Source organism: Prionailurus bengalensis, chromosome A2 (assembly GCF_016509475.1).
Source record: "Prionailurus bengalensis isolate Pbe53 chromosome A2, Fcat_Pben_1.1_paternal_pri, whole genome shotgun sequence".
In the NCBI taxonomy this organism is placed as follows: Eukaryota; Metazoa; Chordata; class Mammalia; order Carnivora; family Felidae; genus Prionailurus; species Prionailurus bengalensis.
The window spans coordinates 99,914,825-99,986,913 of NC_057348.1; the positions used below are offsets into that span (position 1 = coordinate 99,914,825).

The following is a 72,089-nucleotide window of genomic DNA, read 5'->3' on the forward strand; positions in this document are numbered from 1 at the left end:
TAATAAATGCTGCCTTTCTTCTTATTTTTTTCATGTGTTTATGCTTTGTCTTCCAAAGTGGATGTTAAACTCTTTGCGAACATGCTTCTGCAAATTCAAGAAGGGACTGTATGTATCCATGTAAATTTTTACTTATTAAAAACTCTGAAGTTGCAGGACACCTGAGTGACTCAAATCAGTTAAGTGTCCGACTCTTGATTTAGGCTCAGGTCATGATCGCAGGGTCCTGAGATCAAGCCCCACAAGTCCCATGTCAGGCTCTGCGCTGACAGGGAGGAGCCTGCTTAGGATTCTCTCTTTCTCTCTGTCTTCCCACCACCTTGCATGCAAGAGCATTCTCTCTCAAAAAAAAAAAAAAATTAAAAAACCCTGACGTTGAATTGCCCCTGCCTATTGATGCTTAATTACCGTTGGTTTTACAAGTAAACAAGGAAAAAGGAAGCTTTTTCTGAAATTCCTAGTTAAAAGCACAGAATTTTCAGCTTTTTTACAGGCATTAAAGGTTGCTGCATGAATCCTATCATTTCTAAGAAACATTTTTTTAAGCACAGCTGATTTATTCTGTACCCACTTAAAATAAAATCTCCCAGTATTGTGCTATTTTCTTTAGTACATTTCACAAGTCTTAGGAAAACTTGCCTATAGAGAGATTTCTAAAATCTCTCAGTGGGTCATTCTGAAAGGGTTCTTTCAGAAAGATAATTCCATTATGGTCTCTGTGGGTTAGTTCCTTGTGTGGTTAATTATAAACAATGCAACATGAATCAAGGATTGGATAGATTTATGATGCTTCTTTCCTGGGGTTTTTCAAAGTCATTTTATTGCCTCATTTGGGGCCTCTATCTGAAAGTTTACCTTAGAAAAAATATCACATAATAGCATATGTCTTGTAAAGATTTCCTAAAACCCAATGAGTTGTTAATCAAGGATTTTGTTTTGTTTTTCTCCCTAGTTCAAAGTATTCACTTATTCATTAAGTACTCTAACCTACTATGTTCCAGGAACTTATAAAGTGGCTTTCTATGTATGTAATTCCAATTACTTTAGATCTCAAATAAAATTGGGAGATGTAATAAACGACCAGTTATTCATACAAGATAGAGATAAAAATAAACCAGTGTTCAAAATGGAATATCATGAGTTAGTCTTGCCCTGGTGAAAAATTATTTAGATTACAAGGAACAGAACTCACCTATATTAGCCGTTGCAAAAAAAAAAAAAAAGGCAGGGGTGAGGAGATTTAATAGAAGGATTATTTCACAATGACTTGTGCACTTAGGTATCATAGCTAACAAAAACAAGCTCAAGCTCCGAAAGTGAAAAGGTGTGGCATGGCCTCTCTCTGCTTAATTCTTGGTATCTGTCCCATTTTCCTCACTCCTTCTCTGCAGATTGACTTTTTTATGTCTACTATAGACATGACTACTTCAGTATTATTCATGTCATTTTTTTCAATTCCACAACTTAAGAAAATGGATTAGAACCTAATTCCTAACTCTCTGAAGAAAGAATTCAATTGGCTAAATTTGTTCCAGGTGTCCTTAGGTGTCCTGAGGTCCAATGAGCAATGGTCACTGTCTAAGAGGTGACCAGGAGTTGGGCTTTCTAGCTCTGCCAGGGGCATAACTGTAGGCCCCCTGAAAAGAAACATACACAGAATAGGCAATGTGGGCAATATTAATGATTCATCAAGAGAAGATGCCAGAAAGATGTAGTACGGATAAAGGGCAAGAGAAGATAGTGATTACACTGTATGAAACACCTAAGAGAGAGCAATAATAAAAATAGCAGTAATAAATAACAGAAGAGCATTGCTATCTTAAACCTAATTAACCTCTACTATAATAATTTATTTTAAATGAAAGTAAAAGCAATTTCTTCCTGTGTTAATTGACTCAGGCATTTATTATATCAAGCTAGTAAAGATATAATTGTGTTTATTTATTTTTCAGTCTGAGAATGTGGGATATGCGGTGAATGGTGGTACAGGGGTGTATATGAAAAAATACATAAAATAGCCCTTGCTTGCAAAAAGCTTAGTGTCAGTGGGGAAATAAATGTTTCCACAGTGAAACAAGTGTAGAGAAACACAATTGTATATTATCTCTATATTATCTGTATTAGTTGATATGAGCAGTAAGATCTATATGGAAATTAAAAAGACAATGAGCTTTCCACTTGCAGTAATGGAAAGCCAGATAATTCAGAGCAGCACTCACTCAGATGACATTTTTAAAAAATGAACACAAATTTAAAAAATTACATGTTAGTGTCATAAAGATATGAAAATATTGAAAAATCCCCAGGCCAAGATTTCGGAGAAGGTGGGAAAACAGAGACATAAGCATTTGGAACTGCTTCTCAGGGGCATCTGTTGATTCCTAAAGAGGCTGCTCAGTCAGCAGACTTATTTAGCTTGGAGTACAGAAAAAAAAGCAGTGTCCCCAACAACTGGGGAATCTGGTACAATCCTGTATTTGGGTTGGGACCCCAAATGGCTTAATCATAGAAGTAAGAAGAACCAGAGATAAACTCTCCCCTATATGGACTATGGCCCAATGTCAAGTGATCAAGTTGGATAAATTCTGAAATTGGATTAAGGTAATACTAGGCAAGAGTTTACAGTGCCCACAGGTGCACAACAGAAGCCAACAAAAATAATTTTGATTGGAACATAATATTAGCTAAGCCTCAAGTTATTTCTTCAAGGAATTTTTCAAATAAAGTGTCTGGAACACAATCAGTGATAACCAGGCAATGATAATGCAACCAGTGATAACACAGAGAGAGGAAAAAATGCATATGAACCAGCAGAAACAAGAGAGGGAGGAAGAGACATAGATAATACAGTGAAAAGAGCAAACGTGCATTTATTTCCTTTCTCAGATGTGGCAGAAGCCACAATACTTAAAAAGATAATGGCTGTGAATTTTCCAAAACTGTTCAAAGACATCATCCACAGATTTAAGAAGCCCAAGTGTGAAAAATACAGACAAATCCACACCTATACATATCAAGGTAAAATTTCAGACAGCCAAATATAAAGAGCAATCTTAAAAGCATACAGAGGAAAAGAGATACTATATTCAAATGAGTAATAATAAGTATAAGAGATGACTTCTCATAAAACAGTATACAGTGATATTTTCAATGGACTGAAAGAAAAAGAATTGATTTCTATGCTATTGAAAGTATCATCCAAATTTAAACTAAAATGATATCCTCAGGCTAAAAAAAAATAGAGAATTCATCACCAGCAAAACTACCAAGGAAATAATAAAGAATAGTCTCCATATAGAAGTACACAGTCCTAGATAAGTCTTACAAATTTAGGATAAATGCAAAATAAAGAAAACTGTAACTAGGTGGATAAAATAAATGAAAATTAGCCACATAAACCTGTTATGATAATATCTTATGGAGTTTATCACACACACACACACACACACACACACACACACACACACACAACACACCCTGTTCTGGAATGATCTGTACATCAGAACCTGGCTCACTGGTTATCCTTACAAGCAATCTATTAAAGAGAGATGGCAGAAGTGGTTTATTTTGAAGCTTATGAAAGTTGTTGAGAAAAAAATGCTTCCTTCCCTACCCTCCCTTTATCCACCCTTCCACAAGAAACAGAAGGAAGTTGTCCAAAGCAGTCAAAACTGTGACTGGCATATCTCACTATTCCAAATACACATATAAACCTAACATCGAGGGAAATGGGGCTTGGACTGCCAGCTTTTGTTTCCCTGGGCAGCAGGCAGTAAGCTACAGTGAGAGCAGCTGACGGCGAAAGGTGTGCAGGACCCTCTGAAACTACCCTGAATCATGCAGTGACTACCTAGGTTGGTGAGCACACATATTTCACACAAATAAGGTGTCTTAAAGCACCAGAAAAAATACATATAGCATTGCCTTTAACAACCAAAAATTGAAGTATAAATGATCATCTGGAAACATTTACCATTTTAGAAGAAGAAATATAAATATATACACTTAAATTTAGAAATTGTTTACATATCACCAAAACAGTATTGTTTTTTAAATCATGTTTCATGTGGCTCAAGCAAAACATAAATTCTCAATGTTGTAATACGCTTATCATAAAACAGATATATAGTCCATTTGCAAAGGAACAATGGTTGTAACTGAGTTTATATTACTTTTTCCTCTCAGAAACTTCACTTTTCAAAATAAAACACTACAATAATTATAGGGGCACCTGAGTGGCTGAGTCCATTGAGTGTCTGACTCTTGATCTTGGCTCAGGTCATAATTTCAGTGTTTGTGGGATCAAGCCCCATGTTGGCTTGGAATTCTCTCTCTCCTCTTTCTCTGCCCCAATCCCACTCATGATCTCTCTCTCTCTCTCTCTCTCACTCTCTCTCTCTCCAAATAAATAAGTACACATTTCAAAAAACACCACAATAATTACAGTGAAAATTTAAACTAAAAATACAAACACATACTTAAACCTAAAACTTCCTAACATCTTTCTGACTCATTCCTCCCTTTTTAAAAATTGGGTTAATGCAATCAGTTTCAAAGGGACATGATGCTGAATACTAAAGAGTTTATAGATGCTGAATACTAAGTCACAGGTGATGTGATAAGCTTAACTTTTCAGAAATACTTCAATATAATTTTGGCTGAATTTATGCTTCCAGATGAATTAATTCAAATGTTTTCACATAAACAGACTAATAATATCAAATTTTATTGTATTTTTAAATTTGTTAAACACCTGTGTACAGACCCCATGTAGATAAATGTTGTTGAACTCTAGATAATAAGTAGAGAAAGTAACTGTTATTTAAGAAATATTGTTATATAAAAACTGAGAGGATAAACAGGTTAACAGTACATAAGATGCACTATTTCAGCAAATGCTACATTTTTATAAAGAATATTAGGGTTTAAAATAATGATAATTGGGTATCAATTAAGCCCCCAGGGAAATATTTACTGAAATAGTTAATATTTTCTGAAGAATAACACAAAAATGTGGTATTTGCTGAAGAGAACCAATAAAGACAATTTCATTCTTTAACTACTGAATTTTATACTTCTCTTGGTCATCCAAAGACTTCATAATCACTAAGAAAACTGGATTATATACTTCAGAACAGACAAAGACTTTCTTCTGCAGAGATATCAATGACAGGGACAATATTAGAGATTGCATAAAAACTCTCATCAACTACATCGTGTCTCAGTTTAAAATTCCAGCAATGACATATTGTAACCATGACAGCAAAGAAGCCCTTTCTCCAGTTGCACAATAAAGAGATAGCATGATATCCATCAAAAAGATTAAGTAATGAAACAGGACACATTTCTGTCACTTCTACATCCACCTGCTGTGCAAGTACATAAAGAGAGAAAGAAGCTGTCAGTTTGAACAGCATTTTCCAATCTGGAAGCTTTTAGGAAAATTACAGGGCACTGAAGAATTATAGTTCACATTAGAACTGATTGGTGTCATAGTCAAAAGGGGGATAGATTTCTTGTCCTTTTGCAGTAGGAATTTGTCTTCCACGAGCAAAGATAATCACTTCCCACAGTCACAAAACTGAAGTTATAGCTAATCAAAGAAATCGCCGCTTGAAGTAACGCCTTCATGGGCTCCTGATTTAGTACTAAATTGATTCTGATTTTCATAAATGAAAAGCAGCTTTGACTGTGTTGTCAGCATCTGTGCAGGTAATAATGTTTCTGGACCAAGATTACTCTAAGGTTCTGTCCTGGAAAAATATCTGGTTCCTGCTAATCTTAGTATATGGTCTGATTCCAAATAAACTAAAATCTTTCATTACCCAGAGTAGCACCATTAGGATGATCATATTAAAAAAGATTGACTTCTCATCTTTCCTAGTCAAGGAAGAAATGTTTGACATTAGCAGCCATTTCACCTGGAATCACTAATCACAATTCTTAGCACTGCTTTCTTCTGAATTTTAGCTCAGAGCTAAAAGAGAACAACAAACACATAGCTGTGTTATTCAGCAAAGAAAGCAGAAGAGAAAGCTGGCAATTTAATGGTTTAACAATATCTAAATCAATTGTATACTGAACACAAGAGGTTTTAGCAGCAGAAAATCATTTAAGAAAGGCTTCAGGAAATCTGACTAAGCTAGAGGTAGCATATTTATGCCTCATAAATAAAAATACTGCTGTACTTGTCAAGCTACCCAGCCTGAATTTTATGAAAGTGCTAAATGCTAAGTACATAAACCTACAGAGATTCTTGGACCAGAAATCTGACTTCTCTATTACACCTGGTAAAAGAAGAGAAAGAAATCATAGAAAAGTCAATGACACAATTAAAACAGGTCAAAGCTGTATGAAATATACTTGGATGATTAGGTTAAATTCCATTTAATATTTGATATACAGTTATCATTTTAAAGATATCCTCACAAAGAGTAAAGTAAAATGTCTAAAGCTAGTCTATACAAATTGCTTGATGGAAAATGGTCAAATGGTAGCAACTGAAAAGTCTGCTTTCAGATGTGTTACCTAATTTTACTTGGGTTGCTTTGACATTAGTAAGGTAAAACAAACTGTTATATGCAATTAGAAATATTGCAGAAAGACCAGGGTAGATCTGTCTTGGTGGGAAACAGAATTTTATTAAGATGGAGCAATTCAACAGACCTTAATAAAGAGACTATTTACAGAGGTGTGGGCAGTCAATAAAAACAATAAAGGATGTTAAAGTACCAGAGATAGCAGAGCAGGAAGCTATTACCATCCAAAACTTGGAAATAAAGGACTAGGTAATGTTATTGGAGCCCAATAAGAGATGGAGTCATAGAAGAGAGGTTGCCCAACAGACAAAGCTATGGTCTTGGGCGCCAAAGCCACTGCCAGAACCCTGAAACAAAGCAAGGAAGAAATGGTAAAGAAATACTTATATCTTGTCTTCCTTTTTCATCCCAATGTTCTGTTGATGGCTTTCACTGGCTAAACTGAACAAGTTTATCTAGCTAACAAGGGAATCTGGGCAATGCTGGCCCTATGCCTCAGCCATGCAGGGCAACACGTAGAGAATTGAAAGACAGAAAATGAGAGTGAAGGAAGCAAATGTAGAATAACAAGCACACAGTATATGTCTACTGGTTGTTATGGTTCACAATAGTAGTTACAAACTAATGAGTAAATATTTTTGCTCAGTTATAGTAATTTTAATTATTCCCACCTCCAATCATTTGTGGCTATAGGTTAACTCTTTCTCCGTTGTTGGATTAATTTATTTCCAATATTTTTTACCATTCTAAACAAGATTACAATACAGATTCATTACTGAGAGGTAACAGTTATATGAAAGATGTTTTTAAAATAAAATTTATTGAGGTATATACACATACAATAAAAATAATGTCAAAATTTAAGGGCACGGGCTGCTGACATTTGACAACTGTATACGAACTTGTAAACACCATACCAATCAAACTATAGAACATTTACTTCCCCCAGGGATGCCAGGGTCTCTCAGTAGGTTAAGCATCGGACTTTGGCTCAGGTCATGATCTCCTGGTTCCTGGGTTCGAGCTCTGTGCTGGATTCTGTGCTGACAGCTCAGAGCTTGGAGCCTGCTTCAGATTCTGTGTCTCCCTCTATCTCTGCCCCTTCCCTGCTCACACACACACTCTATGTCTCTTAAAAATAAATAAACATTAAAAAAACCATTTTTTCAAGAACATTTACTTCCCCCAAACAATGATCCTCATATCCTTTTGTAGTCAATCTCTTACAACTATTACTTACTCCTGAAAAGAGTTGATCTGATTTTTATCAAGACTAGACTTGCCTATTCTGTAAGTTCATAAAATGGCATGTTTGCCCAAATGTCTGTGAAATCCATTCTTGTTAGAATTCTGTTACTTCTGAGTCTTTGTCAGAAATCAGTGTGTGTGTGTGTGTGTGTGTGTACGTGTGTGTGTTTGTGTGTGTGTGTGTGTGCATGCAGCTCTATTTTTGTACTCCTATTCTGTTTCATTGACTTATATGTCCATTACAAGACACATAATTCTATACTCTGATAATCATAGCTTCATAGTAAATCTTAAAATAGTTAATATAATTCCTCCAACTTTCTTTTAAAATTACACTGGCTATTCTCAATCATTTGCATTTCTATGTAATTTTTAGAATTAACTTGTCAATTTCTAAAACAAAACAAAATTCTGCTGAAATTTTTACTGGGATTGCTTTGTGTTTCTAGATGAACTTGGGAAGAATATATATTTTAACATAAATGATTCTTTCAATCCATGAATATAGTATATCTTCCCAATGATTTACATAATCTTTAGTTTCTTTTAGCAACACTTTGTAGTTTTCAATGTGCAGGTCCTTTACATAATTTGTTAAATCTATGTCTCAGTATTCTATGGTTATTTTTATATTATAATAAATTTTAGTGTTTAAAATTTTTATTTTCCATTTTTTGTTGCAAGTATATAGAAATATAAAGTTAGAAATATAGAAATGTTCTATACTGAAATTTTATATATTGTATATTCTAAAATCCATTTATTATTATTGCAAATTCAGTTATTGTTCTAACAGTTTTTTAGTGCCCTCGGGATTTTCTATTTAGCCATTTATGCTGTCTGTAAATAAATACAGTTTTATTTCTTCCCTTCCAACTTGTATGTCTTTTATTTATTTATCTTGCCTACTGCGGTGGCTAGAATAGCTAGTAAAATATTGAATGAAAATAGTGAGAGAGGGCAAAGAGGGCATCCTCTCAATGTTCCTGATCTTAGGGAGAAAGAATTTAGAGCATCACCATGAGGTATGAAATTTTTTGCAGGATTTTCACAAATGCCTTTTATCAACATGAGGCAGTTTTCTTTTATTCCTATTACTGAGATTTTTTACTACACACTGGTTTTAAATTTTGTCAAATGCTTTTTTTGAATCTGCTAAGATCACAACATGTTTTTCCTTTCTTTTCTTTTAATTTTTTTTTAACTTTTATTCATTTTTGAGAGAGAGAGAGAGAGAGAGAGAGAGAGAGAGAGAGAGAGAGAGAGCATGAGTGGGGACGGGGCAAAGAGAGAGGGAGACATAGAATCAGAAGTAGGCTCTAGGCCCTGAGCTGTCAGCACGGAGCCTGATGTGGGGCTCAAACCCACGAACTGTGAGATCATGACCTGGGCCGAAGTCAGACACTTAACTGACTGAGCCACCCAGGTGGCCCTCTTTTCTTTTTTTTTAAGTAGGCTCCACAGCTGGCATGGAGTCCAATGCAGGGCTTGAACTCATGTCCCTGATATCAAGGCTGAGCTCAGATCAAGAGTTGGGCACTTAACCAACTAAGCCACCCAGTTGCCCCTCCTTTACTTTCTTAATGTAGTGAGTTACACTGAGTTTTGAACAATGAAGCAATCTTGAATATCTGGGATAAATATTACCCTCATTTATATATTGTTGGATTTTATTTACTAATATTGTTGAGAATTTGTTCTATGAGAGTTATTGGTCTGTAACATCATTTTTTTTGTATTGTCTTTGTGAGTTCTGTTGTCAGTGTTAGTCTGGCCTCATAAAAGTAATTGAGAAATGTTCCCTCTTCCTTAATTTTTTGTAAAAATTAATGTAATATTGATATTTATTTTTTCTTGAATGTTTGTTAACATTATCAGTAAAACCTTATAAGCTTGTAATCTTTGTGGGAAGTTTTTTAATTAAAATTTTAATTTTCTTATTGGATAAGAAGTTACTCATATTTTGTATTTCTTCTTGAGTTCATTTTGGTAAATTTTGTTTTTCAAGGAATTTATCTATTTTATCAAAGTTGTATTAATTGTCAGAAATGTGATTATCATACTCCCCTTTTAAGACCTGTATTATCTGTAGTGATAATCCCTTACATTTTTTATTTTGGTAATTTGTATTCTCTTTATTATTGACTACTTTTGTTAGGGGGTTTATCCATTTTATTAATAATTCAAGTAACTAATGTTTGGATTTGTAAACTTTATTCATTGCCCATTGTCTATTTTAAGGATATCTGCCATCAAGGAATTTTCTCTGTTTTCATTTATCTGAAAATGTTTTTATTTTATCCTTGATTTTAAAGCTTATTATTACTTAACATAGGATTCTAGGTGAATAATTTATTTTTCTTTCAACATTTTAAGGATGCCCTTCTTATCCTGTTTTCCTTTAAATAATGTCTTTTTTGTATATGCTTTTTTTCTTTATCTTCAGTTTTTAGCAATTTGGCTATCATGTGCACAGCTATGGTTTTCTTTAAAATATAGCTATTATAATTACATATATATATTCTGTTTGGTGTTTGGTGAGTTCCTTGGATCTGTAAATGAGGGTTTTGAGGGATTTTTTTTCATAAAATTTACAGAGTTTTCAGGCGTCATATTCTGAATTTTGATTTTTTTTTTCCTGGCTCAATCTTACTCTCTTCTGATTCTAAGATTCCAATTGCACATATGTTAGTAATTTGGTACTGTTCTACAAATTTTTTGAGTCCCTGTTTACTTTTTTTCATTTTTAAATTATTTTTCCATCTTTGGATTTGATAGTTCCTACATATCTGGTAGGTAAAATGACACCTTTACTATTGAATATTTTTATCCAAAAATACTATATTTCCCCTATTTGTTCATATATTTCTTGTACCCTTACATGTTGTTAGTTTTTTTTTTTCTTGCAAAGACCTGGCTTCTTATTTGTGGCTATCTTCATTGATTCATAGTAACTATACATTTCCAAAAATTCACAGTATATTAATAATGCTTTTAATCACAATTATTTCTCAGATTGGTTACTCTGTACTATTTCTTGATAAGTGGAAATTGATTATAATGGAAATTTTATGGCAAATAGTTTTATGGTAACAAAATCAAAATGCCAAAAGACAAATGACAAACTGAGAAAAATATTTGTAATATCTATCACAGAAAAAAAAATCGATATTCGTAAAAATAAAGAGCCCTTAAAAACTGGAAAAAAAAGACAAACAATGGAAATGAATAAATATTGCCCAAAAAAAGAGACACAAATAAATAGTTTTTAACCATACGGAAAAATACCCAAATTTATTCATAATAAGAAAACACAAATTAAAACTGCACTGTTACATTTTTTCCCACTTATCAGTTTGATAAAAATTCAAATTTGATGAACATTATTGGTAGCAACACTGTGAAGGAAAGGTGCTCTTGAATTGCTGATTGGGGTGGTAAATTAATACAACTATTACAGAGTAGAATTTAACAACATGTAGGAAAATTATATGTGCATTTACCTTCTTAGCAATACCAACTACTTCTATGAATCTATCCTAACAATGCATGACAAAAAAAGATGTATACAAAAACAATACAATAATACGTAAAGCTATCTATTCTGTGAAATTTATAACAAAATAAGACCAAAAGTAACCCAACTATCAATCCAATGGAGCTGGCTAAATGAAGTACAGTACATGCATTGAGTAGAGTGCTATGGAGCTGTAAAAGGAATAGAGAGTATGTCTGTGCATGTCCTTGTAGTCATTTCCAGAAAGTACGGCTAAGTAAAAAAGCAAAATGGGGAAAAATACATAGTAGTGTATTACACTACTGTTTCTGAAAGAAAGAGAGAAGAACACATGCATTTGCTTTTATATACATTTTCAATTGAAAAGGTAATGAAAAATCATTCTAAGAAGAGGGATGAAATATAGTAGAGAGGACAGGACAGAAGCTACATTTCTCTAGGTGTTCTTACTCCAACTAAGCATGGAATCACCCACCTAACACTGGGTATTTATGAAAGAAGGATGTATTTGAGACTCAATTTTTTTTAACTCTTTCAAAGGATTTATTTGCTACAGAATTGCTTGAGCCCACCAATAAAATGAACTCAGGATTTCTTTGTTTAAAAGGATTTTGCTCACAGATTTATTTTTACAAGTGCTTCAACATTCAAAAAGTAAGTATTTTTGCCAGCATTTAGCATGTATCTAGAAGAGGTTAGAAAAAATTGGAATCTATAGAATTAGATGTCTAAAAATAGAAGGAAAAAAATGAACATTTTAAAATTCCTCATTTGGACAGGTCCTGAGCTTAAATCACATTCATCTGCAAAGAACTGTTTTAGGTCAGAAATGCTATGTTTTGTAATTCCAGATCCTGATCTTGGATTTGACTGGTGAGGACTCCAGGCACTGCATGAATGACAGGAGTGATGTCATTCAGTTGGCCAATTCTGGCATATGTCCTACCTGGCTTGTAAAGTTTTATAAATATCTTTTAAACCTGATGCTGGTTGTATTAATCTGATTCTCAATACTTTTTCTGAATAAACAAAACTTTTCCCTGCATGATCACACATTTAAGTATTTGTTGCTTGCAGATAGACACAGAGAAACCAAGCATGGATGTGTATCAAACAATTCCACAGTGGAGCTGTGCATCTCTGGGTGGCTGTGTAAGCTGCAAGAAAAGTCCCTCCCGGGGCACTGGCTGTGCACCAGAGGTGGCCATCCGGGCAAGGTCAATCTGAAGAGGATGTGAACACCAGCAGCTGCTCAATGGGTTTAAACCACCACTCATCTGCCTCCAGCTCTTCTACCAAACCAGCTAATTTTTTCATCCGAGCAACTTGCTGATCATCTTTCACCTGTTTAAGCACAGATGTCACTTGGTAACTGAAAACAGATTTTGCAGAGGAATCTCTCAGAGCCATCTTCCAACATCTCTCCAGTTCCCTTGGGGTAGGTGAAAAGGGCTTTCCGTGGTGGGGCAAGGTCTGAGACACTGACACCAGATCCAGTGACAGAACTTCCAACGACCCCAACAGGTGAGGAGGATGATGAAGAGGCAGCCATTTCCTCTCTAGCAGAATTCTCACTTCACTCAAAGGATGTGGCACTTTCCCCTACGGCCCTGCCCCCAGGGGCAGCCAGAGCTGCAGTGCAAGCAGCGTTTAAGAGGAGGACTGGAGACTCAATTCTTTTGTTTTGTTTTTATTTTTTTAATATCAAATTTATTGTCAAATTGGTTTCCATACAAAACCCAGTGCTCATCCCAAAAGGTGCCCTCCTCAATACCCATCACCCCCCATCCCCTCCCTCCCACCCCCCCATCTACCCTCAGTTTGTTCTCAGTTTTTAAGTGGAGACTCAATTCTTAAAGAAAGCACCATAGCATAGGAGAAAGGTTATGTGCTTTTGAGTCAGTGACATCAGGGTTAGGATGCTGACTTTTCCTCCACTGGCCAGTGGGACTTTGGGCAAGTTACTTAACTTCTCTGAGCTTCAGGTTTCTCATGTATAAAATGGAGATAAAATTAGTAACTACCACATAAGATCGTGCAAAGGATTAAATCAAACAAAGTGACTTCACAAAGCAACATTTCTCATTGGGAATATTAGTGACCATAGTCACAATCAGTTTGGAGATGTGGCTAGAAATAGCTTAAACTATGAAAATATGTGAATGGTTTAATGAATAAAAAATTTTTTAGAATACTTAAGATTTTCCCTATAAAGAATGTCACTATTATAGTCAGTTGTTCTTTCTTGGGAAGGGAAAGCAGTGCAGTTACAGCGCATTGGAAATATGAGCCCACAGCCAGGAGTGGGTCAGGTATATGCATACTCATATGCATACTTGTGTTCATTCCAGAGAAAAATTAGGAGAACAGGTGTTTTACAGGCTAGAACTCAGCAGTAAATAATATATGAATGCTGGACCCTGGATAGCAATCACAATGGGTCTGTGATTACCTCAGTATTTTACCCTGATCATGACAGTCTCCAAAGAAAAAGGAAATGCAGTGAAGGAGGGAGAAACAGGATTTAAGGGTTGTCATAAAAACAATTAAACCATATGAGCAACTGTCATGTAATTAGCAACTTGCCTTTCTGTGTGACCTAGGGGAATGTCTCGAGTTTTCCTCTGTCCTGTTCTTCATTCCCTCAAAAACATTAAAACAAGGGAGTTGGATTGGAGGTTTCCTAACATCTTTCTCAGTTCTGCATCTCCTGAGCTGATGACATAACAACCCCAAACTTCAAAATTCCCATCTAGCACAGTCCTTAGAATGACAGGGGAGCAGGCAATACTTAAAGATGAAGTCATTTCCTTAGCATGTGGAAGTGAGGCTGTGCGATTTGCCATCTGGAGGGAGGTCCTATGGGTTCAACTTTTACCTAAATCTTTCCTGTGAAGAATTGCCATTTATGTTTCTGACATGCGTAATTACTTTTTCTTGGCCTTCAAATTTGAGATCACGGTGGGGGGGTGGGGGGTGGCGATCACCGCCGTGCCTGAATGGCTCAGCCAGTTAACGCTCCAACTCTTGACTTTGGCTCAGGTCATGATCTCATGGTTTGTGGGACTGAGCCCCATGTTGCATTCTGCACTGACAGTATGGAAGCCTACTTGGGATTCTCTCTCCCTCTTTCTCTGCCCCTCCCCTGCTTGCTCTCTCTCTCTCAAAATAAATAAACATTTAAATATAAATAAATAAATAAATAAATAAATAAATAAATAAATAAAGCAAGCTTGAGATCATTGGGGTTTTGTGGTGCTTTTATCTAAACAAGAGTCAACCAGTCATCTTTTCACAGACTTACACACAGATAAGTAGAAGTATTTACTCTAAGCACCTTAATGGTCCTTCCAAAAAAGAAGTATTCAAAAGAAACACAATTTCTCAGTTGTGACACTACATGTCCCCAATAATCAATTTTGTTTTAGGATAAAATGATGGAGGACATTAAAGAATTTTGGTGCTAGTTTTATTCAAAAATTTTATAATTACATCAGTCACTCAAATTCCACTCTACTTAATACTGGCTCAGATACATATATATAAATATGGTATTGGATCTTCTTACACAGTGAATGGCAAAGACATTTTCCCTCTAAAATCTAAAATAGTACTTTAAAGAAATATAGGCCAGGGTCGCTTGGGTGGCTCAGGAGGTCAAGCGTCCAACTTCGGCTCAGGTCATGATATCATGGGTTGTGGGTTCAAGCCCTGTGGCAGGCTCTGTGCTGACAGCTCAGAGCCTGGAGGCTACTTCCGATTCTGTGTCTCCCTCTCTCTCTGCCCCTCCCCTGCTCAGACTGTTTTTCTCTCTCTCTTTCAAAGATAAAAATAATTTTAAAAAATTAAAAAAGAGAGAAATAAAGAAATACAGGCCAAAGAGCTCCAGTGAAATCAGCTCTGTGATATTCCATACAGCTAAGTCTCTTTTAAAGATTGGGTTCAAATGTCTCTACATGGATTTTTCAAATAACTAGGATATCTAGGATATTCTGTCCACTATAGAGGAAGCAGCAATCTGGTTACATAGGAGTTGGCTAAAACATACTCCACATTTACCCAGGTGCAGGCAAGTGCCTCAGGGAATTGGGACACAGGCTGAAGGAGTTTATGATAGGTGCTCTCCACTGGTGGGGGGTCACTACCCATGCCAGTCACCTCAAACACAATGGCTCCTCACATCTCTGATATGTGTCTACTCATCCTAGAGATCTACTTTCCAAGTAAGTCCCTGGAAAGGCAATTGTGTTATAACTTCTTCTACATCATTCTCCTTGGAATACCTCCTGCAATTTTACAGAGCAAACCTAACCATGATCCACATTGCCTCTTTTTTACGAGTTAACATTGCTAAGAAGGCACAGTTCAGGGATTAAGCATATTAAATGTAATTCCTGTGATAAAGCAAATAGTTTATTTATGCAATCCATCAAGCACCTCTCTATTCTAGTTTAAGATATTATTTCATTAGTGCTTAAAATATGCAGGTTTTGTGGCAAATTATTCTGCTTTCACTGACAATATCTCTATAATCGATTCAATCGGTTGTCCACACTGGCAGGGTTTTGTTTTTTGCTTTGTTTTTCAACATATGCAACATGTTTCTTGGGCCTGTAAAAGTGATACATATGTACAATAGAACATTTGAAAACTACAGAAAAGGGAAAGTAATAAAAAGTGCTTATAATCCCTTTGCCCAGAGATAATAAATTTTGACATTTTGGTATACTTCTTACTTTAATTGCCTATCATTTTACAAGGTTTCATCTACATTCTTTAGAGCAATCATGGTTTCCGAAAACTCTCTTCTCAGCTCTCAAATTTATATCAGGAGACTAATACATTTTCTTTGGCTGAAGTGGACTAAGGAGTTGAAGCATCACAAGTGAGAGGAAAGAGAGAAAATAGAGCTCAGAATCCTTGTTTCAGTTACGAACTTATTACAGCAAAGAATTAAATGGCCCCCTTCAAAGTCATTCCCAGAAGCCTCTCCTCTCATGACTTCATTAGTAGCTGATTCTTATCTTAGAGAAGAGAAGATTTATGAGAGTTAACTACTAATACTATTGTCAAAGTCAGCACAATTCTTTTTTATCTTGCATTTGGATAAAATGCCACCTCTCATTTTATTTTGTGGTACCAGGCTATCCCCTCGTTACTTTCCCTGACTCTGAGCCCTCTGGGTATCCTCTCCTTGCCACTCAAATCTCCTCCTACACTAGTGACTACTTACATCAGCCTTGGGCAGCCCAGGAGACATGAAATAATATGGATTGATACTTGTCAAAAGAATAATTGAATATAAAATATTCTCAAGAGGGAGACTAATCTCAACTATGGAAAAATCCACAGATTTTTAAAGTGTAACTCTAACACAGCTATATACACAATAAAATATCATCTCCGAGATCCTACCAAAATCATGTGAATAAACAGAACAATGTGTGTTTGGTATAATAATAGTTATATGTGAATAAAAGGTATGTCAATGGAATCCATGCTTTCAAGAGGCATTAAAAAACAGTCTGTATAAGAAATATCATGGTAAATTTTACTGTATTAAGCAAACTTACCTGGTTTTAAACTTGATGAGTCACCCAGTGATTTGTTGGTGATGAGCTTCCCGTCGTCTTAAAAATTGGAGCACTGGATGAATTTTCAACTGCCAAAGGGCATAGGCATCAACAATTGCCAACTGGATCATGACAAACATTCAACAGTCTGCCAAAAAAATAAGAAATATGGACCAACATTTTGTAATTGGTTATTTGTAAAATATATATATATATAGACAGCACTTTGTATTTTTGAGTAAGTATTTTTTAATAAAAGTTTGGCATAAAAATGTCTTATTTTAAGAACTCAATTTCATAGTAGTAGATGATAGTGATTATTTGATGTTTTTATCTTATAATATGAATAAATCAAAAGTTGCCAGTCCTGCGTCAGTCTCTCATTTCTATTTCTTTTTTTTTTTTCTTTTTTTTTTTTTTTTCAGAAAATTAACTGCTCTATAAATCCCAAGGTCTGGGAACCATTAGACTGTCTGACTTCTATAATTTCTCTAAATTCTCACAGTATACCACTGCATATTTCTAGATATTAAAGGTAATAAGGATATATATATATAACTTTAATTTTTCTGTAAAACCCAACACTATTAGTCTTAACATTCCTTAAAGTTGTTTGCTTAAATGACCAACAGGGGGTATATGAAAGGTGCTCAACATCACTAATCATCAGGGAAATGCAAATTAAAACCACAACAAGGTATGAGTCCTGTTAGGATGACTGTCATCAACATAAGAGATAAGTGCTGACAAGGATATGGAGGAAAGAAAACCTGTGTACTGTCAGTGGGAATGTAAACTGGTGCAGCCATTATGGAAAACAGTATGGGGTTTCCTTCCTCAAGAAATTAAAAAATAGAGCTACCATATGACCCATAAATCCCACTTAAGGGTTAGATACCTAAAAGAAATGCACTCATTATCTTGAAGAGATATCTGTACTCCCATGTCCATTTCAGCATCATTCTCAATAGCCAAGATACAAAAACAACCTAGTTGTACTTCACTAGATGAATGGATAAAGAAGATGCAATATTTGTGTGCATGTGCGCACATACACACACACAGAATATTTTTCAGCTGGCAAGAAGAAGGAAATCCTGACATTTGCAACAATGTGGATGAAACTGAAGGACATTATGCTAAGTAAGTCAGACAGGGAAAGATACATATGATACGATCTCACTTATATGTGGAATCTAAAAGTTAAAAAAAGTCAAGCTCACAGAAACAGAGAATAGAATGGTAATTACCAGGGGTTGGGGTGTGGGGGAAATATGCTGGTCAAAGGGTACAAGTCTTTAGTTAAGATATGACTAAGTTCCGGGGATCTAACGTACAGCTTGGTAACTATAGTTAATGACAATTGTGTTGTATAATTGAAATTTGCTAAGAGTAAATCTTAAGCATTCTCACCACACATACACAAAAGGTAACTATATGAGGTGATGGATACATTAATTAACCTTATTATGGTAATCATTTTACAAATTATATATATATATGTATATATATATATAAATATAAAATCATCACACTGTATACTTTAAATATACATGACAATTTTATTTGTCAATTATTCCTCAATAAAGCTGGAAAAATAAAGCTGTTTGCTTTCATAGTTGGTCAAAATTTTTATCCTGCAATCCGCTTTATCCCAATAATTTGTTTAAGAGACTAACTGGATTAAAATAGGCTTTTTAACTAGTTTGTTAACTTTTTTTAAGTTCAGAAACCACGTCTCTGAAAAGTAACACACCCACTGATATAGCAGACTACAAAGTACATTAATTTAATCTCATGCTATGAGTTGAGCATTATTATTTTACAAGACAGACTTTGAAAGACTAAATAATTTCTGAGGTTCACTATGGCCTCCCCAGATGATTCTCATGCTTCCATCACACATGTATAAGCTTCTATTAATTTAAACATTTTTTATCCATCCTATTGTGCTTAATTTTTACATAATGGATTCAAGTTATAATACAGAGGAATTATTTCAGTGTTCCATAAAACACTCATTAAAATTGTCTTTTGTTTCTATTGATATATTGTTTTCATTTGTTTTTGAGTACTCTTCGAATTAAAAATTGGGCCTTCCTTTGTGGCTCATTTACCCACAATATATGTTCAATGAAATGTATTTCAGGACAATTAAAGTTATTATAAAACAATGCATCTTCTGATTCATAAGCAATATAAACTGAAAGAACTTACTCCCTTTTTAATAGCTTTCAAATACCAAAATATTACAAGTAACTACAATTGGGGCTTGCATACATTTTATCCCGTTAACTTTGGTGTATTTTCATATCTAATAATCGAAAGTAAGCTCTTTTCAAGTTGGTGAAAGACAGTTTTTCTTTGCTCTATGAAATGATCCATTCTTCCTATTGCATAATCATCTCTTCCATGAAGACTGCCAGGGCTTCTCTCCCATTCTTCCCCACCCTTGATGCTTTTTCCCGCTGCTCCAACATCCATTCCTGCTACTCTACATCCAAAACACATCCCGGATCTATCCTGTCCTTTCCATCCCCAGAGCTACCACACTGACTTAAGGAATGTCATCACTTGCTTGCCTTAATGTTCAGGCTTCCAAACTGGTCTCCTCCGTTTCCAGGCAATTCTCCACACTAAACCTGGACTGATCTAATTGTGATATATGTATTGCGATTCTATCCTTCCTCTGTTTAAACACCTACAGTGGTTTCCCACTGTGTTCTTAACTAAATGTAATGCCCTTCAATGGCCTCAAGTCTCCATGCTACAGCCCCTCCTACCACTTTCACCTCTTCTGTTCGCCTCCTCTCTTTTCCCTCTATGCTCAAACCCACTAATCCCCTGAGCTTTTGGCTCCTCCACTCCACCAAGCTAATTCCTCAGCACCTTTGCCCACGCTGTTCCCTTGGTCTGGAAAGCTCTTCCTTTGGATCTTTTTATTGGACTGGCTTTTTCTCATCATTCAGAGCTCAACTTCCTCCAAAAGGCCTATTTTAGAAACATTCCCACCCTGTCTCTCTGTAAAAAAAATCATGTTTTATTTTCTTACAGCCTTTCCTTTATCACTGTCCGCAATTATTTTGCTTCTTGATTTGTTTATGGACTTCCTAATGGTTTCTCCCCCTAAGAGAATGAAAGTTCCATGAAAGCAGAGCATTATCTGTCTTACTCACCATTTTACCTTTCCCTAGTGCCTAAAATAGAACCTCATTATGACCTTCATGGGTCAGAGGTGCTTTTGCCTTCCTGGGCTTTTTTCTCCATAAAAAATATTAAAAATTTAAAGTAAAAGACCTATACTCTAAAAATGATAAAACCCTGATGAAAGAAATTGAAGGCACACAAACAAATGGAAAGATATTCCATGCTCATGGACTGGAAGAACCAACAGGGTTAAAATAGTCCACACTATCCAAAGCAATCTGTAAATTCAATGCAATCCCTATTAAACTACCAACAACATATTTCATAAAATTAGAACAAATAATTCTAAAATTTGTATGGAACCATTAAGGACCCCAAATAGCCAAAGTAGTCTTTAAAAGAACAAAGTTGAGGGGTGCCTGGTTAGCTTAATGGTTGAAAATCCCACTATTGATTTCAGTTCAGGTCATGATCTCACTGTTCGCCAAATCAAGCCTGCATCAGGCTCTGTGTTCACAGCACGGAGCCTGATTTGGATTCTCTCTCTCCCTTTCTCTCTGTCCCTCTCTCTCTCACAATCCCAGATTTTAAGGTATACTACAAAGCCGTAGTAATCAAAACTGTATGGTAATGACATAAAAATAGACACACAGATCAAGGGAACAGGAGATTCCACAAACTCACAGTTACATGGTCAATTAATCTATGACAAAGATGCAATAATATACAATGGGGAAAAGACAGTCTCTTTAACAAATGGTGATGGCAAAACCGGACAGCTACATGCAAAAGAATGAAAATGGACCACTTTCTTACACCATACACAAAAATAAACTCAAAAGGATCACAGATTTAAATGTGAGACCTGTAAACATAAAATTACAAGAAGAAAACATAGCTAGTCATTTCTTTCACATCAGATATACAAACATTTTTCTAGATATGTCTTCCCAGGCAAGGAAAATAAAAGCAAAATTAAACTATTGATTACACCAAAATAAAAAGCTTTTGCACAGCAAAGGAAACCATAAAGAAAACAAAGAGGCAACCTACTGATTGGGAGAAGATACTTGCAAATTATGTAAGTGATAAGGAGTTCCTATTCAAAATATATAAAGAACTTATACAATTCAGCACCAAATAAAAACCCCCAAAGAATTAAAAATAGGCAGACAACATAAATAGATATTTTTACAAGACAGACAAGTGGTCAACAGAAACATGAAAATATGCTTAACATCACTAATCATCAGAGAAATGCAAATTAAAACCATATGAAATATCACCTTATACCTGTCAGAATGGCTAGTATCAAAAAGACAAAACATAACAAGTGTTGGAGAGGATGTGGAGAAAAAGAAACCCTTGCGCCCTGTTGGTAGAAATGCAAATTGGTGCAGCCACAGTGGAAAACAATATTGATGTTCCTCAAAAAGTAAAAGTGGAGGGGCGCCTGGGTGGCGCAGTGGGTTAAGCGTCCGACTTCAGCCAGGTCACGATCTCGCGGTCCGTGAGTTCGAGCCCCGCGTCAGGCTCTGGGCTGATGGCTCAGAGCCTGGAGCCTGTTTCCGATTCTGTGTCTCCCTCTCTCTCTGCCCTTCCCCCGTTCATGCTCTGTCTCTCTCTGTCCCAAAAATAAATAAACGTTGAAAAAAAAATATTAAAAAAAAAAAGTAAAAGTGGAAATACCATATGATATAGTAATTCCATTACTGGGTATTTACCTAAAGAAAATGAAAACAGTAATCCAAAAAATATATGCACCCCTATGTTTACTGCAGTATTAAATACCATAACCTTGCAAGATATAGAAGCAACCCAAATGTTCACTGATAAAAGAATGGATAAAGAAGATGTGGTATGTATGTGTGCACACACACACACACACACACACACACACACACACAATGGAATATTACTCTGCTCTAAAAAAGAATGAAATCTTGCCATTTGCAACATGTATGATCCTAGAGGGCATAATGCTAAGTGAAATAAGTTAGTCATACAAAGACAAACACCATATGCTTTCACTCGTATGTGGAATTTAAGAAACAAAGCAAATGAACAAAGAAAAAAGAGACAAAGAAACAAAGAGTCTTAAAAACAGGAAACAAACCGATGGTTGCCAGAGGGGAGGTGTATGGGAGCATGGGTAAAAAAGATAAAGGGAATTAAGACTACACCTATCTTGATGAGCAATGAGAAATGTATAGAATTGTGGAATCATTATAATATCACCTGAAACTAACATTACAATGTATGTTAATTATACTTGAATAAAAAAATAAAATTTTGAAACAAAAAGAATTAAATTGGCATGAGACAGATTAACATGAGACAATCAGATTTAATGATGTACGTGTAAGGAATCCACATAAACATGAGAGATTCCAAAGACAATCAGGCAAAAAAGTTATGTATGTCATCCTAAGCTAAGCAGAAGAGGGTAGAGGTCTTCAAAAGGAAGGAAAGCAATTCACAAAAGATGAAAAAGTGTAAATTTTTGGTAAACAAATATCTGATGGGCCTTGCAAAAACAATGGGACATAGAGAGGACTTCAATCCAACAGATCTTGCTAAGCTCCTCCCTGTCTACCATACCTAGTTCATATTACATAATCGTTACCTATGGTGATGGCTCCCTTCCTGGAACAAGCCCTCTATCTAAATTCTTTTAGGCAATTAGTGGGAAGGAAAAAAAGAAAAATTTCTTGAGCCTTCTGCTTCTTAAAAATAATCAGCCTAAAATAATCCACATGCCAAAGAGATATATTTCGGCTGGCAAATAAAAATATTAAAAATTGTGTTTTATGATTATACTGGTATGAAGACAAATATATTAATATCATATATTAAAACTTTTCTTGGACCTAAATTTTAGTGTTTTTATCCTTCTGATGGAAAAGAAATTAAAATTTCTTTGTGAGTCTTGGGCAGTGTATCTCCTAATGGAAAATTCACCTGAGAACAGTACCCTGGGCATGATAGCTGCTCAGTTAAGTGGATTAAATGGATGGCATGGAATTTAGGAGAGCTGGACCCTGCCTCACTCCCACATAACTGGTTAATAATCATAGTAAGTCCTGTATTTGTAAATTGAGAGGGTAAAATCAGTTGGGTTTCCTTTTGTTTTCTCAACACCTTGTCTGAAATTCAATGACAGTTATGGTTTGTGCCATATCATTTCGCCTTTTATTACACACATCTACTATCTTTTATTGCCTTTGTGATTGTTTGAAGTGTTAGTCTTATCTCTGTGACTAGATTATAGAGTCCTTCAGGACTGGGATTTTATTGTATTCTTCCTTATAATGTTCCCAGAGTCTATAGCACAGGACATGTGATTAATATTTCCTGGTTATTTGTCTGATAGCACTTTTAGGTTATTACACACATAAAAAAACATAGAAAAAATTAAACTTTAGTCAATATATAGTTGAGCACTGGCTCAAGAGAGAAATGGCTTGAAAGGAGTTAATAGGTATTCTGAAGCAGGGCTTCTCAGACTTTTTTATGTCCTGTCCTGGCCCATTTGCACAGCACGTGGTTAAATGAATGAGGCTGCTTGAAGTCAGAGGTGACTCAGACCCTACCATACCATGTAGGAGATTAGTATCTCACTGCAACCATACCATGGTATATGCAAGAACCTACCTTCTAGGTTCTTGGCTGAGACCCCTCTGTAATAAAAGACAGATTAACAGGAGAAAAACAAACTAAAGTTTAATAACATGTATACCTCCTATATACACGGGGAAGACCCAGGAAAACTGAGTAACCCTAATATGGCCCAAGCTACCACCTTAAATATCTCTAGCCAAAGACAAAAGATGTTGGGGGCAGGGAGGGGGGGCGGTGGTAGGGAGTCAGTTATATGAGATTATCAGGCAAAGCACAGTTAACAAGTGTAAATAGTTAAGCAGATTTAAGTCAGTTGCTTTCTCCATTGATAACAGTTTCTAGAAATTGAGTCATTCTTCTTTTCCTGGTACAGAGAAGGAGACACCCTTACAAATGGAGATTTTCCTTATAAGTGTAAATGCTCTTACAAAAGGGTAACTTCTGTTGTTTTTTGCAAAAATAATCATCCTAAAATAAGCTTTGTGCCAAAGGGGCATATTTTGGAGTGGCAAATTCTGCTCACCTTCAGTGGCATAACTGCTGGAAAGCTTTCTCTGAGGTTTGCTGTAATTGCTGATGTAGAATTATTAACTAATCTCCAGCGATATGCTAGGTATGTCTCCTATTGGCTGGTGAGAGCCAATTACTAAATTGAGAGGAATTCTGCCCGACCATTGTTAAAAATTAAATTATATAAAATTATAAATAAATTATATTAAAATAAAGGTACGAAATTGTCAAAACATTACATTTTACATTTTACTATTATGTAATTCTTACATTTTATTGTTAACTATGTTTTTGAAATTATTTATGCCTACTATAATGTGTATGATGGGAGCAAAATGGAGTGCTGCTTACTCAGGCTCTCCCAGCTCTGTGCTCAGTAACGGCAAATTGGTAGCTTGAAATTGGCCACGATGAAAGTATTTACCCCCATGGAAATCAGAAAAATGCTAAAAATCAGGGCTTTTTCTTTCTAAAGAACTGAATGTTAAAGATCTACTGCCACACCACTTTCCTTATCCTTCCTAAAGAGGCTCAAGGACAAGTAACCCCAAAATGTGCCACTTTGGCATATGGACAATTTTGAGCAATCAAGATTCAGCAGACTCAGAAGTAACTTTCATCTCTTTTGTAAACTACCTGAAAAAATGTAGAGAAGGGCCTGGCCCAGAAAAAGAGCTATTACTAAGAGATTACATTTTTATCTGAATGACCTATCTGTATGGCAGGACAAATATCTAATTACCAAACATCTGCTCTTATCATCCTGTGAACCATCCTCCTCCCCTTTAAACCCCAGGCCCTTATCCCATTCCTTAGCTCAAGATGCCACATAAGTCTCAATTGTCTGGCTTGTCCTTGGGTCTCATATTCTTATGGACGTCAATAAATATGTAATTACATTTGTTTTCTCTATTTAATCTGTTTTATGTTAATTTGATTATCAGACCAAAGAACCTAGAAAGATAGAATCAAATTTTTTCTCCCAAATGCATACACACGTGCATGCGCGCGCGCACACACACACATACACACACACACACACACACACACAATTATACACACAGTAAGGTCTACATTGAGGACATCCTGAGGGGCTATGCAAATTGGTAGTCAACAAGAAATTTCAGTGAATGTAGTAGGATCTATGAAATTGGAGGGATGCACTGGGCAAGTCAGGAGAGGGAAAGAAAGCACTTTCAATTCAGCCTTCAATGTGGCTGTATTCCTCTGCTGGTATATATCTTATTCCTACCCCCAACTCTCTACATCTCCAACCCAAACTGCTGTATTGCTATTAGGTCCTGGTAACTCTTTTTGGTGACGAATCTGGTGAACTAAGTTATGCTTAGTGGTTCACAGTGCTTCAATGTATGATTTCTCCTAAATAATATATTTTCATGTCCATAAGACTCTTCCATGCCCTATCTCCTGTGAACCAGTGAGAAGAAGCCTGTTTAACTTCATATAAACCATACTGTATTTTGTCTAGTGATTTCAAAATGTCTAGAAGTTTTGAGATCTTGTCATTAGGTCAATATTAGAAAGGAGTGATTGCTTCCTTACAGTGAAATAGGACAGTGAGGAGGGGCTAGGAAGTAGTGGACCCACACATGAGGATGGGTCTTGCTACTAGGAGTAGTTTATCAGGTGGGCTACTTTAATACTTACCCTCCTTAGCTGTTATCTTTGCCACTATCTTACAGGTAAGAAAGCCAAGCCTCCTATAAATCAAATGACTTGCTGAAGATCACAAGATGTCAATCCTAAATTACTACTGCATTGTAAAAATTCACTTCATAACTTAGTGGCATAAAACACTCATATTATTAGGTTAACAGAATATGTGGACTTGATATTTAAGAAATGTTCAGCTGGGCCACTCTGTCTTTGGCTCTCTCATGAGGCCACAGTCAGATATCAGCTATACTGAAACTAAAAGCTGGTCTCCCTCTCTCTCTCTTGAGATATACTGATATCAAGATATCTATCTAGAGCTGTTTTCCAGCTGGAACCATGGAGGGTACAAAAGAGAAGAAAAAGAAGGTTCCTGTTGTGCCAGAAACCCTTAAGAAAAAGTGAAGGAATTTCAAAATGTTGAAGATCTAGCATTTGAGAAAGAAATTTGCCAAAGATGTTTCAAAAGGCAAGGTGGCAGCTTCTCTGTGAAAAAGCCAAGCATCACCACAGGGAATATAGGCAAATGTATAGAACTGAGATTCAAATGGCTAAGATGGCAAGAAAAGCTGGCAACTTCTGCAGAACCCAAAATGGCATTTGTCATCAGCATCAGAGGTATCAATGGTGTAAGCCCAAAGATTACAGGTGTTGCAGCTTCTTCGTCTTAGCCAGATCTTCCATGGCACCTTTGTTAAGCTCAACAAGGCTTCAGTTAACATGCTAAAGATTGTGAAACCATATATAGCAAGGGGATACCCAACCTTGAAGTTGGTGAATGAAATGATTTGCAAACATGGTTATGACAAAATCAACGACAAGTGAATTACCCTGACAGCTAAAACACTGATTGTTCAATCTCCTGGTAAATATGGCATCATCTACATGGAGGATTTGAATCACGAGATCTATATTGATGGAAAACATCTCAAAGAAGCAAACAACTTCTTATGGCCCTTCAGATTATCTTCTCCACAAGTGGGGATGAAGAAAAAGTCCACCTGTTTTGTAGCAGGTGGAGATGCCGACAACAGAGAAGACCAGATCAAGAGCTTTATTAGAAGGATGATCTAAGGAATCTACTATGATTATTTCTATAATCTAGTCAGTTTAATAAATGACTACTTTCAAATTGAAACAAAAAAAAAAGATACCTATCTACCTACCGAGAGAGAGAGAGAGAGAGAGAGAGAGAGAGAGAGAGAGTTAGAGCTTTTCCATGTAAACTAGTTTGGGCTTCCTCATAGCATGGCAGCCTCAGGATACCTGGATTGCTTACACAATGATTTAGATTTTGGCACAAGTGTTCTTGCAAGCAAGGGGAGTCACATCACCTTTTCTGACCTAGCTTCTGAGTCACACAGTGTCACTTCTGTCACATTCTTGGTTATAAGGTAGTCACAAATCCACACATTTTCAGCTAGAGGAGAATTTGACTATACCTCTTTATGTGAGAATGGCAAGATTCCAGAAATACATGTAGGATGACAGATACTGTTGTGTTCATCCTTGAAAATACTGACATTGGTGGTTATGTGACCAATTCAGAATTCAAAGCCTGAGCTGTATCATGTCAAACTGCTCGCTTTCTTGCACCATATACCATTCTCAAGGCTCCATATGTGCGTTAATGTAGTAATTGTCCAAGGAAGCAAGCTTCTCAGAAGTGAGTAAACGAGGGAAAAGAGGCACACAGAAGGGCCCACACCACCTTGCCCGCCTGCCACCTGCTCCTACAGCCCCGCAGCAGGGGGCTCCCAGTCATGGCCACCACCCCACAGGGAGCAGCACATCCTGCCTGCACTGCAGGTTCCGGAAGGATGACCACAACGCTCCAGCATGCTGTGGGTGCTCTGCATGCAGGCGCACTATAGCCGGAGTGAGAGATCAATTTCCTCTGCTGACAACAAAACGTGTATTCTGAAAGGGTGTTTTGGAGGAGTTGCTGTGGTTTTACCAAGAGACCTACAAATGCTAGGGAACTGTCTTCCAAGGGAGTGAATATCTGCGATGCCGGTGCACCCTGAGATTTCTTGGACAGCCTGGGATTCTCCAACAGAGAAGGGGATTTGGGCCCAGTTTATGGCTATCAGTAGAGAGGCATTTGGGGGCAGAATACAAAGATAAGGATTCAGATTATTCAGGTCAAGGAGTAGACCAAAAGGTCTGCAAAAGGTGACTGACACAACCAAAACCATCATCTTTCCTGTGTGGATGGAATCCAAAAGATCCTCATCTTATGGCCTTACTTCCATGCCATGCCCTTTGCCAGTCCTACACGGTGAACGGTGAGCTGTCCTGACAGCTGTACTGAAGGTCAGGAGACCTGGACCTGGGTGTGCCCTTCCACACCGCCCGCTCCACCCTGCCCACCTACATACATGATAGTACTGCCCCGAAGCCAGGTGACTTCGTATATACTTTGGGAGATGCACATATTTACCTGAAAATGCAGCTACAGCAAGAACCACTGCCTTTACCCAAGCTCAAAAATCCCTCCAAAAGTTGAGACAATTGATGACTTCAAGGCTGAGGGCTTTCAGATTGAAGGGTACAATCCTCACTGGACTATTAAAATGGAAATGCCTGTTTGAAGTGCTTTTAAAGGAGGGATTTGAAGGATACTCAGTCTTTAGTGGTTGGACTGAATGCCCAGTGAAAGTTCGGTTGCCCTAAAGGAAGAAGGAACGAGGTCAAAAATCTATTGGTAAACACCAATTTTTATTCATTATCTTGTAAGGATGTTGCCACTGCAAACGTAGCCTTGCTGGTTCTCTTAGTAACAAAAGGCCTTGAGTTTGGTGAACTCGCAAAGGATGTGTGAAAATGCTGAGGCTAGGAATAGAGTGAAAATTTAGAGCTGCTCAGGAGAGTGAAAATTTAGATCTGCTTAGAAATGTGTTCATGCATTTCAATCCCACATTTTTATGAAGAAGTTCAGTGAATTTCAAGAATTATGTATAAGCTATTCCCCTAAATGTGAGCAAGCTGAGTAACACCAACAGTCATAATAATGTACAGTTGTGGTTGTAAACCTTTAATGGTATACTTGCTTTATACATTGCTATAATAAAGGAGTGTTCTGCAAAAAAAAAAAAAGTAAATGATGCACACGGGTTAGTTATTAGTATTAAATTTTAATTACTCTTCCCTGAAGAACTGGTAAAAACTTGGTCTAATATGGAAAAGATAATAGTTTCTTTTTGTTTGTTTCTTTTATGCATTTCCCTTCTATGGGTCTTCAGCGAGTCTTGCCTAACCCCATTCTGTGCTGGAATATTGTTACATGTACTATATGAAACTACTCCTCATATTGATGATTTCACTGTTCGCAGAAAATTCTTAGTTTGTTCACCATTAGTACTGCAAAGAAAGTGTGTCTTCCCTGGAAAACACTTTACAAACTGCCTACTACTAGTATTTATTAATGGAGAATTGAATCTTTCCCTATCTGCTTGTCTACACATTTTGGTTCCCTATGTCTGTGTTCGGTGACTTACTTTGACACTTTTGTTCTTCCTTTTTGCAAAGGGTAGGCTTTATAGTATGTGCTTTATTGGGTAAAGTAACTTCCTGATGGGAACCACAAATGAACAAGAACCCTATTCAGCAGAAATTCAGATGTCAGGTCATTTCCTGTTAATACCACAAATACCCCACCAGCAAACACACATTATGCACTGTAGCTAAATGGCAACTTAATAACTTATTGCCCAAAGAAATGTGAGACACAGAAGACTGGTACCTTGTCTTAGAACATTTAGAATACCAGGTCAGGTGCTGGAAGAGAAACCTGGATATAGGAGCAAGGCACAAGAAGGAAAGAGTATACTACTGGCCAGTTACCAGAATAGAGACACTGCTAGGTAAGAGGAGAGGCTACAGTTCACAAAATAACATGGGAGCTCAAAGGTCATCCCAGTCTCATTCGTGGTGAGTAGGACCAAATACCTGTACCACTAGAACAGCAAAGAAGGAGAAAAAGTATTAAGACATTGAGACTAAGGGGTGCCTGGGTGGCTCAGCCAATTGAGTGTCCAATTTGGGCTCAGGTCGTGATCTCGCAGTTCATGAGTTCCAGCACCACACTGGGCTCTGTGCTGACAGCTCAGAGCCTGGAGCCAGTTTCAGATTCTGTGCCTCCCTCTCTCTCTCTGCCCCTCCCCTGCTTGTGCTCTGTCTCTCTCTCTCTCTCAAAAATAAACAAACATTAAACAAAATTTTCAAAAAAAGACGTTGAGACTAAATACTCAGAAGAGAACAAACCTAGGTTTTGAATCTCCATTCCACCCCTATATGCCTAGAATGATTAATTTCTATGGGCCATGTTTATCACCATGTTTATAGGTAAAAATAACTACTTTCTTATCATTGCTTTCAGAGCTACTGTGTCTGGCAATATTTGGAACATAATCAGCATTTCTTCTTCCCTCTCTGCTCTTCCCTTAGGATGGATCTAAGAAATGGATTGCAGCTGAGCCTGTGATGCAGGATTAATGAGCTCTGCTATGAGACACTGGGAAGGCAGAGCGCGGGCCGACATATTCCACTATTACCGAGGGGAGACAGGGAATCACCGCCAATAACAGCTACTGAAAGCGGAGGTTGGACAGTACACATACATTTTTTAACAGAAATGATGCCAAAATTATGTCAAGACATGTGCAAGGATGATCATTGTGGCCTTGATTTTAATACAGTGCTTACAAACTGGAAACATTTTGTGTGTGCATTAACAAGGACCTGGTTAAAAAGTCTTGATCTAGCCATGCGACGGAACGATACGTATCCTTTAAAAAGAACAAAGTAAAACTGTATATGCTAATGGAAGCACCTCCAAGATATGGTGTTAAATGAACAAGCAAGCTCCCAACAGAATGTGGTTTGAGTGTTTGTATGCATGATATGTTTATGTAAGAATATATGATGATATATGCATGGAAAATTACTGGAAGCATACACAAAAACTGTCAATGGGGGAGGATATTGTGGAATGGAGTAGGAATGAAGGATGTGCAAAGAGGAAGGCTTTTTACTTAAATTTCTTCAATCTATTGCTTGATTTTTAAAAAACTTATAAGCATGTATGTCTTTTGCAATGAAAATAAAATAAATTGAGGATCCTGGGAAGATGGCGGTGTAGGAGGACGCTGGGCTTACCACGCGTCCTGCTGATCACTTAGATTCCGCCTACACCTGCCTAAATAACCCAGAAAACCGCCAGAGGATTAGCAGAACGGAGTCTCCGGAGCCAAGCGCAGACGAGAGGCCCACGGAAGAGGGTAGGAAGGGCGGAGAGGCGGTGCGCACTACACGGACTGGTGGGAGGGAGCCGGGGTGGAGGGGCACCCTGCCAGTCAAGCAGAGACCCCGAGTCTGGCTGGCAAAAGCAGAGGGGCCGAATGGAGTGTGTTACAACAGCAAGCGGGACTTGACATCTGGACGGTTATAAGCTAACAGCTCTGCCAGGAGAACGGGAGGGCTGGAGGACAACGGGAGGGAGAGTTGTTGAGCCCCGGACGACAGAGCGCAGCTTGGCGGGGAACAAAGGTGCTCGCCAGCACGATCTCCCTCGCCCATCCCCCAGCCAAAATCCCAAAGGGAACAGGTTCCTGCCAGGGAACTTGCTTGCACCGCGCAAACACCCAACACTGTGCTTCTGTGGATCCATCCCTCCAGCGAGTCTGACTCCCTCCCGGTGCACAGGGCCCCTCCCCAAGCGGATCTCCGAAGGAAAAGCGAGCTGAGCCTGCCCCTCCCGCCCCTGTGCACCTCGCCCATCCACCCCAGCTATTACTCCAGATCCCCAGCACACAAGCCTGGCAGTATGCAAGTAGCCCAGATGGGCCACGCCACCCCACAGTGAATCCCGCCCCTAGGAGAGGGGAAGAGAAGGCACACACCAGTCTGACTGTGGCCCCAGGGTGGACTGGCGGCAGACATCAGGTCTGAGTGCAGCCCTGCCCACCAATGCAAGTTATTCAAGACAGCACAGGGGAAGTGCCCCGCAGTCCTGCACCACTCCAGGGACTATCCAAAATGATGAGACGGAAGAATTCCCCTCAGAAAAATGTCCAGGAAATAACAGCTAACGAACTGATCAAAAATGATTTAAACAATATAACAGAAAGTGAATTTAGAATAATAGTCATAAAATTAATCGCTGGGCTTGAAAACAGTATAAAGGACAGCAGAGAATCTCTTGCTACACAGATCAAGGGACTAAGGAACAGCCAGGAGGAGCTAAAAAATGCAATCAATGAGCTGCAAAATAAAATGGAGACAACTATGGCTCGGATTGAAGAGGCAAAGAGGAGAGTAGGTGAACTAGAAGATAAAGTTATGGAAAAAGAGGAAGCTGAGAAAAAGAGAGATAAAAAAATCCAGGAGTATTAGGGGAAAATTAGAGAACTAAGTGATGCACTAAAGAGAAATAATCTACGCATAATTGGTATTCCACAGGACGAAGAGAGAGGGAAAGGTGCTAAAGGTGTACTTGAAGAAATAATAGCTGAGAACTTTTTGGATCTGGGGAAGGAAAAAGGGATTGAAATCCAAGAGGCACAGAGAACTCCCTTCAGACGTAACTTGAATCGATCTTCTCCACGACATATCATAGTGAAACTGGCAAAATACAAGGATAAAGAGAAAATTCTGAAAGCAGCTAGGGATAAACATGCTCTAACATATAAAGGGAGACCTATAAGACTCGTGACGGATCTCTCTTTTGAAACTTGGCAGGCCAGAAAGGATTGGCAGGAGATCATCAAAGTGATGAACACGAAAAAATACGCAGCTGAGAATCCTTTACTCAGCATGTCTGTCGTTTAGAATAGAAGGAGAGATAAAGGTCTTCCCAAACAAACAAAAACTGAAGGAATTCATCACCACTAAACTAGCCCTACAAGACATCCTAAGGAGGATCCTGTGAGACAAAGTACCAGAGACATTGCTACAAGCATGAAACCTACAGACATCACAATGACTCTAAACCCATATCTTTCTATAATAACACTGAATGTAAATGGACTAAATGCGCCAACCAAAAGACATAGGGTATCAGAATGGATAAAAAAACAAGACCCTTTTATTTGCTGTCTACAAGAGACTCATCTTAGACCTGAGGACACCTTCAGATTGAAAGTGAGGGGATGGAGAACTAGCTATCATGCCACTGGAAGTCAGAAGAAAGCTGGAGTAGCCATACTTATATCAGACAAACTAGACTTTAAATTAAAGGCTGTAATAAGAGATGAAGAAGGACATTATATAATAATCACAGGGTCTATCCATCAGGAAGAGCTAACAATTATAAATGTCTATGCGCCGAATACCGGAGCCCCCAAATATATAAAACAATTACTCACAAACATAAGCAACCTTATTGATAAGAATGTGGTAATTGCAGAGGACTTTAACACTCCACTTACAGAAATGGATAGATCATCTAGACACACGGTCAATAAAGAAACAAGGGGCCTGAATGATACATTGGATCAGATGGACTTGACAGATATATTTAGAACTCTGCATCCCAAAGCAACAGAATATACTTTCTTCTCGAGTGCACATGGAACCTTCTCCAAGATAGATCACATACTGGGTCACAAAACAGCCCTTCATAAGTATACAAGAATTGAGATCATACCATACATACTTTCAGACCACAATGCTATGAAGCTTGAAATCAAACACAGAAAAACGTCTGGAAAACCTCCAAAAGCATGGAGTTAAAGAACACCCTACTAACGAATGAGTGGGTCAACCAGGCAATTAGAGAAGAAATTAAAAAATATATGGAAACAAATGAAAATGAAAATACAACAACCCAAATGCTTTGGGATGCAGCAAAGGCAGTCCTGAGAGGAAAATACATTGCCATCCAGGCCTATCTCAAGAAACAAGAAAAATCCCAAATACAAAATCTAATAGCACACCTAAAGGAAATAGAAGCAGAACAGCAAAGACAGCCTAAATCTAGCAGCAGAAGATAAATAATAAAGATCAGAGCAGAAATAAACAATATAGAATCTAAAAAAACTGTAGAACAGATCAACGAAACCAAGAGTTGGTTTTTTGAAAAAATAAACAAAACTGATAAACCTCTAGCCAGGCTTCTCAAAAAGAAAAGGGAGATGACCCAAATAGATAAAGTCATGAATGAAAATGGAATTATGACAACCAATCCCTCAGAGATACAAGCAATTATCAGGGAATACTATGAAAAATTATATGCCAACAAACTGGACAACCTGGAAGAAATGGACAAATTCCTAAACACCCACACACTTCCAAAACTCAATAAGGAGGAAATAGAAAGCTTGAACAGACCTATAACCAGTGAAGAAATTGAATCAGTTATCAAAAAAACTCCCAACAGAGTCCAGGACCAGATAGCTTCCCAGGGGAATTCTACCAGACGTTTAAAGCAGAGATAATACCTATCCTTCTCAAGCTATTCCAAAAAATAGAAAGGGAGGGAAACTTCCAGACTCATTCTATGAAGCCAGCATTACTTTGATTCCTACACCAGACAGAGACCCAGCAAAAAAAAGAGAACTACAGGCCAATATCCCTGATGAATATGGATGCAAAAATTCTCAATAAGATACTAGCAAATAGAATTCAACAGCATATAAAAAGAATTATTCACCGTGATCAAGTGGGGTTCATTCCTGGGATGCAGGGCTGGTTCAACATTCACAAATCAATCAATGTGATACATCAAATTAATAAAAGAAAAGACAAGAACCATATGATCCTGTCAATTGATGCAGAAAAAGCATTTGACAAAATTCAGCATCCTTTCTTAATAAAAACCCTCGAGAAAGTCGGGATAGAAGGAACATACTTAAAGATCATAAAAGCCATTTATGAAAAGCCCACAGCTAACATCATCCTCAATGGGGAAAAACTGAGAGCTTTTTCCCTGAGATCAGGAATATGACAAGGATGTCCACTCTCACTGCTGTTGTTTAACATAGTGTTGGAAGTTCTAGCGTCAGCAATCAGACAACAAAAGGAAATCAAAGGCATCAAAATTGGCAAAGATGAAGTTAAACTTTCACTTTTTGCAGATGACATGATATTGTACATGGAAAATCCGATAGACTCCACCAGAAGTCTGCTAGAACTAATACATGAATTCAGCAAAGTTGCAGGATACAAATCAATGTACAGAAATCAGTTGCATTCTTATACACTAATAATGAAGCAACAGAAAGACAAATAAAGAAACTGACCCCATTCACAATTGCACCAAGAAGCATAAAATACCTAGGAATAAATCTAACCCAAGATGTAAAAGATCTGTATGCTGAAAACTATAGAAAGCTTATGAAGGTAATTGAAGAAGATACAAAGAAATGGAAAACCATTCTGTGCTCATGGATTGGAAGAATAAATATTGTCAAAATGTCAATACTACCCAAAACTATCTACACATTCAATGCAATCCCAATCAAAACTGTACCAGCATTCTTCTCGAAACTAGAACAAGCAATCCTAAAATTCATATGGAACCACAAAAGGCCCCGAATAGCCAAAGGAATTTTGAAGAAGAAGCCCAAAGCAGGAGGCATCACAATCCCAGACTTTAGCCTCTACGACAAAGCTGTAATCATCAAGACAGCATGGTATTGGCACAAAACAGACACATAGACCAATGGAATAGAATAGAAACCCCAGAACTAGACCCACAAATGTATGGCCAACTAATCTTTGACAAAGCAGGAAAGAACATCCAATGGAAAAAAGACAGTCTCTTTAACAAATGGTGCTGGGAGAACTGGACAGCAACATGCAGAAGGTTGAAACTAGACCACTTTCTCACACCATTCACAAAAACAAACTCAAAATGGATAAAGGACCTGAATGTGAGACAGGAAACCATCAAAACCCTAGAATAGAAAGCAGGAAAAGACCTCTCTGACCTCAGCCGTAGCAATTTCTTACTTGACACATCCCCAAAGGCAAGGGAATTAAAAGCAAAAATGAACTACTGGGACTTTATGAAGATAAAAAGCTTCTGCACAGCAAAGGAAACAACCAACAAAACTAAAAGGCAACCAACGGACTGGGAAAAGATATTTGCAAATGACATATCAGACAAAGGGCTAGTATCCAAAATCCATAAAGACCTCACCAAACTCCACACCCAAAAAACAAATAACCCAGTGAAGAAATGGGCAGAAAACATGAATAGACACTTCTCTAAAGAAGACATCCAGATGGCCAACAGGCACATGAAAAGATGCTCAACGTCGCTCCTTATCAGGGAAATACAAATCAAAACCACACTCAGATACCACCTCACGCCAGTCAGAGTGGCCAAAATGAACAAATCAGGAGACTATAGATGCTGGCGAGGATGTGGAGAAACGGGAACCCTCTTGTACTGTTGGTGGGAATGTAAATTGGTGCAGCCACTCTGGAAAACAGTGTGGAGGTTCGTCAAAAAATTAAAAATAGACCTACCCTATGACCCAACAATAGCACTGCTAGGAATTTACCCAAAGGATACAGGAGTACTGATGCATAGGGGCACTTGTACCCCAATGTTTATAGCAGCACTCTCAATAATAGCCAAATTATGGAAAGAGCCTAAATGTCCATCAACTGATGAATGGATAAAGAAATTGTGGTTTATATACACAATGGAGTACTATGTGGCAATGAGAAAGAATGAAATATGGCCCTTTGTAGCAACGTGGATGGAACTGGAGAGTGTTATGCTAAGTGAAATAAGCCATACAGAGAAAGACAGATAACATATGTTTTCACTCTATGTGGTTCCTGAGAAACTTAACAGAAACCCATGGGGGAGGGGAAGGGAAAAAAAAAAGAGGTTAGAGTGGGAGAGAGCCAAAGCATAAGAGACTGTTAAAAACTGAGAACAAACTGAGGGTTGATGGGGGGTGGGAGGGAGGGCAGGGTGGGTGATGGGTATTGAGGAGGGCACCTTTTGGGATGAGCACTGGGTGTTGTATGGAAACCAATTTGACAATAAACTTCATATACTGAAAAAAAAAAAGAAAAGAAAAGAAATTAAAATGTTCCTTAAAATCTACCTAGCAGTGGGGGGGAAGGGGGGGAGGGACAAAAAAATGCCCCAAGATAGCAAGAGATGGTTAAGAAATTAAAATTCCCCTGGGGCTCTTTATGTTCAAAATTCGAAGCAGAGTGTCCCTAAGACATGATTAACATTCATGCTGAAAGCAGGAAAGCAGGATAATGAAAGCAGGAAACAGGATAATGAAAATCATGTACATGACCTGAAGGAACCCACAGGTAGGATATTTAGAGAAAATGTCTGGATATTTGTTCATACTCATTTTAGCAGTTCAATCCTGGCTGCCCATTAGAATCACCTGGGAGTTTTAACAATCTACCAAAACCCACTGGCAAAGATGCTGACTTAATTGGTCTGGGGAGGGGCCAAGCATGGGTATGTTTTAAAATAAAACCCAGGCAATTCTTGTGTAGTCAGGATAAAAAACCATCTAAGAATGCTTTTTACCCTGAGGGTAATCAAAATGCAATTATTGACCATCTACTATACACCAGGTTCTGTGCTAGGCATGAACTATACGAATATGAAGTGATTTAAAAAACATTTAGGAATGGGCTAAGGAACTGAAGAGACATTTTCCAAAGAAAATATACAGATGGCCAACAGACACATGAAAAGACTCTCAATATCACTAATCATCAGAGAAATGCAAATCAAGCCACAACGAGCTATCCCCTCACATCTGTTAGAACGGCTAGTTTCAAAAAGATAAAGAGATACTGATGACCAAGTGTTCGCAAAGATATGGAGAAAAGAGATCCCTTGTGCACTGTTGGTGGGAATGTAAACTGGTGCAGAAAACATTTTGGATGTTTCTCAAAAAAATAAAAATAAAGCTAGCATATGATCCAGCAGTTCCACTTTTGGGTATATTTCCAAAGGAAATGAAATTACAATCTCATATCTGCACTCTCTTGTTTATTTCTAGCATTATTCACAACAGCCCATATATGGAAACAAACTAAGTGTCTATCGATGTTTGAATAAAGTGTGGTATACATATACAATGGAATATTATTTAGTCATGATAAAGAAATCCTGCTATTTGCAACAACATAGATAGGCCTTGATGGCATTATGCTAAGCGAAATAAGTCAGAGAAAGGCAAATGCTGTATGATCTCACTTATATATGGAATCTAAAAAAGCTTAATTCATGGAAGCAGAGAGTGGTTACCAGGAACTGGGGGGCGGGGAAAATGGAGAGATGTTGGTCAAAGAATATAAACTTCCACTTATAAGATGAATAAGTTCTGGGGATCTAACATACAGCATGATGATTATAGTTAACAATATTGTATTACATTACTTGAAAGTTGCTAAGAGAGTAAGTCTTAAGTGTTCTCTCACACACAAACACACACACACACACACACACACACAATGGTAATTATGTGACAAAACTGAAGGAGTCAGCTAATGCTATGGCGGTAATCATTTTGCCATATATGTGTATTAAATCAACATGTACACCTCAAATTTACATAATGTTATGTTAATTACATCTCAATAAAATTGGATAAATATCAATCAATCAATCAATCAAAGGACCACCCCTCTAAAAGTAGTTAGGGCAAGTGACAGGATATTTGGATTTGGTACTTTTTAATCTTTCTGTAACTGTGCAATTTGTGGATGACAGTGGAAAATACTTTAAAAATAAGGAGTGACATACAAAATAATAAGTTCTATTTTAATATTAGATAACTGAATAAAATAGGTTCAGTAGTATTTGTACCAATCACATACAAACTACCTTCTATGTGATAAGACGTATCCCAAGAGCTTGCCTCATACCTGAGCCATCTTACTCCAAGTGTGGTCCACGGGCCAGCAACATGATCATTATCATTGGGAGCCTGTTTGAAATGCAGAATCTCCAGCTTCAAGCAAACCTATGAAATCACAATCACCGTCAAATAAAATCTCCAGGTGATTAGTAGGCACATTTAAGTTGAGAAGCTTTGTGTTAATTCTTAGAAGAATTTAAAATATTTTAGCCCTCCTTGACCAAATCCTATGTTACTGACATTAACTACAGATTTGGTTATCCTAAAATTGAATGACTTGCTTTACAAAGAATCACAAGAGGTATACATCCCAACGACTTCTGTAACAACAAAGATGTTAAGAGAACTTTTTAGCAGCTACTATATGCTGGGCACAGTAGATATTTTATAAATATTATTTTCACAAAAACTCTAAAGAGGTAGCTAGGTATTTTTTTCCTCATTTATTGATGAGTCAATTGAGATTCAGGGAAATTAATGTCTCAACACTGATAAATGACAAAACTAAAATTTAAATTCAGTTCTGATTAGGGGCGCCTGGGTGGCTCAGACAGTTGAGCGTCTCACTTCAGCTCAGGTCATGATCTTGCAGTTGAGGAGTTCAAGTCCCACATGGGGCTCTGTGCTGACAGCTGAGAGCCTGTTTTGGATTCTGTATCTCCCTCTCTCTCTGCCCCTCCCCTGCTCACGCTCTGTCTCTCTCTCAACAATAAACATTAAAAACTAAAACTAAATATAAATAAATAAATAAATTCAGTTCTGATTAAAACCTCAGTTGTTTCACTATACTCCATTGGCTTTTCAATGTTGATCATAACTGTGATGCCATAGTATGTACCACACTTTCAAAAAGTTATTAAAGATTATTTTTAAATTATTTCAAAAATCATTAAAATAATCTCTAATTTAAAGTGAGAGATATTACATGACTATAGAATAAAAAGGGGGAAAAGATAGATCCTAATCTATAAGTTGGCCAATCATGTGTTAAATTTTATTTCACACACACACACACACACACACACACAGTTTTACTTTGCACAGTAATGTGATCTATTAGTGTATTCAGAAACCTTGTAGTGAAAATTTTCACACCCTGAAATGCAGCCAAGGGGAACATTTTTTTTCAAATTGCAATTTAACTAATAAAAATAGGTTTATATAAAAAGAAAGATGGAGCTCTTCAATACAGAAAATGTGCAAATGTATATACACACCAGCTTCTAAGTGGATCTTATCTTTCTTGAAAAAATGCCAAAGTAGAAATCGGTCTGAGATGAAAAAAGTCTTGTCATCATCTATCATAAAAATATGACATTCAATCCATTTCCTTTCTTTGAAGACTGATTAAACTTCAGATGGAGTTCAGTTAATAAATGCACATTAGCACCATATATCCCCAAGGCATATCTCTCACAGTAACAAAGCTTCTCCCCCCTGATCTGTGTTAGTTCCGACCTTGGACTTTAGACTTGAACAATTTTTGTGGCAAACAGTTGTTGTGCTAGCCAGGTAAAGTCAGTCTTTTCTTACTGCTGCTTAAAAAAAAGCACTAGAAGACTATTCACTGACCACAGAAATTACATACGTTCAGCATGGTTGGACCTATGTGGATATACATATATCCAGTCATGATGAAAATATTCAAACAGGGAACTATACCAAGGTGATATGAAGAATTTAATTTAACATGAGGTCTCTAAGTCCTATCTTTGACTATGCTTCTGTGGTTCATGGTGCATGTTGAAGAGTTGATTGAATTTGGCATTTGTATTCAATCAGTCGCCACATCTTTTTAGTTCTGTGTGTGGCTGAGAGGGCAAATTAATTAAAAACTGAAGACTAAGAAAAGGTGTAAAAATAATAAATAGATCTATCTCACAAGGGATGTTTAAGAAAAGGCCAGATGTGTGACAATTCCCATTAGCTAGTAAAAACATTACTCATCCTAAGTGTGTAAGCTGTCAAAACTTCATCCAATCTTAACACTCCCATGCAAATAAACAGCATCGTAACTTAAATATCAAAATCTCTGAAAAACACTTGATTTTCCATTTTAAAAAAAGGACGGTGAAATTAATGAAAAACTGACGTGGGTATGCAGGGGGAATGCATAAAAACAAAGGCAGGGGGAATGTATAAAAACAAATCTCCCAACTGAGAAAATTTCTCTATGAAGTAGAGAAAGAAAATAGTTTTTATTATTGAATACGCAGTAAGCCAGAAAGTGATACCCATCACAAGCAACCCTCTAAGAGATTGCAAGAACAGAAAGTAATCTCACCCTTTTATATAGCCAGGCAGATACAACTCAACATACATATGTTCGGAAGATAATCAATCGTTTTCAAGCAAGAGGGCTTGGCAGAGCCATTCATCACACATGTTTCATCCTAACTTAATCCACTAATTGGGATAACCATCTGTGTTAAGTTTATTGGCTTTATCCAGGAGAACAACAAGTTCATATATTCATGACAGAAGGTAGTCGTTTTGCAGCTTGGAGTAAGAGGGCCACCAAAGTGAGGCTCCTACAGTCTCCCCTAAAACTGGGAGATAGGGATGCTACCTCCCTTGGTGTTTACATTTGAAAGAGATGACTCCATAGTCTTGGACCTTGCTCTGTCATAAGGCCAACAAAAGGCTTATTTAGTCTTCAAAAATATTTATATACATTTCAAAAAGAGAAGTATGTATAAAGACAAGTTTTCTAAGGCATTTCTTTTAAGCTTTTAATTCCAGTTAGTTAACATACAGTCTTGTATTAGTTTCAAGTGTACAAGTTCAACACTTCCATACCTCACCCAGTGCCCATCACAACTACCCTTCTTAATCCCCATCACACATTAACCCAATCCTCCACCCTCCTCCCCTCTGGTAAATATCAGTTTGTTCTCTATAATTAGGAGTCTGTTTCTTGGTTTGCTTCTCTTTTTCCCTTTGCTCATTTGTTTCATTTCTTAAATTCCACATATGAGTAAAATCAAATGGTATTTGTCTTTCTCTGACTGACTTATTTCGCTTAGCATTACACTCTCTGGCTTCAACCATGTGATTGCAAATGGCAATGTTTCACTCTTTTTTATGGCTGAGTAATAGTCCATTGTATATACATGCCACTTCTTTATCCATTCATCAGTAGATGGACTTGGGCTGTTTCCGTAATTTGACTATTGTAAATAGTGCTGCTATAAATATAGGGGTGCATGTATCCCTTTGAAATAACGTTTTTGTATCCTTTGGTAAATACCCAGTAGTGCAATTGCTACATCATAGGATAATTCTATCTTTAACTTAGTGAGGAACTTCCATACTGTTATCCAAAGTGGCTGCACCACTTCGCATTCCCACCAACAGTGTAAGAGGTTTCCTTTTCCTCCACATCTTCACCAACACCTGTTGTTTCCTATATTGTTGGTTTTAGCCATTCTGAAAGGTGTGACCTGGCATCTCATCATGGTTTTGATTTGCAATTTCCTGATGGTAAGTGATGATGAGCATGTGTCTGTTGGCCATCCGGGCATCTTCTGTGGAGAAATGTCTGTTCATGTCTCCTGCCCGTTTTTATCAGATTATTTGTTTTTTGGGTGTTGGATTTTAAAGTTCTTTACAAATTTTGAATACTAGCCCTTTATCAGATATGCCATTTGCAAATATCTTCTCCCATTCCATAGGTTGCCTTTTAGTTTTGTTGATTGTTTCCTTTGCTGTGCAGAAGCATTTTATTTTGATTAAGTCCCCAAAGTTTATTTTTGCTTATGTTTCCTTATTTCAGGAGACATATCTAGAAAAAAGTTGCTGTGGCTGATGTCAGAGAAGTTACTGCCTATGTTCTCTTCTAAGATGTTTATGGTTTCAGGTCTCACATGTAGGTGTTTAGTCTGTTTTGAATTTATTTTTGTTTTATGTAAGAAAGTGGTCCAGTTTCTTTCTTTTGCATGTTGTTGTCCAGTTTTCCCAGCACTATTTGTTGAAGAGACTGTCCGTGTCCCATTGGATATTCTTTCCCACTTTGTTAAAGATTAATTGACCATAGAGTTGTAGGTTTATTTCTGGGTTTTCTCTTCTGTTCCATTGATCTATGTGTCCATTTTTGTTCCAGCACCATACAGTTTTGATTACTACAGCTTTGTAATATAATTTGAATTCTGGTATTGTGATGCCTCCAGCTTTGCTTTTCTTTTTCAGGATTGCTTTGGCTGTTCATGGTCTATTGTGGTTCCATATACATGTTAGGACTGTTTGTTCAAATTCTGTGAAAAATGCTCTTGGTATTTTGACAAGGATCACATTAAATATGTAGATTGTTTTGGGTAGTGTAGACATTTTAGCAATATTTGTTCTCCCAATCCATGAACATGGAATGTATTTCCATTTCTCTGTGTCATCTTGAATCTCTTTTATCTGTTTTTTATAGTTTTCAGAGTATAGGTCTTTCACTTCTTTCATTAGGTTTATTCCTAGGTATCTTATTATTTTGGGTACAGTTGTAAATGGGATTGTTTTCTTAATTTCTCTTTCTGCTGCTTCATTGAAAGTGGTGTATAGCAATGCAACTGATTTGTGCACATGGATGTATCCTGTGATTTTACTATATTCACTTATCAGCTGTAGTAGCTTTTTGGTGGAGTCTTTCAGGTTTTCTATATGGAGTATCATGTCATCTACAAAAAGTGAAAGTTTTACTTCTTCCTCACCAATTTGGACGCCTTTTATTTCTTTGTGTTGTCTAATTGCTGCGACCGGGAAGGACTTCGGTTACTATGTTGAATAAAAGTGGTTATGGTGGACAACCTTGTCTAGTTCCTGATCTTAGGGGAAAAGCTCTCAGGTTTTCCCCATTAAGGATGATGTTAGCTGTGGGTTTTTAATACATGGCCTTTATTATGTTGAAGTATGTTCCCTGTAAACCTACTTTGTTGATGGTTTCTATCATGAATGGTTGCTGTACTTGGGCAAATGCCTTTTCTGCACCTATTGAAATGATTATATGCTTCTTATCCTTTCACTTATTGATTGATTTGTGAATACTGAACCACCCTTGCAACCCAGGAATAAATCTCACTTGATCATGTGAATGATTTCTTAAATATATTGTTGAATTCAGTTTGCTAGCCTTTTATCGAAGATTTTTACATCTATGTTCATCACGAATACTGGATATAGTTCTCTTTTCTCAGTGGTGCCTTTATCTGGTTTTTGGTATCAGGATAGTGCTGCTTCATGGAATGAATTTGGAAGTTCTTTCCTTTTCTATTTTTTTTTAATGTTTTGAGAAGAATAGGTATTAACTTTTCTTTAATGTTTGGTAGAATTCACCTACAAAGCCATCTGGCCCTGGACTTTCATTTGTTAGGAGTTCTTTGATTACTGATGCATTTTTTTGCTGGTTACCAATCCGTCCAAGTTTTCTATTTCTTCCTGTTTCAGTTTTGGTAGTTTATATCTTTCTAGGAATCTATCCATTTCTTCTAGGTTGTCCAATTTGTTGGCATATAGTTTTTCATAATACTCTCTTATAATTGTTTGTATTTCTGTGGGGTGTTGGTTGTTATTTCTCCTCTTATTTGTCACTTTATTTATCTGAGTCCTTTCTCTCTCTCCCTCTCTCTCTTTCTCTCTCTTTTTCAAGTTTTCTAAAGCATTTTTTTTTATTTTTTTTTTCAACGTTTATTTATTTTTGGGACAGAGAGAGACAGAGCATGAACAGGGGAGGGGCAGAGAGAGAGGGAGACACAGAATCGGAAACAGGCTCCAGGCTCCGAGCCATCAGCCCAGAGCCCGACGCGGGGCTCAAACTCACGGACCGCGAGATCGTGACCTGGCTGAAGTCGGACGCTTAACCGACTGCGCCACCCAGGCGCCCCTAAAGCATTTTTAAAGTAAATGCTCTGAGAAAAAGGAGAGAGAAGTTTCATCCCTTGGTTTCAAATGGGAGAATTAAGCCTCTTTCTTTTAATTTGTATTTGTCATTATAGATAGCATAACATACACAGATAGTTTCCTTTTCCCACCTGTCCAAAGGAATAGTAAGAACACCTGATGAGAAGATGAACAGCTTCTGTCAGGTCATAGCAAATCTCTGGCTTTGCAAGTTGGATCCCACCACTTGAATGTTCTGGGCCTTTATTTTCTAACTCAGAAAGTGAGGCTATTAAGGCTTACCTCATAGGATTGCTACCGAGATTAAATTAAAGGTAAAAAATTAAATGCATATGAAGCGCTTCATAAACCATGAGACCCTGTTCCAGTGAGCAGTTGTCGTTTATGTATGCTTCCACTAAGCCTAGGTTGCTCTCCTAGCAAGGCCCTCCAGTTATTTCCTGCTGTGCAAAATCCCACTAGCAAAGACTGATTCTGTATCCCCTGAAAATGCAAATGCTCTTAGACAATTAACACATTAGCATCATATCCAAGTCAATGAGAATATGTTTACCTTCTGTAAGCTCCAGAGAGCAGTCTATGTTGGAGAGCAATGTAGAGTTCAAACCCTACACTGGACCCTAGAGAAAGGGAGGGGGAGTCATATCAAAAACATCACAAGGACTATAGCCCTTCCCAAGGGTATGTAGAAAAATGACCTGGAGTTAAGAACTTTCATCATTCTGGCACATTACTTCCTCTTTTTAGGAGAAGACACAGGACATACATTTCAAAACATTCCCCTTGTTCAAATTCTCTCTATCCAAATTAAGTTTGTTATTTCCCTTGTTTCTAAATTCTAAAATTAGAGTTCATGAAGAAGGGGCACAATTATAATATCATGTAAAAAAGGAGAACCAAAAGATTATCCAATGCTCAGGAAAGGATGTTGCTGTTTTATTAGGCACAAGAAGAACATACATCATTTTCACAGATGTGTGGTTTAATAAGAGTCTGTTTCTCAGAAAAGCTAAGAAATTACCCTGTGCACCACAGTGTGACTTTCCTTTTAAAATCCTGAATACACCCCATAAAAGTAAAGCATAAGCCTAAAGCCAAATAGCTTAAGGCAGAAGGTAAATTTAGAGCCAGGTGATTCTGGCATAGGGCTCTACTCCAAAACACACTCGGAGGTTTGCCAACACGTGGAAAACTTGCTGTCATAAGGAAACAGAGGCAACTACTCAATGACATCGTAATCCAATGTCTGTGGGTTTTATTACAAGGAGGATATGGGAATCAGGTTTTGCAAATAGGACTTTTTGGGTCCTTCTGCCTAACATAAGGCACACTACACATACATGTGTGCTCACACATACTAATTCCTAAGGTGGAAAAGAGAAAATTGTAAATGGTCCTGGATGGTAAACAATAAAGACAAAGAGATGCATGTGTTTGAACTTTAAAACAACAAACCAATAATAATAGCTGACAGTTACAGATGCCTAAGGGATCAGGCACTATTCTAGGGGCTTTGCACATATTAATTCATTCAATCCTTACAGCAATCCTATGAGTGGAGTACTATTACAACTTCATTTTAAAGAGAAAGAAACAGTGTGGAGGTTCCTTAAAAACTAAAAATAGAATTACCCTTCAACCCAGCAATAGCACTATTAGGAATTTATCCAAAGGATACAGGAGTGCTGATTCATAGGAGCACATGTATCCCAATGTTTATAGCAGCACTTTCAATAATAGCCAAATTATGGAAAGAGCCCAAATGTCTATCAACTGATGAATGGATAAAGAAGATGTGGTTTATATATACAATGGAATACTACTTGGCATTGAGAAAAATGAAATCCTGCCATTTGCAACAATGCGGATGGAACTGAAGGGTACCTAAGTGAAATAAGTCAGTCAAAGAAAGACATATCATATGTTTTCACTCATATGTGGAACTTGAGAAACTTAACAGAAGATCACAGGGGAAGAGAAGGGGAAAAAATAGTTTCAAACAGAGAGGGGGGCAAACCATAAGAGACTCTTAAGCACAGAGAACAAACTGAGGGGAGGAGAGGGGAAAATGGGTGATGGGCATTGAGGAGGGCACTTGCTGGGATGAGCATTAGGTGTTATATAAGTGACGAATCACAGAAATCTACCCCAACGCCAAGAGCACACTGTATACGCTGTGCGCTAGCTAACTTGACAATAACTTATAAATAAACACATACATACATACATACATACATACATGGAAACAAAACTCAGAAAGGTCAAATACTTTCCTGAGTTTGCACGGCCAATCAGGGTAGAGTTGAGATTCCAACCCAAGCAGTCCAGCTACAGAGTCCAGGGTTCTTACCACACCAATGCATTTCTTTTCAGAGATCTTACAAGCAGACCCTTTTGGGCAATCTAGTACTTACGTTCTAATTCACATCTTTATTTTTTGCTCTAGGTGGTTCAGAGAGTAAGTCTTTTCTGTTCCACACATTGAAAGATCCATGTTTCCCAGTTCACAGTGCAGGACTGATATCCACACACAGCCTGTCCATACAGTTCAAATATACATAAAATCAGTAAGTTGCTTTATCTGCATAGTGGAATACAAGACAATTTCATTTTTTTTTAAATTTTTTTTTCAACGTTTATTTATTTTTGGGACAGAGAGAGACAGAGCATGAATGGGGGAGGGGCAGAGAGAGAGAGGGAGACACAGAATCGGAAACAGGCTCCAGGCTCCGAGCCATCAGCCCAGAGCCCGACGCGGGGCTCGAACTCACGGACCGCGAGATTGTGACCTGAGCTGAAGTCGGACGCTTAACCGACTGCGCCACCCAGTCGCCCCAAGACAATTTCATTTTTTGTTACCAAACTAAAGTTATTAATTTACTCTATGATGGTTTTTGTGATTTTATCTTAATGTGCTTTTGATACTTCCAAAATATCACATTTATTTAAATAAATTAACGAGATTAACAAATTAGGCTCAAGGAAATTATTTATCTTTTACCAAATTAGCTCATTCCTAAATGATGCTAAGAACAAGTAACAACTAAAACTACGGTGATTTCATCATTAATTTTGTGCTTATTTAAATTATTTTATACTAAATAATATCATTGAGTAAAACATGTCTATTACAATTTATTCCCCTCTGACTCTCAATCCCCTAATCTACTCCTGGACCAGTACAACACTGTTTTAAATTTAAAGGAGAAAGACCACTTATTCTTTTGAATAGAGATTTATAAATCTCCATTTTATAATACTCAACACTCATTCATGATTAAAAATAATAAATAAGTCAGGAATATAAGAATTCATTTAGCCAGATAAGAAGTATTTACTATTTAAGTCAGGAGCTAAACAAGGATGTCTGCTATTATAGGTACTCATCAGTGTTGTTCTGGAAGGCAAAGCAATGGATCAGCCAAGAAAAACTAATAAGAAAAATAATCTCTGGAAAGAAAAAGATAAAAATCACCACTTTAAAATAATGATTGTATTTTATGGTAATATTTTTAAATAATAATGATAATGATTTTCTTCCTATACAGTCTAAGATGAGCAATTTTCTTATTTTCCATCACTTTGTTGATGGCGTTGTTTCTAATTTCTTGGGGATTTCCTCAATTTTACCTTCCATCACTGTTTTAATTTCCTGGAGCTTTTCTTCTTCTCTAATGTTCCCCTTTTCCTCTTATCCTGCTTCTCTTAAAAAAATAAATGCAATCTCTTCTCATCTCTGGAAATACTAGTTTGTTTCCTAATGTTTTCTTACTCCTTGCATTTTGCTATTTGCTATGAATTTCCCTCTTCCTTGTGCTTCTCACTTTGCTTTGGGTCTGTGTTTTTCATTCTAGAGGCTTTCATTAAATCCCTGGTGATCTTGGTGGATCTATTTATATTGAAGGGTCACTGTGGGAAGCTCCTGGGTGGGGGTAGAGTTTTCTGACTTCTGGGCTTTAGTTCAGGCTGGCCAAGCAAGAAATTCACCATTTCTCTGGGTCACCCACAAATCACTAAAGATCTTTCTCTTGGACTCATTTCTTTTCTCACATCTTCTATTTAAGTATTAATGTGACTTCTAGAGATATTAATGCCAAGCAGGAGAGAGGAATGAAGGCATTCCTCATTCCATATGCAGGACTTCACTTAAATATCCATTTTCTGGATGTGGCTGCCACCCTGTCTTCAGGTATGCCCAGTTGCCCTGAGACCATATCTTGCCTGGCTCAATTTCTCCAGAGTAGAAGAGGAATCCAGCTGCAAGAGGTGGTAAGTTTTATATACTTTCACCTTCCAAAATTCTCTTGACATCTCTTATTTGTTATTTTATCCTTTCCATTTTGATCCTATCTGGGTTTAAGAAGGCAGTAGAGACAAATTCCTTTGTCAATCTGCCACGTGTAATGAGTAACCCATGCTTGAATATTAGTCCAAGCTTTATCCTTATAGCAATTCCTCAGTATGAATGCGTTATTAGTTTAGGAATACAAGAAGCTCAAATCCACAATATTTGAGCTGAAAAAGTGGCCAAGAATAAAAGATGCAGCACCTAAAAATGTTAAATTCTGCGAAGCCACTGCAGGGGTTGCAAAAATTCTTGCAAGTTCTCAACTTGAGCAGTAGCCTGTTCAAAAGTCCTGGGACTTTTGAAATGGGAATTTCAAGGCCAGGTGTTCTTGAATCTCTGCTCCTGAACAGCAAGGGGTCACTTTTAAGAAATCTCTTTAATGTATCCTTATTTCACTGAATTATGGGTACTGGCCTTAAAGATTAGAAACTAGGCAGAGTCATCCTGCAGAGAAAGACAAAAAGTCTAAAGCTTTTCTTTAAATCCATTATAATATCAGATCTGTTAGATGACACACAAGGCCCTATGTGTAGTTTATGTGTTTTGGACAAAAGTAAGTATCTTAAAACTTCAAGGATTTTCAAATAGAGGCTCAGAGATTACCCTAATTCCAGGCAATCACAACTGGATGAGAGGGGTTGACTTAATTACAGGAGAACACAGGGGAGAAAGTAGTTGGGGTTACTAGGTGGCACAAAACTTACACGACGATCACCGAGAATCAAAAACATTCCTTGTGGTCATTGTCACCTTCTCTGAATGTGTTCTTGAAATTGATACATGGCCTTTAGCTTTCACAGTACAAGAAATGGCTGGGGCCCAGACAACTAGTCCTAGATCTCCAGAAATAAAGTGAGGAGGATTCAGATCATATATCGTTGCACTAAATCCATATTTGTTTGTAGTACATCTAAAATCAAGTTTCCTGGTTGATGAAATTCAGACTGCGCAAAGAAGACTAACTGCTACCCAGAGGGGCCTGGAAACTGCTGTATATAATTCAATATGATATTTAAGAGCAAAACAAAACAAAAATCACCACAGCATTCTTTAAATATCAAAATACTCTAGAATAAATAAGGAAGAATTCAAATTATAAACCTTGAAGCAAACATGCTTTTACAGTAATCATCTATTTCACAACAGTGAATAAGACATTCCAGGAGCTCATTCTGTGGGGAGTTTGGAAAGAAAAAGAAAACAGTCCTCTAGTCAATGAGATAAGACAGAATAAAACACATCAGCAGTAACAAAACAACAAACAAACAAGCAAAAAAACCCCACAATTGACAGAAACATAAAGCTTAAACAAGTAAGTACTCATCAACATTACATGTTAATCCTATGTGTAGAAGTATTCAGAAAAGATGATGAGGGCTTCTCGAATGATGAAATGGGTGCATGTTAGCCCTCCATTGTTGAGATCTGAAAAAGAGAGCATTCCTCTCTTATATCCCCCATATCCCCTGTTAGGTGATCAACCTAGACATAATTCCTTAAGATTAATTCAGTCTCAGTCATGGCACTTTTTCTTCCTGAATAACTTTTTTTTTTTTAAGTTTATTTATTTAGTTTGAGAGCGGGGGAGGGGGAGAGGGAATCTCAAGCAGGCTCTGCACGGTCAGCGCAGAGCCTGACACAGGGCTCGATCCCACGAACCATGAAATCAAGACCTGAGCCGAAATCAAGTCAGACCCTTAACCAAGCCACCAAGGAGCCCCCGGAATCACTTTTTTCCTTTTCCCTGTTTCTGACAGTAAGCTGAGGCTTACTCAGTATTCGGACTGCTACATGATTACATCATAGGCCACCAAAAGCAAAGGAAGCAAGTTCAGTTACTATGGACATTGTTGTCTTGGACTTGTGGGCAATAGCAGCAGCCACACACAGACCAATTTTAAATGGATTATTGGCAGGATATATCGAGATTATCCTGTCGAAAATCAACAGAGGATATATTTATGTTATTTACCCATGGAGAAAGGCCATCTTTTTATCTCCTTGAGCTCATTCATTTCAACCGAATATAACCTGGAAAAACCTAACGGGGTGCTTAATAAATAAGATGGGAAGTAGGACTTTTTTTTAATGAATATTTATCTGAGAGAGAGCAAGCACAATCAGGGGGCGGGCAGGGAGAGAGGGACATACAGAATTGAAGCAGGCTCCAGGCTGCCAGCTCAGAACCAGATGTGGGGCTCGAACCCACAAATCATGAGATCATGACCTGAGCTGAAGTTGGATGCTTAACCGACAGCCACGCAGCATCATGGGAAGTAGGATTTTCACTGGAAAGCAAAACGAGACAGGAAGATAGAAAGTAGGATATATTTGTTCTCTGAAATTCTGCTTCAGAAACGTTGTAGCCAATGCCTACTATTCTTTTAGAACCACTTGCTGATATTGCTATCATTCTTCTGATTTGTTTTCATAGAGTAGTAGACATAGAACTGACTTTCATAACAGCTCTTCTTGTTAACAAATGAAACATCTCTCTTCTTGTCTTTCTTGCAAACTAAGGTGTGGATTATGTAATAATGATGGCTTAAATGAGGTTCTCCCTTAAGCAGACCCTGAGCCAAGAATTTGAATACAAGTGATTTATTAAGGATGTGCTATTCAAAGAGATAACGAGAAGTAGGAGGAGGACTGGGAAGGGGGCCAAGTCAAGGAAAGGGTATGTTTTAGGGAGGAAGTCCTAGGCCTGGCCTGACCCTGTGGGGAGATTGAGAGCGGAAATTACACCTTAAAGTTTCTCCATCTAGAAGCAGAGAAGCTGAGCTTTTGTACTCCATCCCCCAGTGGTTGGTTGCTGGTCCACAGAAAGGATGGGGAGGACTCTTCCAGGATCCTTCACCTCTCCATTCTGGCTCTCTTGGCAATCCTGTGAAGGTACAGGAGTGGATTATTAGCAGGGTCAAATCGGAGGATTGATCCAAATGCCTCTAGGCAGGGCACCTTGTATCTGCTAAGAAGGGTATTCATGCTGTGTTCTTTTAACCTGGAACAGAAAGTTTCTCCTCTTCTTACATCACGATGATCTATATCCTATTCATAATCTCCTTTTGAGGATCCCTACTTTTTGAGATCTGCTGCTTGACAGTCTCTAAGCCCTAAGTCTTTCTCTCATATTGCATCATCTCTGATACTATAACATAAAGCATTTGTATTATCAGCCTGTGCCAAAGGACCCCAGAAAAGGCATTCCCCCATCTAAGGGTGTCGGGCTAGTTGGGTAACCTAAGGAGGAAAGCCCTTTAAGTGCTTTAATTGAGGTAGGACTGAGAGGGAAGAAGAAGACTGAGTTCTTGGAGAGTCCATTCCATGGTCTTCAAACTGGCCTTGGGCCAGACGTACCAAACGTGTCATACTGTTGCATTTGGAGAGAATCCAGATAGCTTTGAGAAGTTCTCACAGACACTTCTTTGCCTGACTCCCAGAGCACTAGCTTAGGGCCTGTGTGGGCTCAGGCCTGGGAGGGAAAATAGGACAGAAGGAAAAGTGAGTCTTCCTCCCTAATTACCAAGAACCATAATTCCATCATGAATGGAAAAGATCCAGGGATGTTGGCCTCTGGGGCACAGTTTGATATTTAATGTCCATATTCCACACTTTGTTTTTTAAAATGAGTCAAATTATAAGAACTGAATTATACATTTTTTTCACTTCTACTAAGCAGAAAAATCTTCCCGCTTTGCCTTTATTTCCCTTACAAAAATTCTTTTTAAAAAGGTAATAATTATTGTCCTATTATGTGTTTATAAAACCTAGGAAAAACTTACAAATGAAGATAACACTTAGGAATAATGAATTATTTACTAGATCTTTGCTTGAACTCTGAAGTTGGATCAAAGAGAAACTTCTGACACTTATTCTATTAATTATGAATGGCAAACCTTCATGCTTTCTGCTAAGAGTATTATATGTCACAACTCAGCACAATTCCCCTTGATTCTTTTCCTCTACATAGCAGAGGGCAATCCACCCTCCTCTGAGTTTGGCTCATGCACCTCATAACACTGCCTGTCTGCTTCCACCTGCCCAAATTCTTCCCAGCCTTCAAGGCCAGTTGAAAAGCATTTCCTTGAAGAACACTTCCCGGGTTTTTCCCACTGAAATTAATCTTTCCCTCCAATGATTCTTTGGGCATCTCTATGATCTCACCTTTGTACTCTGATCTGTGTAGTTAGCTGTTTTCCTATCTCCCCAAATAAATTTTAGGTTCCTATTCATCTTGGCATTTCTCCTGCACCTAGAGAAAGACTTTACATATAGATGTTGTTAAGTGGAATTTGCTTATTTGAAAGGATATCTCTACAATGTGCTGGGAAAATGTGGATAGAAAGATGAAAATGACAGTTCTTGAACTTCTAGTCAAGGTTTAAAGACAACCACATTAATAACAATGCACCAAGTTTTGCTATACTATAAAAAGAGTTGAGTACAAAGTGCTCTGGGTACCACAACTGCCTGTGAGCAGGGTACTAGGTGTCCACCTCTCCATTAAAAAGGAAGATGAGGTTGATACACATCACAGGGTAGCCATGGTGGGTCAGGACTTGAACAGTGCACTCCTACTCATTGTGGGAGTTTCACCTCAGGCAAGGGTTAGAGGGCTTCCCCTTGGAAGAGAGCACACAACACGGCCAAAGACTCAGGTAGTTTGACCAGCCCGTGTTTCGGAAAACAGGACCCAGTTTCTAGGTGCAGTCACGTTTAACCTTGAATGTGGACAGAGCATCCAGTTACGAAAGATCTGATGAAACAAATTCAAGGACACGAAATCCCACTAATGTTGACTGCTATCAGTTCCTTTTCATGTAGTTCTCTTCTTTTAAAAGGGCAAATACTCTTGTTATTTTAACCTATTAAGCTAATTCTCACTCAGGTATTCTAAGATGTTTTTGTCTCTATGGAGGAACCATGATCTTGGTGAAGATACTAGGTAGAAGTTTGAGTGTTTCAAGATTCATGTGAGCAATTAAGAAAAGTGATGTGAGCCTCGAGAGAATAGCAAAATAAAGTCCCTAAAGATATTAAGGGAAGAAAACATTGGCGGGGTTTTTTTCTTTTTGTTTTTTGTTTTTTGTTTTTGTTTTTTTTTTTGAAAACAGACAGGAGGTAACTTTTGGATTGCATGGTGAAGAAAGACAAAATTATATTAGAAGTAGAAAAATAGCACAAAAAATCTAAGATCCTCCCTCTTAACATTAGGTTGGAGAAGGGTGAGTGGTGGGAGAGAAATAACTATGTAGGAAAAGACAGGTTTGTTTAGCATCCTCAGTAGTTTTCCATGAATTCACCTTTGGTAAATAAAATCCTGTTATTTCTCTTTAGACTGCTACAGAGCTCATAGAACCAAAGGACTGTATAGTTTTCCCCATAACCCCTTCCATGGTGTTTCATTCTACAAATGTTAAGAGGGCTCCTCCTCCAGTTTAAATGGCAGACAGTGAATCTGTACCTCTCGAGTGACAGCTTAAGAGAAGAGAGAGCTGTTCCACACCACAGCCTCACGCCAGCACTGATATATCTCAACCTCCTTAGGAGACTGAAGAATTAGTCACTGTGGATCTTCATTACAACACAGCTAATGACTAAATAAAATCAAGAGGGAAAAGGATAATTTGGTTAAATATGCACTAGGGATGGAAAAACAGACAAGGACATTAATCCTACTTACAATGTTTGGCTTCAAATCAAGTCACATCCTGACTAGTTATCAGCTACTATTAAACATAACTGTCAAAGGTTTCACTAGAAAACTCTTCAGCTTGGTAAGATTCTCTTTTTTATTATTTTTTAATGTTTTTATTTATTTTTGAGACAGAGAGAGACACAGCATGAGCAGGGGAGGGTCAGAGAAAGAGGGAGACACAGAATCTGAAAGCAGGCTCCAGGCTCCGAGCTGTCAGCACAGAGCCCGACGCGGGGCTCGAACCCATGGACTGCGAGATCATGACCTGAGCTGAAGTCGGATGCTTAACCGACTGAGCCACCCAGGTACCCATCAGATTGGTAAGATTCTAAGAGAACCAGACCATACATACATTTAGGTATTAGCACCAGTTTTTGGTAAAATTCACACTGAAGGGAAGTCCATGACAGGTTTCTTTATTTAAATGGAAAATCGACCATTACTGGCAACAAAGATGAATTGATCTTATTGCCTACTTCAAAGCTTTCCATGGGCGTTCTTTAGCAACTGCCCCCCCCCCCCCCCCCCCCCCCCCCCCCCCCCCCCCCCCCCCCCCCCCCCCCCCCCCCCGCTTGGTCTAAAGCCAAAGGTTACTTTCTCAAGGCAGGTGTGTTCAGCAAGAAAAGAGCTATGTGACACATTCTGTATGCACAACTCTCAGCGACATAAAATTAAATGTTTTATAACCCTGAAGTGCACTGAAGACATTCTAGGCAGTGAAGGAACAGTGTATCGGGAGTTTCTTTAATAAATAAGAGTCTTGTAAAAATTTGAGAACACCAAACCAAATCAACCCATACTTTTCAAATCCTTCTGTAAAAGACATACAGACATCAGCTGTCTTAGTGCTAGGCTGGGCCCAGGAGGAGCTGGCAGCCAACTGGGAAAAGGCAAAATAGGAGCATTGGCGTGTGTCCTAAAGCACTGCATTTCAATCCTCTCGTCTCTCCTTGAACCTCTGATTTCATTTCCATCTTCCTTACTCTCAGCAGATGACCTTGCCTCTGACTTCACAGAGATAAGAGAAGCTACCTTCCTACAAAAGAAGAAAAATTTCTCTAAATCTACTTCCATCTCCATCTATCTTTCCCCTCTTTTCTCTTTCCTATTGGCAAAAATGTCCTTCTCCTCTCAAAGGCCAGTGTCTCTCTGTGTTCTCTGGACCCTCCCTTCTCAGCTACCTATCTAGTGGCTCCCCCATCTCTACTCATTTTCAAGGTGAAGACATCCACTCCCATGACTTCGGTACATCTGTGTCTATGCATGACCCTTGTCTGGAGTCCTACATTACTTATTTGATGTATCCATTCAGATAACCCATTCTCAACAGGAGCTAAACATGTCAACTCTATGTGAACACTACTGCTTTATTGGTGTTTCCAACCTCAGTAAAATACACAGCCCTCCATTCTGTTGCTCAAGTCAGTTACCTGGAGAACTTTGTCACATTTCCTTGGCTCTTGCCTCCATGTCTAATAAATTATCAAGTTGAAAATTATGACTCAGATTTACACTCTTTGATTCCATTATCATCACCATAGAACTATCCAAAACCATTGCTCACCTGGACTATTGCAGTGCTTCCTAATTCATCTCCTACATTCATTGCGGCTACTCTTCCCCTGCAATCCATCCTTCATATAGTAGCTTATCTGTCTTTTAGAAAAAAAAAGACAGATTCATCCTACCACTCCTCACCTCAAACCCGCTCAGTGGTGTTTCACTGCACATGAGTTGGCATAATGCATATGGTTCTGGTGAGCTGTCCCCATGCACCATTCCAGCCTCTTCTCGATTCCCTCCCAATTCTCTCAGTGGCTTTGTCTCCGGTCCTTGAACAGTCTGGCTTCTCGCATCAAGCACTCGAGGGAAGATCTCACCCTCACTGTTAACCTAACTCCTATTCATCTTTAAGATCAAAGTTTAAAGGTCTCTTCATCAGACAAAAATACTCCCCAGTTTTCATTTCTCCACACTACCTTCCCCAACTTCTAAGTTACATTCTACTCTTGGAATACTTTCAACTTTCTATTCCTTGTGGTCACCAGAATTACACTGTTGTTTTCATTCATGGTTATTCTCCGGTGCTCACTAGCACATTTTTTTTTTTGGCAAAAAATGGATGCTCAATAAATATTTGAATGATGAATGACTGTATGAATGGATGAAAAGCACTATGTTCCTAAGTACCATTTTTATAATCAACAAGTAGGAATTCAGTCAAAAAACCTCAAGTAGTGATTTGAAATTGGAGCTAACGAGAGAGAGACAGAGAGAGAGAGAGACAGAGAGAGAGTGTGTGTGTGTGTGTGTGTGTGTGTGTGTCATTCTTCTTGAGAATCTTTCCTTTTATCAAGAACCATGCCAAGTTCCATCAGAAATTAGTGGTATGGATGGCAAAGTAGTCTTCATTTCCTGCTGAGGAGAGGGAGCTTAGAGCATCCTATCATAAACGCACTGGGAATTTCCCTCACTCAGTAACTAAATGCCTGTATTGTATGCCAGTCCATATGAGATAGCAAATAATGCCCTGCATGGTTCTGGGAAGCTGCTTTTTCCTCCTGTGATTAGCCTTTTGATATGTTAAAAAATAAGGGCAGTCTCTATCGTATATTTTCCTGCCTTAAACAATAGAAAGAGCTTTGGCAGATTTCTCTAACTCATCATAGCAATTTATCTCAATGTGTGGGCCCCAGACCACCTGCCTCAAAATAACAAGTGAGGCACAGAAAAAAGAAAGTCCTCACATCCTGTCAAAGATCTACAGCTGCCTGTGGGAATCTTAACAAATTCTCAGGTGATCCTTGTGCCCTTGGAAATTTGAGAGGAAGTGACCCAGAGGCTGTCAGTTCCTGCAGAAGGGGATATAACAATTTTTGAGCAGCTTCTCAATTCAATTTCTTTTGACCCATCAAAACAAAATCATTTAAGAACCACAGAGCTACAAAAGGCAGCATAATCTAGGTTATATTTTGAGTTTTTCAGAAAGAAAAATGTAGTGTTTTCCACCTGTCAGGATTAGACCTAATCCCATTAATTACAGCGTTGGGATGAAAGACAGGAGGAGGCTGGAACATGAAGCTGGACACACACCTGGAGGAGGAGACCCAGTGGCAGGGCACAAAGGAAGTACAGTTCAGCAGGCAGGATACAGAAGCTCTGAGAAAGGGAGAATACATAAAGCAACAAGAAGTGATAGAGAAGAACTTACGGTCCCAACAGGTAGTAAAGCTTAGTGATAGGAAATGGCAGGCAGGAACTATTTGGGGATGCAGATAGACAAACAGGCAGGGAGTCAATGCAGAAGGACATGGTGTCACATTATATTAAAGAGAACCTACTACCAGCCCTTTATGTCAAGCAGCCCTCAAGAAGGCCTGACAATCATAACAAAAGCTTTGCCAAACAACCTAACCTACATGATCTGTACAGAGGGGCATGCTAATCAACTTACACAAAACAAGTGAGTTCATCAATGGAGTTAATTATCACAAGGTAGCTTATTTACAGCTTAAGTAAACAAATTTATTTAACTGTAATAAACATAGCTACAGATTGTACAAGTATATTCAGTATCTCATAATAAATATATTTCCAAGATTTGTATTTATAACAAGCTTCATGGTTAAAGGTTACATTCTTGAGGGATTAAACATTAATGAATCAACATTAAAAAGAAGAAATAATTCATGATAACAAGAAACAGACCAGGCACAGACTTAAACCTGCCTAAGACCTTACCCATCCCTCTCCTAAGATGTTCTTTGTTGTACTTTAGAGGTCACTGGAACATATTCATCATACCTGTCTGTTCCCTATTTCGCTAAAAGTAGTAATAACTATATCCATTTCCTCCAAAGACCTCCCCTCAAATACTACTGTGACCTACAATTGTTTTTTTGTTTCTAACCAAGCTTGAACCTCAGTTTACACTCAAAATCCATATTTCAAAGTCGGTAAATAGCACGTACTCAGCTTGCAAGGGGACTAACAACAGTAAGGCAAAGCTCCCGGTTTGAGAATTACATAGGCTAAGCAGACAAGAGGCTGAGCACACAGGGGCACGATATGAAACGCCGTTGCTACAACAAGGATATGAAAACCACAACCCAAGAAAAAAGCTGAAGCTCCACTAACCAGAGCTAGAACCAAAGGTAACAGGGTGCTATAAAAAGAATTTAAGGTTGAACCCTGTTAAGCTAAACCTTAACAGAACCCCTTCTGCCTGATGTCAAGATGAGTCATAGAAACTGAGGCAAGGATTGATCTTAACAGAATTAGGCAGATCCTAGCACCGTTCATCTTCCTTTCAACATTTTAACCAAATGTAGGAAATATAAAACTTTAATAAATCAAGGATATATGCCAAACACACACACACACACACACACACACACACACACACACACACACAGAGGCACATAACTCAGGTCATTATGACCAGTTGAGATAGATGCCCACCATGCCCTGTCCATTTAAGCCAGTACAGATCATCCATCAACGATATACATAAAGCCCATAAAGGCAAGCCTAGGACACTGAATGCAATATTGCCTAGGTCCCTCACTTTCCATCCAAAATTCTGCTTTGTACATGGTACCTTTTAAGTCATATATCTAGTTTTCAACACTGAACCTGACCTCTGGACTTAGTGTTTGACTGACTTATCGATTTCCTAACTTTAACCTGTCATTTTCCTATCGCCTTGTGATGCAGTTTTGGAGTGGTTGTGAGGGTCCAGAGCCAATGGCCAAGGAAGAATTCTTGAGGCATCTTTGGTGCAAAAAGGTGGTTTTATTAAAGCAGGGACAGAAAGAGCTGCACTGGGGTTGTGAGGAGTGGCTGATTATACACCTGGTTGTTGGGGGAGCTAAAGGCAAAAGGGAGGTTTCCAAAAGGACTTGTATATGCTAAAGAGGACTTCTAAGATACTGGAGGCCTAGATATTGTCAAACTAAGGTTGTTTTTTCCTCTAGCAAAGCATTAACAATAAGACAATAGGGAGTTCCTGGAGGAATGTTATATTCTGTATTTGCCTCAAGTATTTCTCAATGGGCTGCAGGTTATAAAGAAATTTAATTTTACCTGCCATTTCCTTCTTACCTTTGTGCCCCACATCACTATGGAGGGGAGGGTGATGTTAGGGCTCCAGGAAACTGAGTCTATAGGTTTCTGGAGGTTAAGCTATTGATAAGGTTGCCTTTTTATTGTAATTCACTAAGACATTTGTAAACTGCTGGAGACTCCTGTCCTGCATGACTGTGACCTCTACTCAGTTAACCATTTGTTTTTCCCTTTTCTTTGTTCTCAGGTAGCCAGGAGGGTGTGAGGAATGTCTCACATATCCCACATTGGGGGAGGGGGGAGAGCTGGGGGGTTGCTAGCTTGTGCTTTACCCTTAGCTTGCCTTTGGTTCCCTCAGCACTCACACTTCCTTCAGGTAAGAAGACGTTTGCCCTTTGAAGTGTAACCATTCAGTTAGGCCAGCTCTAGCCTTCCACAAAGGACATGCAGAAGGAAGAGGAGGAGATACACAGAAAGGAATAGACCCAGGATAATGGACTCAAGTGGAACCCAAGGCCAAGCAGGAGCAAACAGCCAGTGAGACAATAACTTCATGTACCGAGAGTCTAGGCAAAGCTAGGAGTCTGTAACAGGGCTCGCATTCAACATCAATGGAATATGTAGACATCAAATGTCTTGGTAAAATGGTAGACCTGGAATCACTCTGTCAGTTGGAAGAACAGGTATGAGAAAAAGAAGTAAAAAAATATATATGAAATGGATGCTTTCCATAGCAGACCTTTGCTCTTCTGGCTGACTGGCACCATCCCATGGAATTTGCTTTGGGGAATTCATCACTCTCTCATTCTTAGTCTTGTGATTTTGGGGGAACTGGCCTTACCCCAATTTCCATGGATGAACCCAGATTGATTTAAACTAATTAACACATCTCATCTTCCTAATTACACTGATTAACTTATGGAAGTGTGTTTAACAAAATCAAAGTCAATAAGAGTTGAATATCTAATGCTGGGGCTTCTGGAAAACAGGAACAGTCTATTAGAAACCCTTCTTTGGACTTTGGACAACCTGGATCATGAAGCATGAGAATACATGGTCCAGAGCTGCTGAGGCCTTCTGACCCCCTCACTCCCTTAAAGTGAGATCCTGAAAGAGCAAGTGGGGGCAATCATCTGCAGTTGCTAAGTGAATGCAAGTCCACAGAAAGCAGAGCAGAGAGACGAGACAAATAGACTCATCATGATCTCATCTGGATCTCTGATTCAAAAGTGCCCAAAGCCAATAGTACAAACGAAGTTTCTAGGTATGAACTTTTCAGTGAATTTCCCATTTTGCTTAAGCCAATTGGTGTTGGGTTTTTCTGTCTTTTGTAAATGAAGCATTTTCAACTGGTACAACCAGAATCTCCTTATTTACTATTGAAAACTTCCTGTGTGAGAGGCGCTGCACTAAAGGCTGTGGGTTCTGTGACCAATGAAACAGGCGTGCCTGCAGTCCTCCTGGATTGATCTATAGTGAAGGATTCAGCACACAAACAAACACCCTAGGAAAATGGTAAAGATAAACTATATACAGTTCTTGGAAAGTAAAGACCTGAGTGATATTGCTAAGAATAATTGGTGGATGAGAAATTATTTGGGAAGAGAGGAAGTGTTACTTCAGTCTAATACTTCACTTGGGTTGGCCAGGTGAAATGTGGAGAAAGCATACCAGACAAAAGGTATCTTTTCCCTCCTCCTACCTCTTCTAACTTCTTTAGTTATAGCAAAAAAAAAACTTGTCATGGAGCTATGAATCCAATCTACTTGATGAAAATTATATCACACTAGCAAGTTGTAGTATTTCCCAGTCTTAATATTACCTCTACCAGCAATGCCACCATTAGAACGAGTCAGGCAACATAAGCTAGTAATTGGTTTCTTCATATTGATTACTACCACCTCAGTAAAAGATCCTACAGTTTTGAAATTGTATCTCAGACTCTTAAATTTATTGTTCAACTGATGATTTCCTGATCTGCATATGGCTTTTCTAGTTATAATATCACTAGCATAAGGAGAGGGCAACAACCCAGGAAAGCAGAAGTGGTAATCAAAACCAACTCTCTGCACCAATGGATTGAGCACCAGATGTAGTCCTGGCTCATTTCACTGCAGTAGTTGCCAAAAAGATAATACTCTATAGTCTCCTCTTCTTCATTTCAGCTATTTTTTCCAGTGTGTCCTATGAGTTCAGTGAACATAGCCTGCATTTCCCTTTTCCAACATGGTCTATGCTTCTGGTCTATACTTCTCAACAGATGGCCTATGTGAAAGCCTCTGGGTAAGACACAGTTGGCTTCCTAGGACACGGAAAGGTCAGTATGTCCAGTGGCTGATGAGGCTGGAGAGACTGGCAGGTGCCATATACTGTCCAGGCTTAGAGGCACTCTTAGGAATCCACATCTTATTCTAGTGACCATAGGAAGCCAGTGAAGCATGTTAAACAGAAACGAGACAAACAGTGAGTTTTAAAACTCACTGATAGAGTTTTTCTGCTAACTCAAAAACCAGTCAGGACATTCGTTCCTGTGAGTTCCTTTGAGAGATGATAAATAGGTTGTACAAACTGAAGTGAGCAGTACAAGAGCCAGAAACCATAAGTTATTTCTTACAGCTCTAAAATGCTGAGAAGTGGAGAGTCTATTTTACAGGAAAAAAGTCATTGTCTTGGAGTTTTGGGGGGAGCATTTCCACAAAAGACTCAAATTTCAGTTACAGTTTTACAACTGTAGGCATCTTTCTTTTCCATCCCTGGTGACTATCATGTGACAAAGGAAAGGAAGTTGAGAATAAGATCAAGTGTACAAATCTGAACTTGCCACACGTGTCTTGAAGAAAATATCAGGAAGATGTCATTTTCCATGGATAGGATACTTCTGGACTTTAGGAAGCCAAATTTAATCCAAGCATTATTTTCTAAATGTCACTTCTCGTTGTCCAGTCCATTTTATTGCTACAGGCACAAATCATTTTTAATAATGAATAATATGCAGGGTAAAGGACAATTATAGTCCAGAGGTCTTACAAATCAAAGGAATTACACAGATAAAATCCCTGAAGCAAGTCCATGAATCCATAAGTTATGAAATTCAATTTGCTTAAAATGTCACCAATTCATCATCTCCAGTTTCTGAGCTAAGTAAGGTCAGCTCTAGAGAGCATAATTCTGATCCCAGGCACCACTTCACCCAGCATGTAATTCTGAGACCTTTTCCCTCCAAATCTAGGTTTCACTGTTCTTTAAAGTTCCCTAGGTGCTGTGTAAATGCATTAGTAACAAGCCCACAATTCCCCCCAAACAAAGCCTTGTTTGAAGTGCAACAGACTTTGCTGCTTCAAAGTCTTAAACCAATTTGATTTAATTTCTGGGGCATAAAACAGAAGGAAGCATACTCTGATTGAGGTGCTTTTTTACTGACTAGCAGCCCTTTTCAAGGAGCCTAATGTATCCAACCACAGCCCTTTAGTGCCACGTATTTCCATTATCGTACTTTCAAAATAACACTGTGATGGCCCACAGAGCCATTAAAATGCCCCCTTTTGAAGCAGGTTACTGAAATCCATTACTGTAATGTGTTTTTCCCCTACCACCCTCCCGGTATAGATTGCTATCCCTTGGGCCAGGATTTAAGATTATTTCATGCACACACAAATAATGCATTAAAAATTCTGACTTAATTAATGAATTAACCTTCCTTTTTAAAAGAAAAGCATTAATGCTATATATTTTTTAAAAAGACATAAAACGGTGTTAAGCTTTACAATAATATAACCAATTACTATACATTAGGTTTTAGAGGTAAGCATTTTCCAATTTCCTAGGACAGGGTATCCAAAAATCCGACTAGGACCACAGCCAATTTTTTTCTGATTTTCTTCACTGGTCTGTAGCCTTAAAGGATGCCAACAAGAATCAGTCACCAAGAATCATTTCACTTCAGGGAAACTATATCCCTACTTTATGTCCTGATAGTTATTTCCCCATTTTGGAAACATGTACTTCATTAATTACTTGATGTAAATTTACAAAGCACATCCTAGGACCTGTCATGTGCCAAATGTTTCTTTTCATCCACTGACATCCTGCCTCCTCCCTAAGATAGCAGATCGCCTCTAGACACACTGGGGTCCCTTCCAGTCACCACATTTGGGGATGAATCCTTTAAAAATCCCATGAAATTCGGATTTCTAATTGTTTTCCTCAAAATATACAATAACAATTATAAATCACAAACCTAAATCAACTTCAACTTCTAAGGTTGCCCAAAAACGATCATAAGTGTCAAAAATGTTTGGATTTTGTTTTTATTTTAACTTTTTTAAAAAATGTTTTTAGTCTTTATTTTTGAGAAAAAGAGAGAGAGAGAGAGAGAGAGCGCAGAGGAGGAACAGAAAGAGAGGGAGACACAGAATCCGAAGCAGGCTCCAGGCTCAGAGCTGTCAGCACAGAACCCCACGGGGGTTTGAACTCACAAACCGTGAGATCATGACCTGAGCCGAAGTCAGACACTTAACTGACTGAGCCACCCAGGTGACCCTACTTTGGCTTTTTTTTTTTTCCAACGTTTATTTATTTTTGGGACAGAGAGAGACAGAGCATGAACGGGGGAGGGGCAGAGAGAGAGGGAGACACAGAATCGGAAACAGGCTCCAGGCTCTGAGCCATCAGCTCAGAGCCCGACGCGGGGCTCGAACTCACGGACCGCGAGATCGTGACCTGGCTGAAATCGGACGCTTAACCGACTGCGCCACCCAGGCGCCCCTGGCTTTTTAATTCAATGTGTGACTCAGGATACCCAGTCCCTGGTAGAAGCAAGAAGAGGATAGAATTATGGAGAGGCAAATGGAGGTTTCAAAGATAATGATGATGTACTATTTCTTAAACTGGGTACTGGGTACATGGATATTCACTGTATGACTAATCTTTACTTATAAGGAATATTTTGTATCTACTCAATATTTTATAAACCAGTTTTGAACCCAAAGCAAAGCACATGGAAATAGTTCCTCCTCCAATTCCCCCACTTGAATTGTTACAACCTAATTGAGGCAAATCAAAGACATCTGTGAAATTTGGCAAATTTACTGATACTTGCAGGAAAAGCCTATAGGAATAATATTGCCTCTGAAAAGACTTTTATCCAAAGTTGCTATAAGATACTATTCTAATAATACCATGATATCTGCTATCAACATTAGGAGGAAAAAACTATTATGTTTCATCTCAAAAATATAACTTCAGAAACAATCAGACCCCATCTACCTCACACAGCAAACATCTGCTTATTGCACACCTTTACACCAGTGACCTTGTACTTGTACTCTCGCAAACAGAGACAAATACACAGTCTCTGCCTTTAGAGAGTTTATAGTCTAACAGGAAAGGAGGAAAGACATATAAACAACTGATCTCATACAAGATAACATTAAGGAAGTGCTAAACAGGGGTATAAACAGCATGCTATGGACTTGCCTAAGCCTTCTCTTGGCAAACAGCCTTTACCATGATTAATTCACACTGGTCTAGGGTCAGCCCTTCACCCTTGCAAGCTTTAGAATTTGATTTCATCACTGCCAGGGAGTTGATCAGATTCAGACGATGACTCACACTCACCAACTCCCAAAGACTAAAGAATATAAATCAAAATGCCAATTTATAAATTTGCAGTAAGAATTGTAACTGCTAAGATGAGCAGATGTTCTTGTAGCCAAACAGTACACATCTCTCCGCCTGGACAAGCTAAATGGCAAGCCCCATACGTGAGAAACGTGCTTGAGATACAAGAAGTCAGAAAAGGTCAGCTGGTAATATAAGTATGTTCTTAAAAAGTGTCTGATAACTTGATGTGTCCAGCCTGTACACACAATAGAGACATGCTTCAGAATGACTGCACATTCCTGTAGCCCTAACAGGACACCTTCTCCTCTAGACAGGACCAGAATATGCATGATCAAAGTCTGCCTTCCTGCTCCTCCTTTTTGTATGCTTCCAGGGCTGACCATGTGCTCTCGGGTTGCGTTCTAAGCTTGTGTCCTTTCTTCAGTCATGTTAAAAACGTTAACCAGGTTAGAGTCAAATATTCTAGTGGGGTAATATTCAGCATCTTTGCATAGCTGAACCCTTTCCCAAAATTTAGTTTATGAGGTAATTCTCATAGTGCTGGGACTTCAGAAGAAGGGAATGTACTTGACAGGGAAATAAGAGGAGCAGATATCTGGTAATTAAATGCTTGCCCTACCATCCAGATCCGTCATTCAGATAAAATGCATCTCTGCTAATAAACACTTAGTCTGGGAAAGACCCCCAATTTAGATTCTTCTGTATAGTTAAGGAAAGGGAATAAGTATCTCTTGAGCCCATGGGGTCTCAAGTGCCTTCATCTCAGAATAATCTCATGCCAAAGTGGCCCATCTTGGGGCAGCTTGCCCTTTGCTCCTACAAAGGAGAGAAGAGTTTGAAAGATAACTCACCAGGTTGTTCCTCTACCTGGATCATCATCAGCTAGTAGATAGTCCATGCCCACCAGTGAGGTGCTGTCAACATCCATTGTCCATGGAAAGGATGGCCACTCCTTAGATATCATCTTTCATGCCTTTGCTGAAGAAATTTAGGTAACTGTTCTGAAGGCTTACAGGACACATGATGGAGGGTGGGCAGGCAGGGGAGAAAGGAAATGAAGGAAAAGAACTTACTTTTCCCCCTTATCCATTGATGCTGTAGGGCAGGAAAAACACTTTCCCCTCTACTTTTCTAAGTTCTTGGCTGAGACCCCCATGTAATGAAATATAGATTAATTGGAGAAAAATAAATGAAGTTTAATAACTTGTATACCTCCTGTATACAAGGGGAAAACCCAGGAAAACTGAGTAAGTCCAAAATGGCTCAAGCCATCACCTGAAATAACATCTCCAATTAAAGACAAAAGAAAGATGAAGGGGGGGGCAGTTATGGAAAAGCACAATAAACAAGGATATAGTCGTTGTGCAGATTTAAGTCATTGCCTTCTCCACTGATAAGAGCTTTTAGAGATTTAGAGTCAGCCTTCTCTTCCTGATGCAGAAAGGGAAACATCCTTACAAATGGAGATTTCCCTTATAAGTGTAAATGTTCCTAACTTCTACTTCATTTTCAGGGCTTTTCCTGTTTCTGCTGTCTTAAATAACCAGCACACGATAATCCTTACACCAAAGGGGCATATTTTGGGGTGATAATTCTGCTCCCCTTCAATGCTTTGTCTCTTATTCCTCAAAACTCTCTTCCCTAATACTTTCCCTTTGTTGCATCCCGGCCCCACTTCATGTCCTTTGGAATTCCCCCTTTCTACTGAACTATCTCTGTTTCAGAGTTATCTTGAGGCTTGATAATTTCACACTCTTTGGAGCCCTCTATGTCACTGTTTTTTTTCTCTTCTGCTTGATCACCACCGCTCTTTCTCAAGGTCTACTGGCTCTCCGTGGGAGATGGAAAGGAAAGAACTCTGGCGATATGGATGTGATGATGGTGTGGTGAGTGTTCTAGTCTAGACTAGGGCTAGTTATATGCTAATGGAGCATTAAAGGAAACAAAATTTACCATCAGGAGACTGAATCATTTCCCCTTTATCTCCAGATGGTGCACATGAGAAATATATCTTGTTCCTATTAACATATCTGGCTCTGGTCCTTGCAAAGTAAAACCCTTCTCTTATTGTGCTAAGAGTATTCACTGCTTTCCTGCCCTGAATTATATAACACATCTGACCACATTTCCTTTTAATCTATGTTGCTAGGTTTCTCCCCTTACATTGGTCTGGAAAGCTTGGAGATTCTCAGCTCACTCTGTCACAGTTCAAAAAACAAAACAAAACAAACAAAGAAACAGAAAATAAAAACCTTCTTTTTGCTTGAGATAATTTTAGTATAGGCCTGTTTCCTATAATTAAAAAAGGCCTGACTAGAATGATCTGTATCAAAATTCACTTGTTTTCCTCCCTTCCAGGAAACATCCACTGCAGCCAAATTATTGACTTTCAAAGCCACATAATAACAGAAGAATAAAATAAGATCATTTGAAATTTTCATAGGTACAGAGCCATGGCCAAATAAAGGACAGCAATAGTTGGTTTATCCAACATTATTGTGGAATTCGTTCTCCAGGTAGCTGTCACTTACCTTTAACCAATAAAACTTTGCTTTTTAAACCGAAAATCTATATCAAGCTCTAATCTAATAATGCTTCAAGGGGCTGGAAAACTGAACAAGTCGGATGTTTTTGCAGCCTTGAGTGTGACGTTGAAAGTGTTCCTTTCTCCTACTTACTGTCAAGCTAATAACTCATCTTGTGCCCATCAGAACTCTTGTCTTTAAAAATACATCCTTTTCTCACCCTACAGATATCTTGTAGCTTCTAATTTGTGCTATGTGAAAGCGCCCTACAACCAAATTGGTTAGAATCCTGGATGAAGTAACAGAACCAGTCACTGAAATTGAGTGACTCACCTGTGAACAAACAGTAGGCACTTAAGGAGTGTGCACTTTTTGTGATATAAGAACTTTGCGGCTCAAACTTTTGCCTGTAAGGATTTTTTTGCTTTTTTTCTTTTCTAGATAGTGAAAATTGTTACGCAGAGATCTTAAATAAATAAGATGATGCTATTATTATTCAGCAAAATGACCTTTGTCATTTTACCCTATCATAAGATGCTGAGCCTGTCACCTAATTTGAACTGCTGGAAATACTTCTGAGATGGTTGGGGGATATATATATATATATATATATTAATGAGAGTGAGTCATTCACATTTCTAAATGATCTATCCCTAACAAGCAAAAAGGAAGCTGAGAAACACAATGCCACAAAGTAGTTTGTCCTAGTTTACTACATTAATTTACATAATGAACTAGGCATTTTCTTGCTATAATAAAGAGAACACACTGGGGATAACAACCTTAGATGACCAATGATACTTTATTGGAAATATCTGTTTTAATGATGCAGATCAGTTGCCATATATAAAAGAGGATTAGGACCTGGGGCTAGATGTGTATCAGCATCATAGTTCCTGGAGGAAAGAAACATTAAAATAAGCCCCTTCCAACAGCTGACCTGTTATTTACATCTTTTTCATGAGAGGAATTGGCTCACTCTGGTTTTTGTTACCTGTTGTTTTGGTCCAGGCAAATCAAGGTTTTACTGTGACATAAAACAAGCCTGTATATTCACTCCCTAGGTACCATGGAAGGCAAAGTAAATCCTGTGGCTAGACATAAACCGAAGCCAAACTCTCCTTTTTGGAGTGTCTGTCTGGCTCAGTCAGTAAAGCATGTGACTCTTGACCTCAGGGTTGTGAGTTTGAGCCCCATGTTGGGTATAGAGATTACTTAAAACAAACAAAGGCTACTTTTATGGACTAATTTAAGAAAGAACAAGGATATAAGAAAGAAAGGGAAGTTAAGTGCACCACCAATAGACTTTCTAATGTATACACAGTGGGTTGACAGAATCTAGTAACATCAATGTCCCCACATTTTGTCAGCTAAATAAACAAGAAAACTTAAAGAATAAAAAGCTTCTTTTCTAATGACAAAAGTAAAATGTGATTATTAAAACATCCATAGAAACTTGGAGGAAGATGGTGGCGCAGGAGGACGCTGGGCTCACCTTGTCCTGCTGATCGCTTAGATTCCACACACATCTGCCTAAATGACCCAGAAAACCACCAGATGACCAGCAGAACGGACTCCTCGGAGCCAAGGAGCCAAGCGTAGACAAGAGGCCCACAGAAGAGGGTAGGGAGGGCAGAGAAGCGGTGCCTGCTACACGGACTGGCAGGAGGGAGCCAGGGCAGTGGAGGGGCAGCCAGCCCACCCAGCAAGGCAGAGCCCCCGAATCTGGCGTGCAAAAGCAGAGGGGCCAGACCGAGTGTGTTCCGACAGCCAGCAGGACTTAACATCTGGAATGTTATAAGTCAACAGCTCTGCTCAGAGGGTGGGAGGGCGAGAGGACACCAGGAGGGAGAGGTGTTGAGCCCTGGAAGACAGAGCTCAGCTCAGTGGGGAACAAAGGCACTGGGAAGTGCCATCTCCCTCTCCCATCCCCCAGCCAAAATGCCAAAGGGAACAAGTTCCTGTCACCAAACTTGCTTACACTGCACAAACACCCAACGTTGTGCTTCTGTGGATCCATCCCTCTGACAGGTCTGCCTCCCTCCTGGTGCTGCAGGGCCTCTCCCGCAGGGGACCACCAATGGCAAAGTGAGCTAAGCCTGCCTCTCCTGCCCCTGTGCACCTCTCAGATCCATCCCAGCTAATACACCAGATCCCATCAAAGCAGCACTACAACCTGGCAGTGTGCAAGTAGCCCAGACAGGGGCTACACCACTCCACAGTGAGTCCTACCCCTGGGAGAGGGGAAGATAAGGTACACACCAGTCTGACTGTGCCCCAGTGGTGGGCTGGGGACAGACATCGGGTCTGACTGTGGCCCTGCCCGCCAACACAAGTTACTCAGAACAGCACAGGGGAAGTGCCCTGCAGTTCCGCGCCACCCCAGGGACTATCCAAAATGACGAAACGGAAGAATTCTCCTCAAAAGAAACTCCAGGAAGTAGCGACAGCTAATGAATTGATCAAAAATGATTTAAGCAATAGAACAAGAATTTAGAGTAAAAGTCATAAAGTCAATCGCTGGGCTTGAAAAAAAGTATAGAGGACAGAAGACAATCTATTGCTACAGATCAAGGGACTAAGAACTAGTCACTAGGAGCTAAAAAATGCTATAAACGAGGTGCAAAATAAAATGGAGGCAACCACAGCTCAGATTGAAGAGGCAGAGGAGAGAATAGGTGAATGAGAAGATAAAATTATGGAAAAAGAGGAAGCTGAGAAAAAGAGAGAGAAAAAAATCCAGGAGTATGAGGGGAGAATTAGAGAACTAAGTGATGCAATGAAACGGAACAATATCCGTATAATAGGAATTCCAGAAGAGGAAGAAAGAGAGAAAGGGGCCGAAGGTGTACTTGAATAAATCATTGCTGAGAATTTCCCTGATCTGGGGAAGGAAAAAGGCATTGAAATCCAAGAGGCACAGAGAACTCCCTTGAGACATAACCTAAATCATTCTTCTGCACGACATATCATAGTCAAACTGGCAAAATACAAGGATAAAGAGAAAGTTCTGAAAGCAGCTAGGGATAAACACACTCTAACATATAAAGGGAGACCCATAAGACTAATGGCAGACCTATACACTGAAACTTGGCAGGCCAGAGAGGAATAGCAGGAAATCTTCAATGTGATAAACAGAAAAAATATGCAGCCGAGAATCCTTTATCCAGCAAGTCTGTCATTCAGAATAAAAAGAGAGATAAAGGTCCTCCAAAACAAACAAAAACTGAAGAAATTCATCACCACTAAACCAGCCCTACAAGAGATCCTAAGGGGGATCCCGTGAGTGAAATGTTGTAAGGACCACAAAGTACCAGAGACATCCCTACAAGCATGAAACCTACAGACATCACAATGACTCTAAACCCATACCTTTCTATAATAACACTGAATGTAAATGGACTAAATGCGCCAACCAAAAGACATAGGGTGTCAGAATGGATAAAAAAACAAGACCCATCTATTTGCTGTCTCCAAGAGACCCATTTTAGACCTGAGGACACCTTCAGATTGAAAGTGAGGGGATACAGAACTATCTATCATGTTACTGGAAATCAAAAGAAAGATGGAGTAGCCATACTTATATCAGACAAGCTAGACTTTAAATTAAAGGCTGTAACAAGAGATGAAGAAGGGCATTCTATAATAATTACAGGGTCTATCCATCAGGAAGAGCTAACAATTATAAATGTCTATGTGCCGAATACGGGAGCCCCCAAATAGATAAAAAATTAATCACAAACAAGCAACCTTATTGATAAGAATGTGGTGATTGCAGGGGACTTTAACACTCCACTTACAACAATGGATAGATCATCTAGACACACGGTCAATAAAGAAACAAGGGCCCTGAATGATACATTGGATCAGATGGACTTGACAGATATACTTAGAACTCTGCATCCCAAAGCAACAGAATATACTTTCTTCTCGAGTGTACATGGAACATTCTCCAAGATAGATCACATACCGGATCACAAAACAGCCCTTCATAACTATACAAGAATTGAAATCATACCATGCATACTTTCAGACCACAATGCTATGAAGCTTGAAATCAACCACAGGAAAAAGTCTGGAAAACCTCCAAAAGCATGGAGGTTAAAGAACACCGTACTAAAGAATGAGTGGGGGGCGCCTGGGTGGTGCAGTCGGTTAAGCGTCCGACTTCAGCCAGGTCACGATCTCGCGGTCTGTGAGTTCGAGCCCCGCGTCGGGCTCAGGGCTGATGGCTCAGAGCCTGGAGCCTGTTTCCGATTC

The 72,089-nt window shown here is 38.5% G+C and overlaps 3 pseudogenes; 2 read left to right on the plus strand and 1 right to left on the minus strand.

Moving 5' to 3' along the window:
- Positions 1–12,503: 12,503 nt before the first annotated feature.
- Positions 12,504–12,936, minus strand: LOC122486444 (annotated as a pseudogene).
- A 13,330-nt stretch (positions 12,937–26,266) lies between these two features.
- On the plus strand, positions 26,267–26,903 carry LOC122488271 (annotated as a pseudogene).
- A 174-nt stretch (positions 26,904–27,077) lies between these two features.
- LOC122488272 lies at positions 27,078–28,423 on the plus strand (annotated as a pseudogene).
- Positions 28,424–72,089: the final 43,666 nt, after the last annotated feature.